The sequence below is a fragment of the Taudactylus pleione genome, unplaced genomic scaffold (assembly GCF_031769625.1).
Source record: "Taudactylus pleione unplaced genomic scaffold, aTauple2 ptg000127l, whole genome shotgun sequence".
NCBI classification, from domain to species: Eukaryota; Metazoa; Chordata; class Amphibia; order Anura; family Myobatrachidae; genus Taudactylus; species Taudactylus pleione.
This window is the reverse complement of record NW_028284529.1, coordinates 6,884,301-6,956,389: the sequence shown is the minus strand read 5'-3', so window position 1 is coordinate 6,956,389 and position 72,089 is coordinate 6,884,301. Positions and strand designations below refer to the sequence as shown.

At 40.9% G+C, this 72,089-nt stretch overlaps 2 long non-coding RNA genes across 2 annotated transcripts; one reads left to right on the top strand and one right to left on the bottom strand.

Annotated features, from left to right (window-relative positions):
* Positions 1 to 18,818: 18,818 nt before the first annotated feature.
* Positions 18,819 to 29,271, bottom strand: LOC148523815 (uncharacterized). Its single transcript, XR_015878413.1, has 3 exons — positions 29,109 to 29,271; positions 21,161 to 21,227; positions 18,819 to 18,980 (listed from the first exon to the last, which is right to left on the bottom strand). It is a non-coding gene; the product is annotated as an uncharacterized LOC148523815 (long non-coding RNA).
* LOC148523814 (uncharacterized) lies at positions 28,846 to 37,520 on the top strand. The gene is made up of 3 exons (XR_015878414.1): positions 28,846 to 29,410; positions 33,641 to 33,758; positions 33,847 to 37,520. It is a non-coding gene; the product is annotated as an uncharacterized LOC148523814 (long non-coding RNA).
* The last annotated feature ends 34,569 nt before the right edge of the window (positions 37,521 to 72,089 follow it).

Below are 72,089 nucleotides of genomic sequence, written 5' to 3'. Positions count from 1 at the left end.
GTATTATTGTCATTAAATCAGTTGAAAGTCACTGGAGGAAAAAAGATATTGAGATCTGTTTGGCACAAACCGAAATGATATTTATTTACTATTTGAAGACCCTCATACCCAATTGACTTAATGGGCATTTCAAGCTTAAGTGGTTCTTATGAGGCCGGTCTTTATCTCATCTATTTATGTATAACTTTGGACACATCTCACCCATTTTTACTTCTTATCTCAGCAATATTCCTTTACTCTCTGTTAGGTGTTTTTTAAAAGTTGTTATTGTATATTTAATGTTATTATATATACTTACCTCTTTTATATTATATGCTCCCTATTAGGAAATTTTATCTTAGATATGACCTGTGGGCCATGTATATTTTACATTGAGAGCTGCTATACTATGGTGGTGCATTCCACCTAAGGTGACACGCATGACCGGAAGTCACCAGATACACTTACGCTCTGGTTGAGATCAAATGTTGGCTGAGCAGTAATGATGCACTCCACTCATGGAACGCACCATCGGAAGTAGAATAGAGTGACTTCCGGTTTCATTTTCGGGAGACCACTTTGGCCGTTATTTGTATAGGAGGTACACGGAATATCCACAGACAGCCTCCATTCATATGTTTTGACTAAACATGAGGCTGCTTATCTCATTTTATAGAGATCTGGGTATGTTTTTTATGAATAGCGAAGTGATACCGGAAGTGGCATATGCGTTCTACCAAATAGACTGGAAGTGGTTTTATGCATTCCAAAGTAGTGTTTCTCAGATCATTGATTGCAATTTAAGAGGTATTATGAATTGATTTTAGAATTATGTATATATGTCCTATTTTCTGTGTTTGTCTAAACAATTGATGCTGGATATTTTATTGGACTTTTATTACTGTTTTGTTCACTAAATGTAATTAAACAATGAGATACCAGACTTATGTATTTAAGTTCTACTGGTCCACCAGCCCACCACCACCTTAAAAAAACTCATGCCAGACTTGAAACACGTTAGCGCTTCAGGACTAAAGGCTACATTCTCTGGTGGTGAGGATGCAGGAGGCATTTATGCTGTACTGCTACAGGACTGCAGATTCTTGGTCCTGGGAAGTGTTGTTCTATGTGAGTATAGGTGTAAATTCTTTACACCCACATGATCTGGTATGCCTTGATTTTTAATATTGGTGGTGTTTGTTTTTATTTTCTGTTGTTCTTCGCTTTTATTTGTGAAGATTATCATATTAAATTACAGTATTATACTATGGTGGTCACTTCTCTTTCCCTATTACATATGGAATTTTAACTGGGAGAATACAAGGGATAACCATTTTGCTAGATCATATGACTGGTTTAACTACACTGAACATGTGGTATTCAGACTTAAGACGATAAGGACTACATTTTTTTCGGGTTGCAGTGAGTGCGGCTAAAAGTCTCATTCCCCTATATAGATTATTACTGATTACTTTTCTGATTTTAGAACACATTTTTCTCTGACTTATTTGAATTCATTCATTCTTTTTTCCTACATTTGTTTCCTCTATGATCTCACCTAATTTGTTTGCGCTTATTAAACTGAGGGTTGTTATGGGCTTACCTTTTTACACTTATTATCAGCAACTGTTTTTACAGCACAGGTTTTTATTTAAAGGAGTTACTGTCTGTGAGTGAACCGCGCTGCTGGAGCTGCTGACAGCCTGCTCATTAAACTAGTTTATAATTTATTTATAAAAATAATATAATATGCCCATTAATATTATATATATTGTATACAATAACATACATATATATAATAAATATGTATATAGTGCAATATATATATATATATATATATATATATATATATAAGCATGTGAGTGCCGAGTTTGTATGATATTTTTTATGTTTTATGGTTGAGTGCCGTGGATTGAGCCTGTCGTATATATATATATATATATATATATATATATATATATATCTGTCTGTCTGTCTGCAGTGCTGGGTATGTTTTTATTTTCTTGTGGGGGTTATGTGTTTTTATTATGTGGGATCAAATGTGTGTGGGTGTTTTTTTTTTACCTCTCTGTGCCAGTGGGGGAGGGGAGGCACTTACAAGATTATACCATGGGGTCTACAATGTTCTAGTTACACCCCTGAGTGTCGACATGGCCAGTGTCAATATTCGGACTGTCAACATATCATACCACTCCCAGTTCAAAATAGGTTCCATTCATGGCTTCCAATTTAATCAATGTGTGGAAGCCAAACTAATTTTAGTCTTGATGGGTCCTGATACTAAAATATTTGAAAAAATTAGTTTTGTGCAAATATCAATTAAGTTATAAACATTTTTTATTCTTATAAAATTAAATTATGTTATTATGAACTTGAATATATTAACTGTATTGTTTGTTGAATAATAATACAAAGTACTCTGTGGGTTTCATTTCATATTGAATAGTATCAAGAACAGTTACCATGTGGCGTGCAGGGTTTTCTTCCTGCACATGTCTCATGAACTTTATGTTTGGCTTATACCTCAGACATACTGTAGTTAAGAAGTATTTTTAGCCTATGATGCAAAAATGTGAACATGTAGACGAAAAGCCCGAAAATAAGTGTGTTACGGTACTTAATGTAATTATCAGGTTGGGAACAACAACCACAGCCTGCTTATTAACCAGCCATCTTCTGAATACTATTTACTCATGTTATCAACAGGTACCTATTTCTTACTTGTTATTAGAGATGAGCAGGTTCAGTTTCCTGGAAACCGAACCCGCCAGAACATACCTGAACCGAGAAGATCTGAGCCACTGCTCGGATCTCTGTGCCATTTTCAGATCTGAAAATGAGGCGTGACATCATCTTCCTGGTGTCGGGCCTTGCATGTTTTGGATCCAATATAAGTCACTTCCCCGATGATTTTATGTCATTTGTCACAGGACACCAAGAGGGGAAGGAGCTAGTATAGGTTAGTTAGTTACAGTAGCTTAGCTAGCCTAGTGACAGTGATAGTAACAGTGAGAGCCAGTTTTACTGACATTGTCCTTGATAGGCAGTGCCATCTACAGTGGCAGTTCCCTAGGTAATACTGGCCAAGCTAGTTTTGTGGATAGGCAGTTAGCAATCATTGTTTTTTCTTATAGTGCAAGAACATCATTTAATTAATAGTTAATATTGTTGTGCGTGGATTAACTTCAGGCTGCGATACTGTGTCTGTGAGATATAACAGTCACTAACGGTCAGTAGGTCAAGGGCCAGCGCACAGTGTGTCGCAGTCAATGGGCACATTTTCTTTTTTAAAATAAATAGATATTGTTTTGTTTGTAATGAAACAATGAGGCTGTGTAACTGTGGGCCTGATTCAACAAGGAACGCATTTAGGCAGATGCGCGCATCGGCCGATGGTCGCATTCTGCGCATGCATCTGGGTCGGAGTGCATGTGGGTGGACTGCTCGCTGCATCTGCAAAAGCGAGTGCAGTGAATATGCAGACCCATGGAAAAGTGATTGACAGGAAGTGCCATTTGTGGGTGGTGACGGGGGGTGGTCAGGTGAATGCAGGCATGCCTGTGCATTGGGAAGCCGTTGTAGGGACATGCATAAATTAGCCACTGCTGTGCCACACGCAGTGCACACAGGAAGTTGCCAAGATCCTGTGTGAGGTCTGGTCAACTACTATTATGCAAATGTGGTCAATGGTTCTCGATGTTACCGATGTTTATGCTATCTTGCGTACCCATCAGACTTTGAGTAAAAGCCGATAGGCAGCTTAATATATGGCTGGGCGTCTGCATCTTATGCTGCTGTCTCCATATGTATGCATTAATTAGCATATCCTCGCAGCGGCCAGGTGCGTTTGTCTGCTAGTGTGCTTTCCTTGCTGAATCAGGTCCTGTGTGTGAGATAGAACAGTCACTAATGGTCAGCAGGTCAAGAGCCACCATGCAGTGTGTGTTGAGGTCCTGTGTCCCCGCTACCAAATACCATCTAGATTCCACTTCACTAGAAAAGCAATTCACCGCCTGTACATGGAAGATACTTAATTAGTGCCCTCCAAAATGCCATTGTACCCACTGTCCGCTTAACCACAGACATGTGGACAAGCAGACAGCCCACTGGATGGGTGTATTGCCTTTAGCAGCACCAACAGCAGCCGCAGTAGCATCTTACAAATGCCAGCTCATTCAAAGGCAGGCTATTTTGTATATAACCAGCTTCACTTATACCACTTCCAGACATACGACCTAGGAATTTCGATGCTCAGACTCGGGTTTTTCATCTCGGCAAAAACCCGGGTTTTAGCTTAAGACCCCCTTTCACACTATACCTGAGACCCGGGAAATTCCAGGGTCGGATACGTTCACACTAAACCCGTGTCTGCCCTGGAATTTGGTGTGGATTTAAAGGGGATACATATTTTTTTTTGTTCACAGTAATGGCATAATATAAAAATTAGCATTTTTAGAGTAAATACCACAAAGTTTGTTTATTTCCAATGATTTTTTTTTGAAAACCAATAAATGTTTACATACAAAATATAAGAAAATTATGAATATAGCCTCTAGAAAGTTGCGGTCTATACAAAGACAAAAATTTCACAAAAAAAGTTAAGCAAAAAATAAAACACACTTCATTTGCTCCCCAGTCATGTGGTCTGGGTGACTGCAGTTGATGTCATCAGCAGGTGCATGGAACAGCCAATGAGGTTTTCTAAAACCCAGGTCTAAAAACCTGGGTTGGATGCATTCACACTAGAGGCTACCTGGGTTGCACCCGGGAAAAACCCTAGCTTAAAGTAGGGGCATGGACCTGGGACTTCAACCCAGGTTGTTTCTGTTCACACAAAAACCCGGGTTGATGCATGTTCATGACCAAAAACCCAGGTTTTTGCTGTATGTCTGAAAGGGGTATTAGAGACATACTGGTATCAATCTCAGGGAAGTCATTGCTTATCCTGCTTGGACTCTCCTCAGGATTTTTGATTTCAGACAATGCCACAAATATTGTGAGAGCATTACAGCTGGATGATTTCGAACACATCCCATATTTTGCACACACAATCAATTTGGTGGTGCAGAATTATTTTTAAAGTAACAGATGCTGTCTGTGGGCCAAAACATTTTGGGACACTTTCAGCATTCAACAGCTAGTTTGCATCACCTGCAAGAGCAGTTTAATTTGCCCTGCCACCAGCTGAAGCTAGAAGTTGTGACAAAGTGGAATTCCACCCTTTATATGCTTCAGCAGATGGAGGAACAGCAAAAAGCCATCCAAAGCTAGACAACAAGTAATGACATAGGGAGAATGTACTGTACCTTATTCCAGTACAGTGGATAATTCTTTCTATGTTGTGCAAGGTGCTGAAACTCTTGTCACCTATGAAGTAAGTTCAGACACTGCCAGCTTGAGTCAGGTCATTCCCCTAATTAGACTTTTAGAAAATCAGCTTGAGAAACTGACGGAGGATCTGAAACAAAGCGATTATGCTAAATATATTGTACTTGTAGGTCAAGTCCTTTTTTTTGCATTGCCAGGATCCAAGGGTTGTCAGCCTCCTACAATTGGATCAATATATTTTTGTGACTGCTCAATACTAAAGTTAAGTCGTATATCGTATCTTTATCTCCAATGGACACAGATCTGAAGAGATGCATAGAGCTGTTGGTAAGCACATTTTCAGCTCAAGCGGCACATGACAAGGAGACATTTCCTTCCTTAGTCTAGGGCCCCCTTTTCTATATACTTAGTTTCTCCGGCAACCAGGAAAAAAAAAACTTAGCTTTCCTAAAAGACCCACTGCTAATGCAGATGAATCAACACAATGGTATGACATCTGGTTGGGTCTAAAAGAATTGCTAACATTTTTGTGACACCTCTACCACAACTCCATCTGATACAGTCACCATTCAAAGAATGGTTAAGGATTATTTTAATGATAGCATCCAAATAGGCATGTTAGACAGTCTTGACTACTCGTAGGAAAAAAGGCAATTTGGAGGCCCTTGCACAAACTGGCTCTGCTTTACTTAAACTGTCCACCCTCCAGTGTGAACTCAGAAAGAGTATTCAGCACAGTTGGAAACCTTGTCAGCAATCAGGTTAGGAGGCTACTTCCTCAAAATGTGTAAAAGATGAGGTTCATCACAAATGAACTACAAATTCCATGAGGAAGACCTTATGACTTACGACAAAGTCCAGAGGCACCTGTAATGGTCGATTCCAGCGGTGACAAATTAATATTGTGTGAAGATGATGTACACACTGATGATGAGGTTGAGGATGATAATGGTGATGACATTTTGCCTCTGTAGAGCCAGTTTGTAGCTTGTTTTGTGCGAGCCCAAACAAACCAATCAGATCAGTCACAAGTGGCAGTCCCTGTCACTGAAGTGATTGGTTTGTTAAACTGTATATATTCTGATTAATAGATACAACCTAAGGGTGGGTGGAAGGGCCCTAGAACAATTCCATCTTGCTCCTATTTTCTTTGCATTATGAGCTGTTTGGGGTATTGCTGACATTTATATAGTGTGACACAGTTAGGTTAGGGGGCCCTCTCCTAGGTAGAGGACTCCTTCCTTTCACACACAGCAGCTGGGAAACAGTACACCAGACTGGATGCAAGTACAAGCTGGTCGGCGCCAGTCTTTATTGTACAATGTCAGAAACAAACATAAAGAAAACATAAACATAAATCCTATCCCTGACGGGGCAATAACTTCACAGGTAGTTCCCTCACTACCAGACCCTGGCAGGGCCTAATGCCCTCACCAGCAACAAGGGCACAGCACAACACTTACAGTTAGGTATTCAAGTATCTCTGAGCAAACTCCCTGTCTGCTCTACCAGGTGAGACAATCAGCCCTCAACACACTAGGCTTATATTGGCCACTCTCAGGTGGAAACCCTAACAAGCCTGTTACCAGGCTAAGAGAACCAAAACCTGGAGTGGCCGTGGGTGGAGCCCTCCCTCTCCTCTCACCCACAACCCCCAGGTCCCAAACCGGCTTTTCAAAAAGCCGAGACTCAAGCCTGCTATACTGCAGACTTTCTCCTGGAGGTTTAAAACACATAAGACAGGAATCTGGGACAAATGTACCTGCCACAGACCACTTTACCAATGATCCTATCACATATCCCCCCCTTTGTTTTGACCTGTGGGGCGGAACAACTGAAGCCCCCAAACAATGAACGCATGACAACGCATCAGCATTGGCCAGCTGGCTTCCTGCCCTGTGTTCCACTGAAAATTTAAAAGTTTGTAATGCCAAGAACCATCTCGTAATTCTCGCATTACTGTCTTTATTTTCGGACATCCACTTCAAAGGGGCATGGTCAGTGATCAATTTGATCTTTCTTCCAACCAAGTAGTACCTGAGAGCCTCTAATGCCCACTTTATGGCCAACGCCTCCTTCTCCACTGTGGCATAGTTTCTCTCATGTACATTCAACTCTCTGTTTAGATAGAAAATAGGGTGTTCCTCACCCTCCTTGTTCTGGGACAGGACCACTCCTATACCTACTTCTGATGCATCGGTTTGTACTATGATTTCCCTGTCAAAATTAGGAGTCATCAGGACTGGTTGGGAACACAATGCTACTTTCAACTCCTGAAAAGCTTTCTCCGCCTCAGGACTCCATTCTACCATGACTTTTTGTTTGCCTTTGGTCAGGTCAGTCAGTGGGACTGCCATGGTGGCAAAGTTGGGTATAAACCTCCTGTAGTACCCCGTAATTCCCAAGAAGGCTCTCACCTGCTTCTTATTCAGAGGCCGTGGCCAGTTTTGTATGGCATCAACTTTATTGAGCTGAGGCTTTATCAGGCCTCTGCCAATGGTGTATCCCAAATATTTTACTTCCTCCATGCCTAGACAACACTTTTTTGGGTTGGCTGTCAAACCTGCCTTATAGATGGAGTCCAAAACTGCTTGTACCCTGGGTAACTGAGACTGCCTTTCAGGACTATGAATGACCACGTCATCCAGATAAGCAGCCGCATACCGTCTATGGGGCCTTAGAATCCTGTCCATCATTCTTTGGAAGGTAGCAGGTGCCCCATGTAGCCCGAAGGGCAACATCTTGTACTGAAACAAGCCCTCTGGTGCTGAAAAAGCTGTCTTTTGTTTGACGCTCTCGGATAACGGTACTTGCCAATACCCTTTGGTTAGGTCAAGAGTGGTTAAATACCTTGCCATCCCTAGTCTCTCAATCAATTCATCCACTCTTGGCATCGGGTAGGCATCGAATTTTGAAACACTGTTCAACTTTCGGAAGTCATTGCAGAAACGCACACTCCCGTCGGGCTTTGGAATCAACACAATGGGACTTGACCATTCACTATGTGTTTCTTCAATAACCCCTAACTCTAGCATATTTTTAATTTCTTTCGACACCGATTCTCTTTGTGCTTCTGGCAACCTATAGGGCTTTAGATTAATTTTAACCCCTGGGTCAGTGATGATGTCATGTTTAATGACCGAGGTTTTCCCAGGTACGTCAGAGAACAGCACCCTATTTCTGATCAGAAACTCCTTGACCTCTTGTTGTTGAATTGCCGACAGGGTTTTTGCCACTGTCACTTCGGGAACTAAGGGCCCTGGATTTACTGGAGGGGCTCGGACGGCCGACAGTGCTGTTCTATCCTTCCAGGGCTTTAACAGATTTATATGGTATATCTGTTCCGGCTTTCTTTTCCCCGGCTGGTAAACTTTGTAATTGACCTGCCCCACTCTTTCTAAGATTTCAAAGGGCCCTTGCCATTTAGCCAAAAGTTTATTTTCCACAGTGGGAACCAATACTAACACTCTGTCCCAGGGAGCAAAGCTGTGTAACCAAGCATTGCGGTTGTATACCCTCTGCTGTGCCTGTTGAGCCTGTTCCAGGTGCTCTCTCACTATCGGCACTACCGCAGCAATTCTCTCCTGCATTTGAGAAACATACTCAATCACGGTTTTGTAAGGACTAGACTGCCCCTCCCATGTCTCTTTGGCAATGTCTAGTAACCCCCTTGGGTCTCTCCCATACAACAAGTCGAAGGGTGAAAACCCGGTGGAGGACTGGGGAACTTCTCTTATGGCCAACAATAAATACGGCAATAAGTAATCCCAATAACTACCATCCTTGTCGACCACTTTCCTAAGCATGTGTTTTAATGACTTGTTAAACCTCTCGACCAGCCCATCGGTTTGGGGGTGATAAACCGAAGTTCTTAACTGTTCAATTTTGAACAGGCGACATAACTCTTTCATGACTTTTGACATAAACGGTGTACCCATGTCAGTTAGTATCTCCTTGGGTATACCCAGCCTGCTAAAGACATGAACTAGCTCTCTGTCAATTGTCTTGGTTGACGTATTGCGCAATGGGATCGCTTCCGGGTACCTGGTAGCGTAATCCATTATGACCACAATATACTGGTGTCCCCTGGCAGACTTCATTAAGGGTCCAACCAAATCCATCGCTATTCTTTCAAACGGCACCTCTATAATAGGCAATGGAATTAGTGGACCCTTAAAATGTGGCCTGGGAGCATGATACTGACACTCAGGGCAGGATGCGCAAAAGTCAGACACCTCTTTATGAAGCCCGGGCCAGAAAAACCTCTGCATTATTCGCTCAGTGGTTTTCTCTATCCCTAGATGGCCTGCCGTTATATGACCATGGGCCAGATCCAACACTGTTCTTCTGTAGGCTTTGGGAACTATTAGTTGTTCCACAATATCTTCCCCCTTCTTAGTCACCTGATATAACAAATCCTGACACTTTGCCATGTGGGGATAGGACAAAGGACTATCAGGGTCTACGGGTTTACCATCAACTACTTTTACATTCTCCCTGGCTTTTACCAAAGTAGGGTCATTCAACTGCTCCACGGCAAAGACCTCTCTTCTGACCTCTAAATCAGGCAGATGATCACCTGGCCCAACAACAATTCCCACCTCAATGGGAGGCACATCAGTTGGCGGGCCACAGTCACGTTCCGCATTCTCTAGTTCGCCAACCATAGTAGAAAAAGGGAATAACTCTGAATCAGAAGAAACTCCCTCCTCCACTACATCGACAACCTTCTCAAATGGATCGGGGTTGTTCACCTCTGGAACAAAACGGCTTTCCCACAACTTCCAGAAGTGAGCAAAGTCTCTCCCCAATATTGCATCGTACACCAGACCATGCACCAAACCCCCAGAAACTATAGCAGAGCCACATGGTGTCTCGATGTTCACCTCGGCCGTAACATAATATCGAGTATCCCCATGTATGCAGATCACACCAACAGTTTTCCCTGTGTGCCTTAAGGGGTTCACCAGCTCAGCTTTTATAAGTGTCACCAAGCTACCAGAGTCTAACAGTGCCTCTACTCGGTTGCCATCTACAGTGAGTACACACATGTGCATATCAGTCTCAGCCTGCCGGTCAGCCGTACAGGCTGTCTGTGCAAAGAAAGACCCCTGCGGTAGACATAAGCAGTATCACATTGCATAGGTTCAGTTGTAAGTGAACAGTTAGCGGCAATATGGCCAAAGCCACCACATCGGAAACAATGAGTCATATTAATGTCTAGTCGTTTACGGGGCAAGAACCTTCCTGGCCTGGCAGGCCTGTCTCCAGGTTCTACACCCTCAGTCTTGGGTACATTCCACCGCCCAGCACCCTTCTCCCCTTGAACAGTCTTACCAGTGTCTGTGGGAGTTCGCCGGTGCGCCATCGGGGCTCGGTGGGGCATACTCATCAGCTCCTCAGCCACCACGTACCTCTCCACCAGCTCGACCAACTGGTCCGTGGACTTAGGGTCTGCATGGCTCATCGCAGGAAACGATCGCAGGTACCGGTCCATCACGACCCTTTCCATGATCTGTGGTCCCGTCAGCATCTCAGGCTGTAGCCATTTTGAGGACAGATGGACGAGGTCATGCATCTGCGAACGTGGAGGCTTGTCCATATGGAACTCCCAGCGGTGGACCCATTTGGCACGAACAAAGGTGGTGACTCCCAAGCGAGTTAGGATCTCCTGTTTTAGTTTTTTATAGTCCTTGGCATCAGCCAGGCATAAGTCAAAATAGGCCTTTTGTGGCTCCCCAGACAAAAAAGGGGCCACCAGACTTGCCCACTGCTCCTTGGGCCAACTCTCCCTTTCGGCCATTCTTTCAAATGCGGCGAGATAGGCCTCCACATCATCGCCCGAAGTCATCTTTTGGAGGAAGTGACTGGCTCGTATGGAGTGAGTGGTGGTGGGAGGACTAGTAGCAACATCTCTGGGCCGGGCGACCAGGTGCTGTACCACCTCTTTTATGGCCTGGCTGTTTTCCGCTAAGGCCTGGCAGGTTTCCTCGATGGCGACCTGTTGTTGCCTCTGGGCTGTCTCCAAGGCCAACAGTTGCACCCTGGTGGATTCCTGCTGAGCCCAGGTAGATTCCTGCTGAAGTTTGTTCATCTCCTGCTGAGCTCTGGTAGATTCCTGCTGAGCTGCTGTAGCTTGGAGCAAGGCCTTAATCATGTCCTCCATTTTGTCCTGGGGTGAAGGTTGGAAGCTGAACCTTGCCTCTCTGAGCATTGGCTGATGCCTCCTCTATGGGACTCCAAGGACACAGTGTTATTTCCACACTCACAAATTGGGTGTCTGTCCCTTTAATTTTTAAACAGAAAGTTTTCCTCTTGCTGCAACTTCAGTGTGTGTGGTTGCCCGCATTCTCCACCATATTGTGACACAGTTAGGTTAGGGGGTCCCTCTCCTGGGTAGAGGACTCCTTGCTTTCACACACAGCAGCTGGGAAACAGTACGCCAGACTGGATGCAAGTACAAGCTGGTCGGCGCCAGTCTTTATTGTACAATGTCAGAAACAAACATAAAGAAAACATAAACATAAATCCTAGCCTTGTCGGGGCACTAACTTCACAGGTAGTTCCCTCACTACCAGAACCTGGCAGGGCCTAATGCCCTCACCAGCAACAAGGGCACAGCACAACACTTTCAGTTAGGTTTTCAAGTGTCTCTGAGCAAACTCCCTGTCTGCTCTCCCAGGTGAGACAATCAGCCCTCAACACACTAGGCTTATATTGGCCACTCTCAGGTGGAAACCCTAACAAGCCTGTTACCAGGCTAAGAGAACCAAAACCTGGAGTGGCCGTGGGTGGAGCCCTCCCTCTCCTCTCACCCACAACCCCCAGGTCCCAAACCGGCTTTTCAAAAAGCCGAGACTCAAGCCTGCTACACTGCAGACTTTCTCCTGGAGGTTTAAAACACATAAGACAGGAATCTGGGACAAATGTACCTGCCACAGACCACTTTACCAATGATCCTATCAGAATAGTTTATTAAACACTCATCCTGTCTGCCACTGCAGTGCCAATCTGTTCCTTAGATGTGCCATGTTGAAAGTTGAACTGTCACAGTTGCTGAAATCTTCAGCATGTGATTGCTGAATGCCAAAAATGTCTAGAATTTTTTATGGCCACAGACAGCATCTCCTGCATGCCCCTTTAATTGTAAAAAAAAATATTTTTTGGGCAAAATATTTGACATGTTCACCCAGTTGTAATTTTTAATTCATTTCTGCCCTTGCAGTCTAGTGTGTGTTCTACTTCTGGCAGTCCTGTATGAAATAGCACCCAAATCACCATGAGAGGGACTTATATCAAATCCAAAACCTGTGAAATACAATCCTGGGATGATAATATTTTGCATCAATTTTGAATTCGAGCATGTAGGGGAAACCCCAGCCAGGGTTTGGATCCCTTTCCTCCCTCATAAATTTTCTTTAGAATCAAAATATAAATTAAGTTTACCAATGAATCAATCCTTCCTTTCCCTGCCTTCCACTACATACATGCTCTACATCCCTCAGGCTACTGATCTAGTTCTTCATTAATGAAAAGTTACTGCCACTCCTAGATGTGATATGTTGGAAGTTGTACTGCCACAGCTGCTGAAATCTTCAATATGTGGTTGATAAATGCAGAAAATGTCCAGAATTTTTTCTGCCCACAATCAGCGGGCCATTTGCTTTTGAATCCAATACTTAAGTTATATTGACTATGAATCAATCCTTCAACTACATACATATTCAGTCTCCCTCAGATCTCTGATCTACTTTTTATTTAATGAATATGGGGTCATATAGTTTTTACACTGTCATCCTGTCTGCCACTGCAATGCCATTTTCTTTCCTAAATGTGCCATGTTGGAAGTTGAACTACCACATGTTTGTGCCACCCACTGCTGCCACTTAGCTTAGTCAGCCAGCTAGCTCGGTGCTACCTTTTGGCCTAAACTGGATGAAAACAATATTGTGAGCTGTGAGGTGGTCAAAATTGACTGGAAATTAATGTTATTGAGGTTATTAATACTGTAGGGACAAAAACAGGCCCAAATTATGTGATTTTAGCTATTTTTATAATTTTTTGAAAAAAATAAACCAAATCATAAATACAAATAATACAGATCTAACACCAAAACATGGGGGTTGGTGCACATCTCTACTTATTAAACAATATGTTTCTTAATGATATTCTTAGTTTTCAATAATGCTGTGATTTTTCGGTTAGGTTTTTCAATAAATTTTTTTTTATCGAATTGGAAAAGAATCAAACATTTTAATACATAGTTGTGGTTTCAAAATTAATGTACTGAAGCTTGTTACCATGTATAACAGCATGACTCATTAGTGCTGATATCAGAGGCAGGACATGCACATAAGCAAACAGAAGATGGATGGCAGGATGGAGACATGATTTTGCTTCTTTATTTAATTACTAGCCATCAAGCCAGATCAACTTTTTTACAAACTGCACAGCTTCTTCTCACCTCCTGCAGTCTGGATCAAGTGACCGGATCTCCACAACATGAGACCAGTATGCCATCACATGATGACTGCAGCCAATCCCTGACAAGCCAGAAGTATCTAAGGATTCTCCAGCACTTTCTGGTGTAACATTGTACACAGCCTAACTGTGTGCTTTCCAGTGAGCACCTGTTGATTCTCACTGTCCAAAGACTCCAAGTACTATTACTATCTTATTGCACTATTGGCTCCACTATTCAGTTCTATTCCAATGTTTCAGCAATCTGGTCCCATGCCAGTGTTCCAGCAATCCAGTCCCATTCCTGTGTTCTAGCATTCCGGTCTCATTCTGGTGTTACAGCAATCCAGTCTCAATCCGGTGATTCTAGTATTCCGTTTCCACTCCGGTGACTCCAGCATTCTGGTTCCATTCCGCTGACTCCAGTTTTATTGTCCCATTCTGGCTCTACATTATTCCTGTCCCATTCTGGTTCTCAGCATTCAAATCCAGTTCAGTTCAGTGTATTCTGGTCCCAGACCGATCCAGAGCTACTCTTGATCCGTTTCCCATCTGGTTCTAGCTGGGTTGAAGTTATCAAAGCTCTTCTTCATCTTGTCTACCTGCACCTGTATGCATCAAGTATATTCCCTCTGGTTCCAATGAAGACACCAGCTGTTCCACCAGTGCCTCCAGTCGCCAGCAGCCAGATCTTGGCTATCAGTTACACACAGTGCACTCTCAATACATTTTACCACTCCTTACTCTAGTCCATGAGCAGAAACTATATTAGGCCACCCAGCTTTCAGCCGCTCATCCCAAAGTCCATTCTAGCTAAAGACCAGTTTCACAAACACAAATATGACAAACTTGAATAATGGCCTGCCAGTCAAACACGAGCTACCAGACTGTAGTTCTGCTTTATTTATTCACTAGTTACAAGATTTTAGGCCTTTTTATGCTAAATATCAGATTTGAGATTGCCATATCTACCTCATATTTTAAACACAACATTTGTGTTTGCTTTGGACAATAGACACTATGTTTGTCCTGTTCATTGCACAAATATTACCAGAATGGATTAGGTATTGTATGCTACCAACTAAAATGAGGATTTTGTAACTTATACTAGCCAAAATAAGAGGTAACACATTTAAGATTAATCTTTATAATATGCTCTGGTATTGCTGCTCTTCATCATAATAATACTGCTTTGTATAGATAAACATTTACTGCCTCTAGAATGGGCTTCAATTTTATATGTTAGTTAACAAAAAGTGCTCTGTATTAGAGTTACTAGGAATAAAAGAAGGGTATTTTTGTTAAGTTGGAAAGAGTCCAAAAATAGTTGTTATGACCAGTGGAGGCTCCAGAGAGGGGCTGCAGCACAGTTCAAAATTCAAATAGGGGAGTCCCAGCCAGTGATGTTTGGCTTTGTTTGAAATGATAGTTGGTGTGACTCCCCTATTTGAATTTTGAACTGCGCTTCAGCCCCACCTCTGGAGCCGCCACTGGTTATGACTCATTTTTGGTGATAGACTGACAGTCATATATATTTTTCATAGATTTAGCACAGATGCTACAATAAGTTTTCACAGGTTATTCATTTAATTTTATGAATGAGCAAGGATATTTTCTATTACAGTATACTGTAGTCAGATCATCAACGTTATCATCAACACCATCACTATAACTCTGAAATATTAAAAAAGAAGGTCAGACAGCAGTGCTAAAAAAGGGTCCCTTGGTTTTGTGTCTTTAGAGAAATACATGTACTGGTCCGTGTTAGGCTGGGTACACATTGGCCAATGTGCAAGTGACGCGATGATCATCCCAATTTCCCTTCATTCCCAGAACAAAAGATAAAGGGTCTGATTCAGAGACGGACGCTAATGCAATTGCAACTACATTTTTGTATGCAATGCAGCTGCGAAAATATGCAAATATCAGCAAAGATCACCTGAGCATAAAAACACCCACTGCTTCCTTCTCACCTGCGTGCAATAACGCATACCTAGGTAAACATCTGTAACATTGAAGCACATTGGCGGCCATTTTACACTTGTGGCAGCCTTGGGTGCTCTTTTGACTTGCAGAGTTGCGTATGAAATTGCAGCGGCTAATTTATGCATGTCCATGTAACGGCATTTAAACGGACAGGCACAGCTGCATTCTGTGACCACTCCCCATTACCACCCCCAAACGCTGGCAGTCTGTCTCTCACTTAGCGGTGGATTCCTCTGCGCATGCGCGATCACAATGCATGCACAATGGCAAACAATTGCTCAATCTGTGTGAAAATTGCATTAGCGTCAGTCTCTGAATCAGGCCCATAGTGCTTATACACTGTGCAATCCTTCAAATTATATATTATTTCACTGTTAGATTGTTAAGATATAACGTTAACATATCACCTGGTCGTCTGTTTGGGCATACACACTACACGATTTGCACAAAATCGCTAAAGATATCTTCTAATCTGCTGTGCATGTACAGAACATAAGAAGATGTGAGGAACAACACAAAGGAGTGCACAATAGTGTGTACACATTAGACGATGTGGACGATTTGTCATTTCAACAACTCAACAACGACGTTCCAAGTGACTCAAAACAACATATTGTCCAATTTATCATTTAGCGTGTACCCAGCTTATCTTTTTATGTGAGGTATTAAAATATGTAAGATTACATAAAATAGTTCCAATGCTTTACAATTCTGGAAAAATGTATCCACTTCTACCATGTGGGCAACAACCTCCTTGATTGGTACAGAATCTTTTGGACACAAATACTAAAATAATGAAAGAATTTCATATGGAGTGTGGTAATAATAATAATAATAATAAATTATTATTATTATTATCAGTATTAATAATAGTAGTTGTTTAGGTAATAGTAATACCATACTGAATATTTATGACTAACCCAATGCAAATACTATTAATATAAACCTGTGACCTTTACCTCTTAATGATGAGCTAAAATGGAACCAGATGAAAAAAAATTAGTGATCTGAAAACTGTTTTACAGTAGGTGAATAAAAATGTATAACATGCAAAATATATAAACTTTAACTTCAGAGAATAGACCAAGAAAAGTATATTTATTTTATGAGAGAATGTGGAAGGATCACCACAATTTTTTATTTCTTGATGACATTTTCTCAGTTGACATTCTGTGACATTTTCCTTTTAATAATACTAATGCTCTGGCCACAGAATTAAAAGTACACCCAGAGGATGGATTGGATGCATGCACAGGAAAGCCTTGGCTCTATTTTCATAGCAAATGTTTGCATGCAACAGTGCTCACAATAGAAAACATCAGAGAGCATTTTGTGTAGAATTATATACATGTGTCGGGCCAAATAATGGTCAGCTTATTGAAAAAGAGTGATGTATTCTGTACATATTGGCACTTCATATATCAGGAGGACACATGTAAGTAGAGATGTGCGGGTTTGGTTTTATTCGGTTCTTATCGTCAAATTATCGCAAGTTCAGACTAGTTCGGATTTCTCTTATTGGTTATCCAAAACACATGACAGCTGGATAGCCAATATCATGCCGTTTTTGAGATCCAAACATATCCGAGTAAATCAGAGTAAATCCGAACCGCACATCTTTACATGTAAGTGCATAAAAATAGTGTTTTATTACTTCAGGAGACTCTAACCACACATTAATCTACAGTACTCATCCTGATAAGAGACAATATCAGGCACACAGAATTATTTTTACCAAGCCAACAAGAAATTATGAGTAGGATGTGCAGGCTTGGATAGGTTCGAATTTTCCCACCAAGTTCAGTTTTTTCCCGACAAAAATCGAGTCTCAGAAAGAGGCAAAACGTCATCTTTCATGGACAAACATCATCTTCCATGGACTTTTGTCCAGGAATGATGATGATTGTCCATGAAAGATGACGTTTTGCCTCTTTGGCGGGAAAATTCGAACCTTTCCGAGCCTGCACATCCCTAATTATTAGCTCTCATTCTGGTTTATTGTTAACATTTGTAACTATTTTTTTATATATTAAACCAGGTTGCACAATTGTCCAAATAAGTGAAATTGATCCAAAATGAAGATCCTTTGAATTATTCTGTAATAACAATGTCTCAAAACAAAAATTAAATCTTGAAGTTAAAGATACAAATATACTTAGTTCTAGTGTAGTTTTCGGGCAAAATGTAATAGCCTCCGAACTTCCGATTTATATGAGTCTCCCAATATTCCAAGCTGGTTTAGCCTTTAAAAGGATTGTCACTTTAAAAATATGCGGAGACTTGCATAAATCCCTGCAGCATCAGAAGTTCCAAGGTTATTACATTTAACCTGTAGTCTTTTTAGGGGCAATTAAATGTTGTGTGATGTTCATTCCGAAAAGGTGTTTGACAACAGCACACTGTGACAATCAAAATTGATAATTTTGCCTTGTATCCCAGAGTTGTGCAGAAACAGTGGGGGTGTTGGTCTACACACCAACATATTGAAATGGGCCTATCTTAACATCGTAAAGAATTTAATTGGCATAAATGTTTCATCTGTTGCTATAATGAAATAAAGTTACACTGATTTTGTTGCTAATGCAACACCTATGACTGACAGGGTTGGGCATTTTAGATATCCTGACCATATATATATAATTTGTGTGCTGGCTTGAGCCGAATGCAGCAGAGCTAATATCATATATCTGAGATAGTTGGTCAGCTTGACAAGTTATTGCAATATTTTGAAACTAACATTCCCTGTATTCAATGGAATTACAGTTTGAAAAGAAAGTGAATGCTGAGTTTGTATGATATTTTTATGTAGATGGTGTGGTCACATACCAAGGGCACCTCAGATGGTTGAGTGCCGTGGATTTAGCCTGTCATTTATTTAAATTTGTGGTCACACTTGCTATGGCACCCTGCTTTTCAAATGTACAATTAGCTTTGTCAGTTTATCCCCATAACTGATATGCATGGGCATGGACCTGTCTCATTAAGCCAGCACCCATTCTCATCTTTAAAGTGTGCTGCCTTGAGCCGAATGTGGCAGAGCAAAGATCATATATCTGAGAGTCAGACACTCTTCAAAGTTTTAATGCTTCATCTTCAGGGTCAATAATGCATAAAAAACAAATACACTTTATACCATCATCACAGCTCGTGAAATCTGCAGCAGCTGGCATTCGGGATAGGAGCTGCCCCCCACTGATGTCTTCTCCCGTCGACCATATCCATAGGAACTGAATAAACACACAGTGAATAAAAATAAAAATGCCCTGAGTCAAACATTACCATGTGTCTAGCAATAACATTAGACAATCCACAAAGAAATGATGGCCTATTGTGGACTCTGATCCTGAATTAAATCTAACTGACACTATTATTATTATTATTATCATCATTTATTTATATGGCGCCGCAAATGTTCTGCAGTACCTTACAAAGTACATAAACAAGTTGTAGACAAGCGACTTACAGAACAATACAATACATGACATGGAAATATATATTGCTATATTAGTGACCATAACACCCAGAAAAGCAACAGAACATAAGCAAGTGTTAGGTGCCCTAGTGGTGAATAAGAAGTAGATGAAACTAAAGTAGGGAGAAGCACAAGAGGGTAGAGAGCCCTGCTCGTAAGAGCTTACATTCTAAAAACACTACCATAATGCGCTGTTATTCCAGGGGGAGTGTACAATATAGATCCCATTTTTTTATGTATTTTTGACCCTGAAGATGAAGCATTAAAGCCTTGGAACGTTGGTATACTTACCTATATATATATATATATATATATATATATATATATACAGCAAGATTGGACTGGCACTCTGCTAAACTCAAATACAGAAGCTCCTGTGCCCGCCGCAAATTGTAGATAGGAAAACTGAATTGGCAGCTCTAGGAGTTTACCTTGACAAGGGCGTGTGGGCCCCGGACCGTCGGTGTGAGGTGCTACATTAAAACTCCTTTTAAAGACTCCTAGTGCCGCTGATTCAGTTTTCCTATATATATAAATAAACAAATGTCCTGACTGACTGATGCCCAGAACAAAACCCTGGACCTGGAAACATTTGGGCACTATATGCCTTCCATGATGTAGGTAACCACTAAGCAGGGATTTTTCAAAATTCGACTCTTAAGCCTCATATACAATAGCCGATATTATAAATGATTGAACAATAATGAAATCATTATCGTTCACAATATCGGCCAGTGTGCATGCTGCCAACGACCAGTGATGCATACTTGTAGGGCAAACTGACAATATCATCAGGTTCTGAAAGCACAGGGATGCGGGAGGGTGCCGGCACTGAACAATAACAGTATCGTTCAGTGTGTAGGTTCAATGTCATTAACAACATTGAGTCTGGCACTGCAGGGGGAACACTAGACAATATCGCTCATGGACCATATCATCTAGTGTGTACGCACCATTAAGTAGGTAAAAAGGGCTAAAATCTTTCCTCCCCCTGTCCTTACTAACTAACTCATTGTGGCTGTAGCACAGTTCAATATTCAAATAGGGGAGCCACACCAACAGCCACCTCAAATGCTGCCAAACATCACTGGCAGTTGGTGTGGCTTCCCAATTTGAACATTGTACTGCGCTGCAGCTCCACCTCTGGAGCCACCACTTGCCATATGATCCTGATATGGCTTATGAGGCTGACAGCACTACAAAGGTGTAAAATGTGTTTTCACTGATTTCTCAAATACTTTTAGGCCACAGGTGAGGGAGGGTAATGTGTTAGTACAGGTGTGAGCAAAGGAATTTGTTATTATAGAGGTGAAAAAGAAAAATGTGTTACAATGTGTTACAACAGCAGTGAGAGGGGACTGTGTTACTACACAGGTGAGGGAGGGAAATTGTGAAATGTGTTACTATGGGGTGAGGGAAGGGAATGTGTTACAACATGGGTGAGGGAGGGGAATGTGTTACTAAAGGGATGAGGGAGAGATTGTGTTTCTACACATGAGGGAGAGGAATGTCGAATGTCAACAAGGGCAAGGGAAGGAAATGTGTTAAAACAGAGGTGAGCAAGGATAATGTGTTACTACAGAGGTAAGGTAAATGTGTCAGTATATCATGGAGGGTAATGTCTCCCTCTACCAGTGAGGGATGGGATGCATTACCATAGAGGTGAAGGATTAATGTGTTACTGGGGTGGTGAGATGGAAATTGAAACAGTAAATATCTAAGGTCTACCAAGGTGAAACCAGGTACATCAGCTTATATATATATATATATATATATATATATATATATATATAAATATATATATACACACACACGCACACAAACACACATATGCTGCACTATTTGTTTTACGGTCATAGAAAAGCATAAGAGTTAATCCTGATGGTTAGTCTATACAGCTGATTTAAGGAATGTATTTGTCATAAATTCACTTACAGTACATGGATAATAGTAGATGCAATCCAGATAGGTGTTCCTATGAAGACTCTTCAGTGAAGTGTTCCTGTAAAAATAAAGTAAAAACATTGGTATAGAAAGTGTGGATTATTTCTCTGTAACACTGACTGTAAAATTGTTTTATTTACTAAATCTGGCCAGAGGTTTTAAGTGCATGGACCCCCATGGTTTGGTTTTACAAAAACTTATCTTGCAACTGTTTTTGATACTATAGTATTATTAACATAAATATCATTAAATTCCAGTAATTTCCAATCAGTTTTGACCACTTCACTTAAATGCAATCGAAAACACAACAAGATCCATTTTTTAAATCTGAATTGTGAAAAGACCCGACTAGGGACTCGGTTCTACTTGGAACCCCAAAGTGATTCCAAACTGGGACTAAGTTAGTCTCAGAACCTCAAAGTTTGGGTGTGTTCAGTTTTCTCAAAAACCAAACTGCTCATCTCTAGTTTTAATTTTAAGTAAGTATTGTTCAAAAAATACATAACCTTAAATAGGGCTTAACAAGCCATCCCCGGGAAAAATATTGGATACCTAAAAAGACATAGCTTGGGTGTTTTCACAGATAATTAGAGTATTCTATCTACTGTAACTAGGGGAGGTAAAGGTGGGCTACATCGAATTTGGAGATGGATCAATAGGATGTTGTTGCTATATATGTACCTTTTCTTATACTATTTTTCTCTATTTCTGTCTTAAGATTGTTTTTTAGCATTTCAGTTTCTAACCACAAATGTATGATGCCTTTTATCTCATTATTAAATAAGTTATAACCATTCTGCTAAGCTTGTGAAATTTTGTACCATTTGACTCAGTGACCATGGTGATTTTCTATATTATCTTCATAAAATATTATTTCTATTGGAAAATATTATTTAGATTTCAGCTACAAACTCTCTGTCACATACACACTTCCTGTTATGAGCGATCAATGTGCACTTCATTTTCTGGCACAGTATTAGTTTGCTTTATCTTTTGTGTCCCAGTAAAAACACAATAGTGGGGGTCTATTAGGTCTAGTAAGTCTTGCAATCCTTACATAAGTATTTTTAATTCCTCAATATGATACCATTGAGAATATAATGGAGTTCTGTTAAGTGCAGTGATGCTTGCAAGTCTTAGCAATGTATTTTTATTTCCACAATATAGTATAATTGAGAAATATCATGCAGTACATTCTACTCAAGACTCTTACCTATTAACTATGGATATTGAATCATTATATATGAATGACTCAGGTCTCATAAGAGATGTAATACCTGTGGTCTAAAATAGATTAGATTATTACTGGCCAATTGTTGATGATATGTTTCTCTATGGTCAGGAACAGAAGTGACTGTAGATTACTTTAATCAGTATATAATTTCCTTCTTGCAGGTTTGAATTTTATTGTATATTATGATACTCATGCAATTATATTTATTGATATGACAGTATAGTGTACATTGAAGATGATCAATTGAAACAACATTATAGGGTAAAATAGAAGAAATAACTGTGCTTCCTCTCTAAGTGGATGAAGTGAGAGGTCAGCATTCTGTGCTGTTGCATATTTCCCAATGAATTTTTACATGTAATGCAAATATAATTGGCACAATAAAAATCCAGGTAAACATAATTAATGTATATTGAGTATGTGGGAATGAGTAAGCCGAAAAGTTGTGTGGTCAGGATGTTAAACATGTAGGTAGATAAACCTAGTCATAAAAGTATATATTCTAAATCAAGTAGAGATAAATAAACAATTAAATAGTCTTAATACTTAACATTCATGACTATCTAGATGTTTTTTTTTTTTTTTTTAAATGTCAGATACCACTCCACAGTATATATCACTAATCCACTGAATGGTCAATCAAACTCCATTTGGACAGATTTAGTCAGAACCAGAACTGAAGCCTTTGGGTCTGATTCAGACCCGCTCACGAGCACTATGCTCACGAGCGCATAGCGCTTGCAAGTGGGTCGATGGCCGGGCAGTGCGCGCCCGTGCGCGAGATCTGTAGCGAGTGAATTTTCATTAGCTGCGGGACTCACTACAAGACTGGGCGGCTGTCGATTGTGATTGACAACTCGCCCCATTTTGTAGGCGTGCAGGGGGTTTGGCTGGACAAATGGAGGCGTTGCTGAAGGGCGGCCCTACTGACATCACCAGTGATGTCAGCAGTGAACTTCCTGCTCTATTAGAGCAGGAAATTCATTTGGGCTTACGGTGGATGAGACCACAAGGGTCTCGTCGCAATCCCGATGGTCGCGATAATCGCGACCATCACCAGGTCGCCCGCTAAAGCTGTGGGTGACCACCCACAGCTGTAGCAGGCAGCCTGGAACGCCGGTGAGAAAAAACACCGGCCCGCCCTGATTCAGAGCGAGCGTTCGCAAATAGCAAACGCCTCTGAATAAGGGCCTTTTAGCGAATATCTGGTCAGTAATCTATTATGGTGGTTGATACAACATTGTACTTCCATAACATAGGCCCCCATTTTTTTCATTGAAAAAAAATGACATAACTTTGTGCCCCTGCAAATAAGCTTTAAACCTAATCACCGTTATTCACTTCCTCTTATTACAGAATTACTATAAAAGGACATCTACAGCGAAACTCATAACCAAATCCAATCATACTTGCCAACCTTTTCACTACTCCCTCCAGGAGGGGGTATTCTAGTCAAAACTGAAGAAGGCGTGTTGTGTGTTGGAGGGTGGTGTATCAGGGGGTGTGAAGACGAGATCATGTCCCCCGCTAGACAATGCCAGAATTAACGGAATTGTGACAGGTAGAGCAATTCAATGCAAATTGCATCATCAACTCGGCAAGTGGTCATACACATCTGGGTAGCTTCAGCCTCCAGGAGACTTGTCCACATTTCCAGGCAACTGGGAGGGTAGGCAATTATGGATTGAATGTTAAGGAGCCTATAATCTGATCTGAGTCAGTTCTGATAATGATTGGGAAAGTGTTTGGCCTTTGGAATGCCCTTGATACCTTTCATAACTTCATTAATAGAATGGATTAAATATAAATGAAATATAATATTCATATTTAATTCATGCTTTTGTAGTGTTTTGAGTGTCACTATTCTAATATTTGTTCTGGTTGTAGTGTTTTAAAAGAGCAATGGTTTTAATTAGTATTTTGTTCACATTCATTAATAACATAATTAGAGATACACTGAACAAATTTGTGATAGTCTGCTTTGATTTCATTCTGGTGTACTCAGTATTTCTCAAAACAACAAAACATGTCAAAATAGTTTTAGCACATCTCTGACAAAATCAGGGGCAATGTAATAGAGGGTGCATTTTCTGTAAATTCTATCTCATGGCAAGTTACAGTGAGTTTCCAGTGACTGTGGAGTAAAAGTTGTGGTGTCAGGCTCTGGTGTTGATTGACCTCAGTTGCGGGTGCAGTGGCTGGTGGGTTTAGGTGAGTTGATGGTAATAAACGAGGAGGCAATATGTAAGTCTTCCCCATAGGCTACTCTCAGATGTTGACAAGACCTACTCTGAGGCGCAGAGTCTAATCCACTTGATGGTATTCACCAGGGACCCCTACAAGCGGGATATGGGGTTCACTGCACCAAGTGAACAGGTCGTGACCCCAGAGTAGGTATCTGAGAGAAGTGAGAAGACAAGGGACAAAACTAGGAATGTACTGGAGGAGTATCTGCAAAGATGAATCTGACACTGATTAGCGATGGGGATAACTCCGGAGATCCAGATATTGTTTGTCATGAGTAGCTGTATTGGGAATCTAGATGCTGAATAGAGATGGGTAACAGCTCCGGTGATCCTGATGCTGTATAGCTAACAATAGGTAACTGTATATCCAGATGCTAAAAAGCGAATTGTAACACAAGGAATGATTTCTGATAGAGAACACTAAAGAATAGTGTGGAGCCTAGGATGCAGTCTCATCAAATAGTCACTAGAGAAGCGAAATTGCACATGCAATTTCCTGTTCATGAAGCCATACTTAAATACCCTTAGGTAGTTGGTCAAGTGATGCAGAGATCAGCTAAGTCACCGCAAGACTACAATTTGAGGAACTTAATTAGATGACCAACATGGCTGCACCCATGAACATAATAGCAACACAGAGATGCAGTATGGAAGTCCTAGCAGACCCTGGAAAGAATACTCAGTCCACTACTCACCCACACGCCTGTCGTCTGACCGCCCCAGAGATTGAAGATGCTGGTACATATGTGAGAGGCAGACGATCCCAGGCCGCAACCTGACATGTGGGATGTAATAGGTAGCAATTTAAAAGGTACAGTGACAGCTTAATTCTTCTTTGGCTTCCTTCATGTGGCCATGAGTAAAAATGCCCAAGAGTTTCATTACATACAGTAGGAAGATTGTTTTACTGAAACCAATAAATGCATGGAGAGTCAGAAGTTATGCAAATGTAACCTTGTTAGCTCTTTATAATTCTATTTTTTTGCATATAAAATGTTGTATGTCTGTTTTTTTTACTGTATGCAAATTAAACTTAAAAAAATTACTACAGTATGTGAATACTTGTTCATAATATTTTTTTATGGTCTGAAGTGAAATACTGTATCAACAGTTGTGACCCAAAAGAATTACAGATACACATTCAATACACCTATTTTTGGCATGTAGCTAGGCACTAATTCTCCTAAGGAGATAACATCAAATTCCCATTGTCACAAAATCCTGACTAAATGGATGCAGTCCCAAACATATGCCTCTCTGATAAATGGGAAGAACCCTACTATCTTGAAATAAACCACCAACAAATTTACAATGAACAATTCATATCTTACATCAAAAAGTGTTTAGGTTCTCTGCAACACTTCTTTTTTTCTATATAATAAATGACTGTAATTCTCCCAAGATCTGCTTTAGTGAAAAATATACAGAAATGTATTTTTTTTTTTTACAATTTCTAATAAAGATTTATAAAATATAAGTGTGAATGTTTATGTAATATATAAAAAAAATGATTAGGGAAAATAAAATGGAATTCAATTTGTGAGTGAATAAAGCATTTAATTTTCCTGTTTGTCCATTAATTATCAGTTGTATACCAACACAGAATTTCCTTTGTGTGGTAAATCCAAAGGCCCTTTCACAATTTAATTGCCCCAGTCTACTAAATGTGACACTAGTTCTTCTTGAGCAATAGAAATATTACCTACACTTATCCTACTCCAGTGGATTTATAGGCATCATATGTAAGATTTAAAAAAGCTCCTTGCCACGAGGACCGTCTATTGTTTTGCAAGTTATACTGGCGAATTTCCAGTGACATTTTTAATCTCCCTTCCTATTACATCTGGTTATTTCTAGCTTTAACATTAGAATCATCAGGAGGGCAAATTGCATTACAGAAAAATTGAATGTGGCACGATTCTGGCGCTTTTTTATAGTCTAATTCTGTTACATACAGCAACTAGAAACTTGCTTGAAGTAAACCCAAATCATTCCAGTTTTGTTAAATTGTATTCTATTCCACTCCCCCCATAATCTCTTAAAAAACTGTAAAAAAATCACATAAAGTTTTTAAAGTTCCTTGGTCATACATTTTACAAATGGATGCAAATGGCTTTTTATATTATGAAACAAATTAATCCAGCCAAAACCAAGGTCATTGATGAATAGCCTCCTCCAAAAGATATAAATAATCAATTATTAACACTTTATTTTCAAAATTGTGCATCCATTACCTCTTTGACCCACAAGTCCTCTTTTCTGGTGGACTATAGAGACTCAACATCTTTTTACCAAAGAATCTTAACGTCATAGTTCATCCAAAACCTACTATACATTACCCTTCATTTTGGAGACAGATGCCTCAGATGAAGCTGTAGTGGACAATTTAACTAGAAAAAAAGATGCATCTTCCATGCTGTGCATATTATGGGTGTGGTAAGTATTACCGCTGGATGCAAGGCCGCGGTTCAAATCTCGACAGCGGCAGCCTGGCAAGGGTGAACATACTGATCGTCCTAAGGTAAGTATCGCTAACCTAATTCCCCACCCTAACCCTCCCTTAGGGGTGCCCAACCCTAACCTTCCCCCAAGTGCCTAAACCCTAATCCCACCTCTAAGTGCCTAAACCTAACCCCCCTTCCCCACTGCCTAAACCTAAGTCTCTAGGGGGGGTGCCTAACCCTAACCTCCCCCCGGGGGAGCCTAACCCCCTCTCCCCTTAGCCTAACCCTAACCCTCTCGGGGGGGTTCCTAACCCTAAGTCCCCCCGGGAGCCCTAAACCTAACCATCCCTCCCCCTGCGGCTGCCCGCACCCGGCTTACCTTCGTTGGTTTGCCGGGCGTTGGTATTCCGGCGTCTGGTTAATGACAGGCGTCAAGTTTTTGATGCCTATCATTAGTACCATGCCGGGATTACATGGTACTGGAAGCCGGTCGGTCGGGATTTAGACCGTCGGCTTCCGGACTACATCCCCATATGACACCTGGAAATTACTACTATTTGAACAAAACTACAGAATCACAGATTTTAACCACTTTAACCACTAAAGCTTCTTTTAAAGAGTGCCAACTTTTTTTAAAGGCTTTCAATTAATTTTGCAGCCTACATGGACCACAAAAACCTGCAATATCTTCAGTGTTAATAACTTAGCTTTTGTCAGTTAGTGTGGACTTTATTTTGTTGCACAATTCCAATTTAGATGTCTTACTGAACTGATAGTTGTAATGCCAAAGCAGATGCCTTTTCTTATTGGTTCTCAAACTTGGTCCTCAGGACCCCACACAGGTCAAATTTTCCAGGTCACCTAGCAGGTGCACAGGTGTATTCATTATTCACTGACACATTTTAAAATATCCATACTGTAGGTGAAGCTAATTATTGAACTTGTGATTCTTTGAGGAGATTTGGAAGACATGCACTGTTTGGGGTCCTGAGGACTTTGTTTCATGACCTGTGCCTTAATTCAAGAGAGACATCAGAAATAATTTATTATACCTTCTACAGGACTTTCTCCCTAAAGGGTCTATTCTTGCTTTTACTGGCGGCATGTCTTTTTGCACAATTGTTGCAGTATCACCTATTCCCTTTGATTCAAAATAAGTACTCAGCAGTTTTGATACAAGCAGGTGCCTGCTGTACTAGACTATTTGTACCTACTGAAATACTGCAAGCAAAGTAGTTTCATAATAACTTGACTGTTGGATATTTGGAGACGCAAACAGTATATCACAGCCTGTTCTTCCCATGGGAAGACAAAGGTCTTGTATACTTGCCCAGTATGAGTTCTACAAACTGTATGTCTTCCATAAAGGCCTTGTAGAAAAATTAGTATGGCCTTTTCATATAGAGTTGTTGTTGCTTCCAAATCCAATCCCATTTTTGTATTTATAGACAAGTGTTTTGCTTTAACAGAATGAATATCAGAATAATTATTAATACAAATATTGACTAATTAATTCTGCAATTTTGGTAAAGATCAAAAACAACAGGGCACAGACATGATTGCTACCAGAGACACACAACCAGGCTCGGACTGGGCCACCGAGGATTCAGGGAAATCCCCGGTGAGCCCCGCAAGTTCATAACCACGCCCCCACTAGGGGGCGTGGCCTAGCGCAGGTCACCAGCGGCTATTTTCAGTGCAGCAGCTTGCCGGGTATGTATGACTGACGGCAGCGGCTGCGTGCATCGGGCGGCTGGCAGCGGCAAGCAGGCTCCATCTGCACTACTGATTAGTTACATTTGCCAGAATCAGTGGTGCCTGTGATGTCACCGGGGGGTGGTGAAGGGAGGAAGGGAGCTGAACATGGTACACAGTTCACGTTGGGCCGGCTCAGAGGTGCTCTGCCCCCCTCTCGCAGGGCCCCTCCCTCAGTCAGTCCTCCCCCATACACTTCCAGGTGTTCTTAAATCACTCCTTCCTTCCCAAAGCTAGGCCCCCCTTTACGTCCCACTCACCCCTCTTTCCTGTATTCCGTTCCCCATGTCTTTGCCACACACTTCATATTAGTTACAGTACCGAGTGCTCTTATCCTCTCCACCAATCCTCTCGGGCACAGCAGCCTCCCTATCTCTTGCAGTGCACTCTAGTGGATGTAGTTCTTTATTACTCTCCAGCCACTAGCTGACACCTCCCAGAACTGCAAGTTCCAGCATCCCCCGCGGCTTACTTCCCTCATCCTGGTCTGGGATTGGCTGCAGGTTGCAGAATGACTAACCAGCAGCACCAAGGACACAGCCCTGCACAACTCCATCAATAAGTAAGTAGAAGTCTGTCTCTGTGACATAACTCAAATCCCATTTTGTGTGTATGTGTGTGAATACATGTGTGCATGCATGACATTTATTTGTGCATGCAGAAATATAAATATATATATAGTCAGTAATGTATATACACTGTATCTTTGTCTAGTTATCTGAAAGTAAGGTACATGTGTATATTTCTTCTCCCTTTATCAGCACATATAGATATAGTATAGACGCTTGACTTCTATTAGTCAGCAGTTCTGTGTATGCCTACACTGTATTATTTTTATTTTATTAGGGTTCTATGTAGAAAGGTTGCATGTTACCAGGGGCTGGCTTCTGTACTGCGCCCAGCCTGTTGCAGAAAACTCCCTCTGCATATTCTGACTGTATAGGAACTGTGACAGTACTATGTTATAGAGGGGATGTATTTATTATTCCGGCTTTTGGGATAATCCCAGCGCCAGCATCCCGACCTCTGGCATCCCGACCGATGGCATCTAACTTTTATGTAGTGGTGTTAGGGGGAGGGTTAGGCACTAGGGGGAGGGTTAGGGACTGAGGGTGGGCTAAGGTTTAGGCAGCAGGAGGGGGGGTTAGGTGTAGACACTAGGGGGAGGTTAGGTTTAGGGGAGGAGTAGGGTTAGGTATCGACAGTTGTTGGTATCCTAACCTTGGTGGGATGCGGGCATTGGGCTTCTGACCGTCGGGATCCCGAGCATTGGCATCCCGTACCCAACCCATATAGAGGCGTGGGATGTGGGGTAAGCTGTATGCATTGTGAGCACATACTGTCCTTAATTCCTTCTGCACATCTGGAGAGAATTAATCCAATGTAACTGTCCACTGTGCACCTTTTCACTGCTGTATTGGATGCTATTCTCTCAGTGTCCCAGAGAACTGACTAATCCCTGATATATTTCACTCTGCATTCTATCATATTAGGAATATGTATGTAATAACATGCACCGACATACACAGCTCTGTATTGTGTCAGTGTAAAAGCTGGCTGACTGAGGACCTAATTCAGAGCCGCTCGCTCGTACGCGGCCGTTGTTACGCGACCGTGCATGCGCATGCTTCGTTCTGCACATGCGCATGCTTTGTTCTGCGCATGCGCGAACTACTCAGAGTGATCGTAATCTGCTCGCTCATCAAGCAAAGACAGCCCAGTTTAATGAGTGACAGGAGAGGCCGTTTGTGGGTGGTAACAGGGGCAGGACTCTATTAACGGGGGAGTGGAGGTGCGAACGCAGGCGTGCTTGAGTGTTACAACCCCGTTTCAGAGGTGTGCATAATTAACAACCAGCGTCATAGGACACGTCACATGCCTGTTTTGTACACTGAAGTCCTCGCAGTGCTTGTGGTAGGGTAGAGGCAACCACAAGCGCTGCGTTCGCTTCCGATTGTCCTCGATGTACCAATGTTTTTATACATTCCTGGAGATGATGTGCGCTAGTGGGTGTCTCCTTATAATCTAAAGGGCATGTATAGACACCAAGTGATCGCTTGCCAATAAAAAGTGGGCGTACTACTGCCTTTCCGAGCAAGCGCATGCCATGCCGTCACTTAGCCGAATTTGCATACACTGGAGGCGAGTGATCGCATCTAGCGAGCGGCTCTTAATCAGGTCCTGAGTCCACGAGATTTGCTCTACATTCCATTATCCATGTGTGCCTCCTGCTTGTTGTATTCTTTCTTATTTATTAATATAAGTATTATATTTTTTCTAATGAGCAGGGTGATGGAAGAGTGGATGGGCCAGAGTGTGAGGGTGTCCACTAGGTTCCCAGAAATGCCTGCTAAGCACTATGTGGCATAATGTGAAATAAGAGCATTGTGTGTCATGTGTACTGGTGGCAGTACAGTGTGGCATTATGTTAACCTGGGGCACTACTATGTGACATAATATGAACTTGGGGTACTGTGTGGTATAATGTGAATTAGGGTACTACTATGGGGCATAACATTAACTAAGGCACCACTATAGTTCATACATTGAACTAGCGCACTACTATGGCACTCCTATAATGGCTGGCCACTCTCTCTAGTCAGCTGGCTACAGCCTTCTAGCTCCTGGCTGCGCCCTTTAGTGGGCCTCTGTGGTTGCATTCCCCTGGTGGGCCTTTCATGCTCCAGTCCAAAACTGAACACAACATCAAGTAAAGCAGCTTAGTCCTTGAAGGGTAGCAGTTGAGGTTGTTGAGTTAGAGAAGGTAGAAAGGGTGAAGCTGAAGTTGAAGTGATAAAGAATGTAGATAAACTAAAATCAATAAACAAACAATAAGCAAACAAAACAAGACTTTGAAGCACAAATAGGGAATCACAATTCCAACTTTACTCATGCAAACATTGGTAGGAGTTAAGGTATTATGAAGGATGCGGACATGTGAGGAGTCTTATTGCAATTGACTTGACTTTTACTAATTGCAGTAAAATTTGAATGTGCTGTTGTCATTGTTGTCAGTTCTCCACCATCTATTGTCGATAGCTGGTAGAGCAACAAATCCTCACAATGCCCTTATTTTTTAGGACCAGAATACATGTGACCTTTGAGTACTTGGCAGGATGCAGTGCACCAGGCATTTAAAGGGATGCATACAATATATTATTGTGGTTGCTCACCATATATTGGTATATTGTTAAAAGTGTACTACAATAACCAGGGCCAGCATCAGAAAACTCGGGGCCCAGTACACTGATATCTCTGAGGCCCCCAAGCCCCTCCCTCCAGGAACCTGGCAGCCAGAATCCCAGGTGTCAGAATCCCGATGCTGGCATCCTGACAGGGTTAGGATACCGTTGGCTGGTATCCTAACCCTCCCCTTCTCCTTACCTATAACCCTCCCCGATGTCTACACCCAACCTCCCCCTTAGTGCCTAACCCTATCCCCAACACCCGCTAACCCCATTACTTATCTTTGGGATCACAGCTGTCATGATGCCATTACCGGTATTCTGACAACGCTGGAATCCCCGCAGTCGGGATTATGACCGCTTCCCTTCAAAATATCATACACCTGTATGTCACTGTATTCCAAAACCTGTCTGTAAATAGATACTATGTTCTGGCTGCTCCGGTCCAGGCACGACTATAAGCTCAGTGTGTGTGTTGGCTGGAGGCAATCACTAACCTATATACAAACACACACATTATATATACATTATATAAATGATTATTATTATATACATTATATATATGTGCGTGTGTGTGTGTGTATATATATATATATATATATATATATATATATACACACATACAGTATTTTACATACAGTATATATTATAAAAAAATGGCAAAAAATAAGAAATTACAATAACATAGTTACTTACCTGGCCAAGAGACCCTTTGTACACTTTGCAGATGGACCACCTAAAGAGGAGGACGGAGTGTGTGGGGGGGTCAGGGGTGCCATGAGAGGGGGGTGCCGGGGGGGTTGGGAGTGCCACAAGAGGGAGTTGGGTATGCCGCGGGGGAGGGGACAGACTGTCAGACATACTACGGGGAAAAACAGGCTGATGGAGAGCTACAGGAAGCAAATGTCAGGACGAGCTACTGTCAGTCATGGAGCTGGGTGTAGGTCAAGATTGGGGCCCAGGAGGAGGAACACCACCGGCCCCTACGTGTCACAGTCACAGTGTTACCGGTGTTTCACTTGGAGGAAGGATGGAACGGTGATGGTGGGAGGGGCTTCTGCTGTAATGCTGCTGATTTTTATCTACAGGAGCACAGCAGTTTTAAAGGTATTAATTGATTTACTTTCCCTGAATCCTCGAGGGTACTGGTGTCCCCTTAGTCCCTTCCCTGTCATCAGGCCTGACAATAGCAATCAGAGTTTGACTTCGACTCAATAAAATGGTAAGCTGTCTGTCCACCATTGAACTCCCCAGCTCCCAATGTACAAAAAACATCTGGAGGATGTTATTGATGAAATCCATTGAGACATTGGTAGATGACTTCTGTAGAATGGACAGCAACATATCAAGCCCAGAGGATAGGGTATATGGCACCTTGGTATATGTACAGGTAGTGCAGGATTGGTATACTACAGGTGGTCTACAAAATTCCTGGTGGGCCAAATATATTGTTTACTAATTTTGGGATCTCCCCCCAATCATGAGTTGCATCTCTGGTGAATGATCTTTAGTTTGCTCCCAGGAGAACAGAGCTTTCCATCTTGTGCCTTGATTACCTTGGTAAGTGCTGTATCTCTGAATGCTGTTTTGATTTGGATCTTTTCCAGAAACTCCAAAGAGATGACCTCACCCAGAGTCAAGTCTATAGGCATGAAAGCTTTGCCTTCCATGACAAATCATTTGGGAGACAACTGCTGGAAATGTGCATCAACTTCACATTGACTGGTATGTTGTGATGAAATCAAACCTGGTTAGGGATAGCACACACTGTGCCTGCTAAGGGTTCAACCATTTGCCTCTTAATATATTTCAGGTTGTTGTGGTCAGTGAAGATAAATATAAGGAATCATGATACCTTCAGAAGGTGCCATCACTCTGTGATTGCCTTGATGATGGCCAGCACCTCCCAATTTCTCATACCATAGGGGACTTCTTTAAAATGAAAGTGCAGGTGTGAAGTTTGTCCTTGTTATCAGCATGGAAGATCATGCCTACTGCTCCACTCCTACATACATCAATATTTAAGATGCTGATTCTAGGTTGGATGGATCTCTGTTCATAGATGCAAATGGAGAGTTTTTGCAAACAATGCATGTGCAGATGTGAAATTATGCATTTCTGGGTTTGTCTCTCCTATTTGGAGTTTTACAAAACAAAGCCATATCTGTCTTTTTGTGAAATTTGTCATTTTGGGTGTCAATGATGGGAGTGCATAGAATCATCCTGTCATGTGGGCGGGATGTGGGCATATAATGTTAAATGTACCACACAATTCTAATTAATGCACATGGGGAAGGGTAGCCAGCTTCTGATGGGTCTCTTACACCTAGTATGGGGATTGTGCTAGTGCTACTAATAATAATGATGGTCACATGGGCTGGCTTAAAATCAATGGGCAGCTCAGGTTTCCACTTGCAGATGCATGAACCCCATCATTAGCCCTACAGTTTCTTCCATTAGCATAAGGTAGGAATTCAAGATTCTGTGACTGCTTGCAAATATAGCCACTCTGAATTAGCCTGTCAGTGTATAGCCCTTACCAGGGCAGTTTCTAGATGATATTTGTCCCAGTGCAAACAGTCAAAATGCGAACCCCCAATATTTTTCAAAAAAGGGTATGTGGCCTCAAAACAATGGACATGGTCTCACAACAAGGGATGTGGCCACACACACTGGCCCACACAGTAAAAAAACCCACAACAATGGCCCCCACAGTAAATAAAAAAAACCACAATGACCCTCAGCAGCCAGAGCAGCCTCAGAGATTCAGAAGCTGGCTGAGGATTTGAGCCTAGTTCCCCAGATGCCACATCCAGGGCCACCATCAGGGGGGGACTGTTGGGACTGGAGTCTCAGGCCTGGACACAGGAAGAATGGGAGGGGGCCCAGGCCTACCCAGTACTGCCCGCTCTTACCACCGCTGCCTGCCAGCCCACACTAATAGGAGTAAAAGGAGGAAGGGAAGGGCTGCTCCAAGCTAGGAAACCCCCTGGACCGATTACCCGATTACCCTATTAAGTTGCTGAAACTGACCACAATGAGGGCAGAGCCAACGTGACAAGCCCTGCCCCATACACCCGCAAATTGCGGCATTATGGAGGGGATGGGGCCTAATGATGCAAGGTGCCCGCTACCATTAGCAACCTGCTGTTGCATTAAGTGTAAGTATGTTAGAGTATAATTATGTGTATTAATGTTAGTGTGTATATAAATATATGTGTATGTATGTGTTAGTATGGAATGGATATATGTGTATGTATATGTAAGTGTTAGTGTGAATATATGTGTATGTATGTTAGTGTGTATATATAGGTGTATGTATGTTAGTGTGTATATGTGTTAGTGTGGATATATGTGTATGTGGTAAATGTTTAATATGCTGGCAGATGGGATCCCAGACATCGATATACCGATGATCGGCATAATGCTGACAACGATATCCCAAAGACATCCTGAAACTGATGTCGCCATTCCTGACCCCCGCCATCCCAAAGGTAAGTATATGGGTAAGTATGATACTTAGCCTGGAGATGGGGGTGTTAGGTTTGTGTACGCCTGGGGGGTGACTAGGGATAGGCACCCCACCCGGGAAGATTAAGATACGGGGAGGGGAGTTAGGGTTAGGCACCACCAGGGGGAGGTTAGGGTTAGGCACCCTGGGGAGGGTTAGGTTTAGGGTGCAGGAAGGGTGGGTTAGGCACCACAGGTGGGAGGTTAGGGTTAGGTACCACCAAGGGAAGGTTAGGGTTAGTGGGGGAAAGTGGGAGGATTAGGGTACTTACCGCCCCTGTCAGAATTGTAGATGATCCGGCTTCCAGCATACCAAACTGGTGTATGTATGTTAGTGTGTATGTATGTATGTGTTAATGTATATATACGTGTATGTATGTTAATGTGTATATATGTGTTAGTGTGTGTATACTGTATATGTGTTAGCATGTATATATGTATATGTATGTGTTAATGTGTATATATGTGTGTTATATATAATGTATACATGTTTGATATATATATATGTGTGTGTTGGCACAGTCCAGTGCTACCCAGACCCATAGGTAGGACTGGCGGAGGTGCTGTTGCTGCCAGCCGCACGGTGCCCATTTCCTTGCTCTGGTGGCCAGTGTCAGCAGGGGACAGAGTGTCCTGTGCAATTGCATAGCTTGCCTGCCCCTTGAAATGGCCCTGGGCCTTCCTAGGGTTGGGATACTGGAGTATGGGTGTAGAGGTGAAGACACTTTCAATGACTCAATTGCTTATTCCTGAGAAGTCCCTGTGTCCTTAGGAATTCTTGATAAAACCTGATAAAACACCTGTAGATAGAATACATCCAACGGTCTCTGCAACACCTTTCTTATGTGATTGCAATACTCCTGAAGTGGGCTGGAGAAAATGGATATACTGTATCCTTCAGAGAATTAATGATTAATTATTAAGTCCCTAAAAAGTAAGCTTACAAATGCATTAAAACGGTGTAAAAAATGTGACTGTCAACATTTTCATTATCAGCATCGTGACTGCATACCAAACAACACATACAGAAAGTAGACTGCCTTCAAGGACAACTAGTACACTTTAGTAAAGTGTTGATTGCTGTAAGTGGAAAAGAATAATAAGTTGTCAGTTTTAACAGACAGCACAACAATTTTTCACCCCATGCCACCTCCATCCCCAAACATGTGACATCACAACGTAACACCAAGGGGGCAGGGCCACCAACAGCAGAAAAAAGAACACTGCCTAGAACATCCTAAAGAAGTTCTTGGCAGCTCTACAGGTGATAGAGTTCCAGGCAACCTGCATTGACACTGTATTGTCACCTATTGGCTGTGTCTGGTTTTGAGATGAAATCTCACATTACAGTTGTCAGTGCTGATAGTGATTTGTCCCCTGTCATCTGTGACTGGTATTTTTTTAGATCCTCACACAAAAAAGAAACATAGTATTTATGAGGAAAAGGCCACAATACTGTGAAATTTAAATTTAGTCAAGTCTTAAATGGGACCATAAACCAATATACTTTACCATCTCAAAAGTCTCCAAATATTAAACAAAACCATTACTAGGCCTTACTAACTCGAGCACAATTGAAACACTTTAAAATTATGTATAATCTGAGTCCCCCCTGACCTTGACGACCATTGTAACCCAGTGTTTAACATGCCTTGAAGCAAAGCCAATATGGCAAAAAAACCCAAAAACAAACCTTACAACTATTTCTTTATTTCTCATTATCTTAAAATGTTTTCATTTACTACAGTATAAGCAACAATAACCTGACAATAGTTCAGGGACATTCATTTTTAATTGAATGCATTTGTATATAAGCCTTTACTTAAATATCAATACATGCTTTATTTTGAAAATGTACTTATACTTATTCAATGGAAGCTAGTATTAAATTTCATATAAATATACTGTTCTTTTGCATTTATTGTACTATTTATAATGATGTGTTTCTCAAGCATCAGGTGGTGGTTGTTTTGTTTAGAGAGATCATTAATGGCACAGATGTAAGTTTTTCATGGGCAAAACAAAATCTGAGCCCAGTACATACTGTATGTTTAAATAGTTATAAAGTAATTTAATGTCTGTGTTTAGAGCTCACTGCTTTTCATTATCCAGGCATTATGGGCATGATTCAGAGGTGCCTGCTATTGCAGCCACGTCTTTATGCTAATGCCGTTGTCAATGATATTTACACATAGATGGCCACCAGCTGTGGTGCTAATCTGCAGCTGTGCAACCATTGGTTGCATCATTGAACATTTCACTAGCGCTATGGAGGTGCAGATTATCTGTCTGCACAGTTACCTGTGTCAGTGCAACTGAGTCTCTAGCCACGCTCCCATAACCTCCTGCACACTGAGGGGGTCATTCAGACCCGCTCGCGAGCACAGGACACTCGCAAGCGGGTCGATGTTACCCCCCTGAGCATGCGCACGACGGAGGGAGCTCCGTCGTGCGCATGCGCGAGACCCGTGTAGCGACGGGGTATCCGTCGCTCCGGGTCTCGCACCAAAGGGGGCCTGCTGTCGATGTTGATTGACAGCACGCCCCCTTTGGTGGGTGTGCCGGGGGCGTGGCTGCCAGACAGAGGCATTCCCATGGGAACGCCTACTGTCTGAAGCCGGCCCCACTGACATCACTAGTGATGTCAGTGGGAGTGATTTTGGCTCTGATAGAGCCAAAATCACTCCAGGGCTTGCAGCAGCAAGACCCTACCGCAGGGTCTCCGTCGCAAGCCCGATGGTCGCGATGGTCTTGACCATCGCGACCATCATCATGGACGCTCGCATAAGCTGTGGGTGGTCACCCACAGCTATGCAAGCGTCCAGGAGGCCGCTCCATTTTCATGTAGGAGGGCCCTGATTCAGAGCGAGCGCTCTGGTCAGAGCGTCCGGCTCTGAATCAGGCCCTGAAGTCCCCAACTCTTGCATTTAAATTCATTATGAAAACATTGGCCACTTGCATGCGGCATTGACATTACGTGCACCTGTGAATCAGACCCTATGCCACAGTTTGGGACACTAATCTTAATCATTTATTTTTATCACTGGAATGCGAGCATTTCATTTTTAGACTTGAAAGGATTGTGTTTTTATAACTGCAAACAAGAAAGTAGAGGTACTGTATATTGTTTTAAACTTATTGATTTGTGCTATAATTCAATAGAAACCTCTGAGAAAATAAAACACATTTTGACAAAGGTAAAATTAGACAACATATTTATGATTTTATTTTTCTCTAACAAATATACAGTAAAATAGGCAATTTACCTTTTCAGTGTCTGATGTATGGCTGTGACAATAACTACACAAGAATTTGTTTATTATTGTGAAATAAGTGATAGTATGGTTCCATCACTGTGGTTTTGAATCTATGATGTGTGGGGATCACATACACAAAGCAGACACAAAACAGATTTTACCAGAGTAATCAGATGCAGGAAAAAGTAAAAAAAATAAAAAAATAAAAGGGGGTATGCACAGTGGTGCCCCTTATGCAGTGCCCCCAGTAGTTGCAGTGCCCACAGTGGTAGTGTCCCTTATGCAGAGCCCCCAGTAGTGGTGCCCCTTATGCAGTGCCCCCAGTAGTGGCAGTGCCCACAGTGGTAGTGTCCCTTATGTAGAGCCCACAGTATTAGTGCCCTTTATGTAATGCCCCCAGTAGTAATGCTCCCTGTATTAGTGCCCCCTGTAATAGAGCCCCCTGTAGTAATACCCCTTGTAGTAGTGCCCCCTGTAGTAATGCCCCCTGTGTAATGCCCCCAGTAGTAGTGCCCACAGTAGTAATGACCCCTGTAGTAGTGCCCCCTATTGTGAAGCCAATACACACAGAAAAAAAACAGACTTACCTAAAGCCCCGCACCCGCATACGCTGCCTCCAGCTCCTCAGAACTATGGGAGAGACATCATGACGTGTCTCCCATAGTGCACTGCACATTGCTGGAGCCAGAAGCCGGAGCTCAGGAGTGAGCCCCGGCCTCTGGCTGGCGCTGTGGGGAGGGAGCCGGGCATCCGCTAGTAAGAAAATCTCAGTGGGCGCCCTGCAAATGGAGCTTTCCTGTGGCATCAGGCTGAAGTGGGCCAGAGGAGGCGGAACTGGTTCTGACTCCCATTATGGCCCACTTTAACCCCTGGTGGGGACATGTGGGGGCCCTTTCTGTGTGGGGGCCCCGGGATGACTGCCCCTGTCGCCCTCCCCTTAATCTGGCCCTGTGGTCAGGAGCTTCCAAAAACACAGTGGTTAATTGGTAGACAGAGTCTTTCTTTGTTGGAATCAAGACCCTCCTGAATGCACACATGCTTAGCCACAGGTTCCTGCACTGTATCAAGCAAGTTTATATGTCACAAGGTGAAGACTCTTCAACCTAAGGCAGAAGGCTTGTTTGTCATTCCAATACAGTAGTTCTAGAATATGCAAAGACAATGGTAATTTTTGAACCTAAGGCAGAAGGCTTGTTTGTCATTCCAATAGTTATAGTATAGGCAAAGACAATGGTCATTGCTACAATGTTGAATTTAGGATAATAACTAATGAATTTAGCACAGACACAAACAATGAGAATTGTTTACTAATGAATGGAATGTTGAATTTAGAATAGTGAGAAGCAATAAACAATGTTTGACATCCCAAAATAATGTTGAATCTGGGCAAAGACTATGTAAATGAATATCTAATGTCCAAAGTTAATATTGCATTGGCATTGATTGTTGTCAAGTCAAACCCTTCATAAGGAGATCAACTCTCATTGTCCTCAAACCTCTTTGATGAATGAAAGCCGCATGATTCGCAATGCCCCTGCATATCCTATTGTACAATGATTCTCTATGGGAATATGATGGAACAATGATATTAGTACAACAAGTGATGTGGTTACATTTCACTGTTCTGAAGCAATTACATAATGAGTATTTGCTGTAACATGTGATCACTAATTCCAGTGAATTGTGATCGCATCACAGAAAGAGAAAACAATTTATAAGCAATTTAGATTTATTTGACTGATATTTAAATGTATCTTTAACAGTCCACTCTTTGATAGTAGTATATATAAACTATCACATCATATGCTCTAATGTGGGATCATATTGTTGGACCCCATCTTCCATGTTGGTAGCCCCCATCAGTACCATAGCCCTACTATCAGTGATATTACTTTCAGTTGTTACCATGGTTACTCTGTTTCCATAATTTAGGAACAAACTTGTAAAATATCTAAATTATTATCTGTACACTAAATATAAGAATAAGGAGCTTACCCAGAGCTTTCTTTTATTTCACCCAATCACTAAAACCTGAGAACAAATTTTCAGTATTTAACCATGAGAACCAACCTACTAACTTTCCCCCACTGCAGAAAGAGAAATATTATGAGCTCTACAAAACTCCCACATTAGCTGTAAAATCTCATACATTTTATATTCAATTATTTCCTTAGGGTCATCAGTCTTATTAGTGATTTACTGGAAGTGCAACACTTGACACCAAACTGTGTTGCTAAGGTTATACAGAATCCTTCAGTGACAGCTTTAAAATAGTTGAGTACCATCCTATGTTGTTCATTCTTATAGTCCTGCAGCTCCTTGTCCATATACATTTTGATTAAGTTATCTCCCAACTGATCCTCTCTGCTCTGCACACAATCTGCATTTCCCATCCACAAGCATTACATGTTCCCATTCACAGTTACAGGACTTCTTCAAGGCTGCACCCACTCAGTGGAATTGCCTCCCACGAACAATAAGACTATTCTTTAGTCTCAAAACCTTCAAGCATTCCCTGAAAACTCATCTCATCAGAACAGCTTATCAAATTTTGGAACCACCTACATAACCTCCATAGGCTATCAAACCCAATTATATCCACTCTATACAGTCCACACATAACTTTACATATTTTCCTCCTTCTTCACTTTCAAATACTTCTGACACTTGAGCAACATTCCTGCATGACTGGATCATACAGCCCATCAAGAACCACTGCAATCTGGCTAAACCTTTGTGCAATAGGTAGCACCTATCTATGTGTATCAATGTCTGTTTCCTTATAGACTGTAAGCTTGCTAACAGGACCCTCTAACCTCTATGACTGTATGTTATTACCCTGACTTTTTATTACAGTTTGTTCCCAATTGAAAAGTGCAATGGAATATGCTGGCATTATATATGTACTGTAAGTGTTAATAATGTTATCAGTCTGACTAAAGCCTGCATATAATTAAAATTCAGGGTTCCCTGGGCTTATGTAAAATGCTACCAGAAACTGAAACCTTGTAGACTCTAATATTAACTTTGAAGCTAGGGGTTCCTACCTGAGAACCATTCTTCTATTGCATCTATGTTCATATTATGTGTGTACATAAGAAGGTGGGTTAGATCTGTGAATACTGATAATCTTTTCATGTAATAAAGTCATGATCATGGGGACAATCCTTCCTATGAAACATGCTCCCTTGGAGTTTAGAGACCATTTATAGGCTTTACACCTGCAGATATAATGCCCATTCTCAGGGAGAATATAGGCTACAGAGTAACCTAAAAGAGTAAAGCTCTAGTAAATATACCCAAGCCCAGATTTCACATCTGTTTATAGCAAGTATTTGCCTGGATAGTCACTAGACAGTATCCAATTAGCACTTTACCAACAGACAGTTTTATAGGCTTACTCACATATCCTGTTTTCTGGAAACCAAATGTACTTTTGCTAATATTTAACCAGTTACTATCAGTTGGTTTTCCTTCAGCCCTCCTGGAGTAGGCCATCCTCAGATTGAGCCGCTATACTTTCCAATACCCAAGTTTTTTGGTGTTGGTGAAATTCATACATATCAGAGACATGTCTACTGAGTATTGGCAAAGTTTAAAACACGGGGATTTACTAACAATATACTTCCCATTCGTTGACCTTCCCTCCTATAATTCAAGAACTTCAGAGGCATTTAGGGGTCTATTTACTAAGCTGTGTTAGGATATAAAGTAAACGATGATAAGGTACCAGCCAATCAGCTCCTAACTGCCATTTTTCAAACACAGCCTGTAACATGGCAGTTAGAGGCTAATTGGCTGATCCCTTATCACTGTTCACTTTATCTCCTAATGTAGATTAGTAATTAGATCCCTTACTGTAATGGGAACTAATCATATATTGTTTTGTCTCTGAGGTACATGAGAGCACACTCAGCAATCACTCTGATTTAAAACCCTTCCCACTAAAGCATAATAGTGATCTAGAGGGTATCTGTCAAAATCAAGGTTACTGTAAGACTAACACCACTGGATGCACATTATTTTTACAAGGCCACAATATTTACAAATGCAGCAGTCTTCAGTGTTATGTTCTGGGTTGTTTGTGGACCCGGGGAGGTAGCAGGAGCGAACACAGAGGCGGATTTGAATAAAAAACTAGGTTTTTTAATAAGTGCTTGAGTAGACATAAAATATGGCAGTAAATAAAAGTCCAGGAATATATAAATGTGCACAAGAGTTCAGTGGTGGGAGTAATGGGTCAATGTCCAAGTAGAAACAATTAGAGCTGTCCAGGTGTGCAGGTAGTGAGACTGAAAATAATCAACCAGGTATGCAGGTAGTGATGCAGGAAAATAATAGGCAGGTATGCAGGTAGTGAACTAAGGCAAATGAGCAGGATGTCAGTAGGCTCAGGCACTCAGGTATGGGCAAGGGTGATGGAGGAAGCGGGGTAGTCCAGCGGAAGCTAGGAGCTGACAGGCAGACTGGCAGACAGCGAATTCACAGGAACAGGATAAGCACAGAGAACTCCCTCTCAGCTAGGCTGAGATACACGTTGCACTGGCAAAGAAGGAAGGCACTGACCCTTCCTAAATACCCCATGCTGTGCTGTTACTGGCCGGAGGGAACATGTGACTCACCAGGATTGGCCAGCCGCATCACATGGCCAGAAGGCAAGATGGCGGCGCCCATGCCAACCGGAACGGAGACGCCACCAGGCCTTACCAGTGCAGAGTGACAACAGGCCCGCACAACAATGCGCGCAGCCAAAGCCCCCCACCAGACACCAGCTCCGTCACCAGACAGCCCACGCCACAACGACCTCACAGGTAACACCTGCCTAGCACCATGCTGAAATACCCTGGCCATGACATTCAGACAATAACACCTCACATTGTATCCAAGCTACAGGGTGGGTAGATAGTTTATTGCCCTTTGAGATGAGTAGAGTATGTGGCCGAACCGAGTGAAATAATAATTCATCCTCCATCTCCTTATCATCAATCCATTCATGCACAATTGTCTTCAGAAAACACAGTGGTATTAGTTGTGGATGTATAGGCCTCTTCCCGGTTATAAAACACATTAATGCATGCCAACACATACTGTCAAGGAGATAACTGTATGAAATCATTCTGAAATAGCTGGAAAGGGCCATCTGTTGGAGTTATGTGTGATGGTTTGTTTGGCATAGCCTTCCTGTGTTCTTTCTCAAAAATTAAGCATGGGAGGAAAACCCAGAAGAATACCTATATGCGTTGACTAATCTACACATACTTTCTTTACCCAAATGCATCAATGCATGCACTGCTTCTGCTAAGCTCAGAAAGTATGCTGTGCAACCTCCTCTCTTTCCATAAGTCCATTGCATCCTGCCCACAACTCTTCAACTTACAGTGTACCTTACCTGTGGGAAACAAATTCTTTGTTTATGCTGAGAGCTCAAAATACCAGCAATTTATTTGAGTTGTTGTCAGTGTCAGTCTCTGGGCCTGATTCAGTAGCATACGCAATTGCAACTACATATGCAGATCGCCCAATTGTTCAGTACTGCACATGCATATGCTCCTCACTGCAATTACACACGCAGATAGGAATCCATTGCAGATTGAGTGACAGGCCATGAGCATGGGAGGTGGTGACAGGGGAGTGGTTGCAAAAACACAGATGTGTCTGTCCGTTTGAATGCCCTTGCATGGTCGTGTATAAATTAGCTACTGTGATTGCATAAGCAGCTTGAGTACTCACTGTGTACGACAAGACTTGCAATTTCTGCAACTGGTCAGACCTGCTGTAATTGTGCATGACTGATAACGATATATATGCAGGACTGCAAGGTATTACGGATGTGAGAAAGCAACAGTGGGCATATCTATGCTGGCTGAGCTGTGGCAGGCATTAGTATATTTTCACAGCTTCATTGTGTTCGAATACGCAGCGGCGATCACAATTGTGATCCATACTGAATCAGGCACTCTAAGTTGTGAATCACAGGTGCAGCGGCCACTCACCTTGCAGCCTCATCGGCTCTTCTGTTGCCTACAGAAACTGGGTCAGTGTTGGGCATTTCATGACAGCTATAACCTGTGGTAACAGTAGTCCTTGTATCTGTTGATGTGCATGTACTATGTGCGTGCCTGCTGCTGTTAAAAAGCTTTTCAGATGCCACAGAGCTCCAAAGGCATACCTGGAATCAGTGTATATGTTTACCAATTTCCCTTCTGCTAACATGCAGGCTCTTTCAAGTTCTATTCGTTCTGCATCTTGTGCCAAATATGATTGTCCTAATGGTTTGGCCTCTATGGTGCCCCTGTGATCTACTACAGCATATCCAGTGCACAAGTCCCCTGTATCTGTCTGTCTGTGACAGCTCTCACCAGTGTAAAATGGTAAGTTTGTCTCAACTAAAGGGATGACGCTGATGTCAGGTCTTGCCGTGAAAGTCTGGTTTACATATTCCATACAGTCATGCATTATTCAATATAGTCATGCATATCTACACAAACATAAAAATTAATTTCTTCTAAATTTCCATCCTCAGACTCCATCCTTTGTGCCTTATGAGACACATATAGTAGGCATTTTGTGAGATTCAGCTTGTTACATCTTCTGACAGTGATGTTTGCTGGTGCCATAAGGGCAAGGTCTCACTTGGTGTACCTAGCAGATGATACATGCCTTGTTTGAGCCAAATGTAAAAGTGCAGACACTGTGTAATGTGTTTGGAGTGTCAAATTATAACCCAATGCTACATCCTTGCTTTTCTATAATAGAGGAGCAGCTGTCACTACTGTCCTTAGCAGGTGGGATTAAATAAACTGCAGTATCTAATTGGGCACTGTAATAGGCTACAGGGCTGTTGCTGCCACCACATCATTGTGTCAGGACGTTGACCGCACAACCAGCACTTTCTGTACATAAATGGATCAAATGTCTTTCCATAGCATGCTATTCCCAAAGCAGGAGATTGTGTCAGACTTTCCTTGAGTGCTAGGAAAGCCTGTTTCATCTCCTTAGTGTATAGCACTCAATCAGGCTTGATAGAGGACACTTGGTCCTGCAACGGTAGTGCCAAAATAGTGAAACTTGAGATCCATTGCTTACAATACCCACACATTCCCGAAAATGTTTGCACTTGTTGCTGGTTTTGTGGCAGGGTCATGTCTATGAGTATGTCTTATACTCTGTCAAGTCCCCCAGGTTAGACAGTGCCCTAAGTATTTCACTTTCATCTGGCGTGACTGTAATTTATCCTTATCAACCATGTGATATGTTTCTAGAAAGATGTAATAAAAGAAAATGTTGTTGGTCATGGAAGATTCAAACAAGTCCGAACACAATAAATCAACATACTACAGTATATCAAATAAGAACCACAGATAGATTGAAAGACTGCAAACAGTCATATAAGGCTTGAGAAAATAGACAAATGTGTAGGTTGGCGCTACTAAGGTACTTGTTTTACCCCTAGCTGCTGGTCACATAAGGCGTATCCCCACCCCTCCGTTACAAATTTCTGAATAAAATGTGTTTCCAAGTGCTCCAGAGTATTGGGAATAATATTAATTAGCGTTAGTATTTGTGTGTCCATATGTTTGAATGTACAGTTGTTTCCATAGTGCCTTAGCCCAGTGAATGTTTCAGAAAATTCCGTCCCAAAATAATCTGTAGGAAGGGTGTTCTTAAATATATACCCTAATACTGGATGCAATGTCTGTAGGCTGGGTATTCATCCTAATATGGATTGTCTTTATAGTATGTTCAAATAATGTATCCACTTATATGTAGAACATCTCTTTGCAGTTGGATGATGCTCTACACGTCTGCTCCTCCTCTCCACCTCAAAAGAGATATCACAGCATCAGGGAACTTAGGACACTATGATGCAATATGCAATGTAAGTTCTGTGTACTCACCAAATCTAGCTGCTGTATTGCTGGTCCACTGGTGTCCCGTGCTGCATTCAATTTGCTGGATGCATGCATGTGAGGGGAGTATAGGTTAGTAAGCAGGATAGGAGTTAGTATAAGTGTAAATACATTTGTTTATTTTAGTACAGTCTGCCCATACCAAACAGCATTGATGTATGGCGCAGGATTAAAAAAAGCCCAATTACTATGGTCAGCAAAAGTGGCAATAATATGCAAACAGTTAAACAAGAAATGTCAGAATAAAAAAGTCTGAAAAGAGTCTCAGTATGTCTGGCTGGATATATGGGTCCCTCCAACGCATTTCGTCCTGTTTAGGATCTTTTTCAAGGGTGTGTAATCCATCTGTCTGTTAAAGGGCTTAAATACCTTCTGCTGGTGCCCTTTGTGTCTCTTGTTCAGGCATTTTGCACTTCGGCTGCTGCTGTAGGACCCGTGTGTTCCCGTCTATGCAAGTGATTCTCCACATGCTCCATGCAGCGAGTGGAAACTGAAGTCTTCTATACCCTTGTGGCTGATTCATATTGCCTGTGTGGCTGGTTTATGTCAGTACATCAATCCTCTTTAGTACAATGTCTCCATCATGGTGGTGGCCATTTTGTGCTGGATTTTTGTAATTGCTGGTAGCCATTGTAATGTACCTTGTATGGGTTTTAATTGTGATTGTTCTGTAATTAACCCCAAATGCAAAAACATTTTTGAATATGTTTCATCTTAGTAACTTATTGTGCTAATTTATGTTGTTAAAACCTATGCATGACTTGTTATTGTGCAATCATATGAAAATATGTATATATTATATCATATATAGTATACCCAATATTGGTTATGAAACCTAGTCCCTTGTTACATATATTGCACTATGGAACTTGAAAACATATGTTCCAGTATTGTGTCTATGTATATTGTACTTATTTGCTCCAATACCATTCCCACTGGTACCACATCATTTTGTTGTCATTTAATTTATTATGTAATGAACACCCTCCCTCTATTAATCCTGCCCTGTATGGGAATCGTTGTTAGTATTTCTGTTCCATATAAGGGCCTCTGAATTAAATTCCGATGATGTATGAGTACTTGGTTAGTTATAGTTGGATGCTAGTATCTCACATCCCTTATTTGCTGTCATTATGAGGGGTAAGTAGGGGGTGACCCGATCATCATGCTAGATTGTTGAATTGAGGACATGATTGCATTCTCCTATGGTTCAGTGTTAAGGCCATCTGGATTCAGGGTTTTTAGTTTGTGAATCTATCTGCTCTCTATTCTTTTTATGTACTGTGAGTGGTTCCCCCCCTCCAGTTTGGTTTGACTATCTCTATCCCCAAAAACTTTAGGCCTTTTGGGTTACAGTTTTGGTCCAAAAGTGTTCCAAGACACTGTTCTTCTCACGTATTGTGTTCCACATGGGCATTCAAGGACATATATCACATTTATGCTGTCACACGTGATTGTGTTCTTGATGTTGTATGTATTCTTTGTTCTTTATGAGATTATTTCATTAGTTGCTTTGGTACTCTTGTAACTGAGAAGTCTGCAGTTTTGGCATTGCCTGCAGTTGTAGAAACATTTATTTACAGGCTGTCCATCTAAGGTTTGTTGCTTGAACAGTGTTTTGTTTTTAATGTGGTTCTTGACCAGTTTTCTCCATAGATCAGGTGCTTTGCAGAAGACTATATCAGGTTCTTTAGGGAGAATGGTATTGAGTTTGTTATCCATGAGTAGCAAGGGCCAGTGTTTTTTAAATATGTTTTTGATTTTGTATGATGTCCCTGTGTAGTTTGTTATGAAATAGACTTTATCGGTCATTGTGGGAACTCTTTCTTTGTATGTCAGTATATTCTCTCTTGGTTTGTTCATGGTTTTGTTGTGTGCTTCCTCAACTATATCCATATCGGAATTTTTCTCCTTAAATTGCTCTTTTAAGTTGCTACCCTGTTTTATGTATTCCTCCATGCTCAAGCAATTTCTTCTCACATGTGTGAACTGACTTAATGGTACACACCTGATCCAATAGAGATGGTGGTTACTTTCTGCCCTGATATAGCTGTTAGTGTAAAACTTTTTTGTAATGTGTCCTTGTGTGTATTTCTTGGTTGTTTATCTAAATATCCAAGTTGAGGAATTGTACTTGTTCTTTGCTGTATTGGGTTGTGATGACCAGGTTCTGATTCTGGTTATTGATATACCTTATGAATTCCTGCAGCAATGCTTGACTGCCCTGCCAGATGAAGATCACATCGATGTACCACCTCCAGAGGACCAAGTTTGCCCCAAGCTCATTGGATGGCCAGATGCTATAGTCTTCCCAATGACTCATAAAGAGATTCTCATAGCTTGGGGCAAACTTGGTCCCCATGGCAGTGCCCCAATGCTGCAAGCAGAAATAATGCTCAAACCACATGTAATTGTGGCTGAGGATAAACTATCACTTTCAAAATGAAGTCTGCCTGTGTGTGTTCTAGTTTTGTATCTTGGTCCAGAAAGTACTTGATACTTTCCAGTCCTTGGGTGTGATTAATCACAGTGTATAATGATGTTACATCACACATGGCTAGCCAAAGATCTTCTTTCAACTTTAATTTCTCTAAGACATTTAATACTTGGGTAGTGTCTCTTAGGTGTGATCTTTGTTGTTTTACATATACAGTACCTGGAGAAAATGGTCAATGTATTCAGATAAAGGTGATGTGAGTGAGTTGATTCCTGATGTTATGGGTCTTCCTGGTGGGTTGGAGGTGTTTTTATGGATTTTGGGCAGGTAATAAAATACCAGGATGGCTGGGTGGGATGTATTGAGGAAATCAAAATCATGTTTATTTAATATACCTTTCTCATGTCCTCCCCTAAGTAATGTCTGGAGTTCATTTTGGTATTGTTTTGTGGGTTCTCCTTTAAGTTTCAGGTACATAGTGTTGTCTCCTAAGATCCTCCCAGCCTCTTTGATGTAATTGTCCTGATTCAACACCACAATCCCCCCCTTTATCTGCTGGTTTTATGACCAAGTTAGTGTCATTTTTTTATAGAGAAAATATACTACAGTTGTCTATGAACCCCTGAGGTAACCATGTTCAAGTATATTGTACCCCTGATAGGTAAAAACAAAAAGGTTCTGGCAGCCAGGGTGTAGAAGAACAGAAAATAAATCAGGGCAATGGTCAATTTCAGTGAAATATGAATACTTCTATACATGCCTCCCTATGCATCAGTCATCTTACATGCATCCCTACACAACAGTAGTAACAATACAATAAGATATCCGACTATACCACAATTTGTCATCATTCCAAGTTACTTTCAGTAAATTTACAACTCAAAGAGCATGATATTTGATTTACCAACATCAGACAGTAAAAGGTAAAAATGTAAATGACACATTCTTACCTTAGTAGATGCCTCTCTAGCCTATGTTGGTAAGGCAAATAAGTGATTGCCTGACTCGATCCCTGTGGTTTCAAAGAACAAAATCTATTTATTAGAATGCGAGGGGATCTCACACAGAAAGCAAACAGATTTTACAAGAATAATCAGATGCAGGAAAAATGGAAAAAATTAACAGAACAAATTTTCACCAAGACCAGCATGTGAGCCCAGTCTAGCACTGGAACACCTCTGGGATGCTCTGCTGTCCAACAGGTTAATTTAGTGCAATATAATTACAGAGATAGGGTAAAAGATGACATCATTGCTATCATCAGGTTTCAGGTACACAGGTCAGTCTCGTATAAGTCAGCAGGTCAAAACCTTAAAAGAATACAGTGGTTAATTGGTAGACAGAGGGCCTGATTCAGCATGGATCACAATTGCAACCGCATATGCAGATCGTCCGATTGTTGCGTTGCACTGCAATTACGGACGCACTGTGGAATCCATTGCAGAGATAGTGACAGGTTGTGAGCATTTGGGGGTGCTGCCAGGGGAGTGGTAGCAGAAATGCAAATGTGCCTGTCTGTTTGAACACTGTTGCATGGGCATAAATTAGCCACTGTGATTGCCTACGCAGCTTGAGTACTTACTGCATGCGACAAGACTTACAATTTCTGAGACAGGTCAGAGCTGCTGTAATTGTGCATGAGGGGCTGATGTTCTCTGATGTTTCCGATATATATGTAGGACTTCAAGGTATTACAGATGTGAGAAAGCAGGATGAGCGGTGGCAGACATTAGAATATTTTTGCAGCTTCATTGCATGCAATTACGCAGCTGCGATTGCAGTTGTGATCTGTGCTGAATCAGGCACAGAGTCTCTCTTTGTTGGAATTAGGACCCTCCTGAATGAGTATGTTTTTAGTAGAGATGTGCACCAACCCTCATGTTTTGATTTTGTATCTGGATCTCCCCTGGTTTTGGATATGGATTGATTTTGCCAAAACCGTGTTTTGTTTTCGTGTTTTGGTTTTGGATCCTGATTTCTTCTTAAAAATAAAAAAACAGCTAAAATCACATAAAATTGGCCTTTTGTTGTTCCTACAATATTAATAACCTCAATTACATTTATTTCCACTAGTTTCCAGTCAATTTTGACCACCTCACAATATTGATTTTTTCATCTAGTTATAGGGCCAAAAGGTTGCATCCAGCTTGCTGGCTCAAAACTGATTGATATAATTATTAATAGAGTTGAAGACTGTGCAAAGATGATGGTTGGGATACCCCTGGCTGTAAAATTGATAATAAATTAATTAAAAAACAATTCATTGGTGCAGCCCATGGCTGTAAAATTGATAATAACTTAATTAAAAAACAATTGATTGGGTGCAGCCCCTGGCTGAATAATTAATAAAAATAAATTCATTTGTGCATCCTCTGGCTGTAAAATTGATAATAAATTAATTCAAAAACAACTCATTGGGTGCAGCCCCTGGCTGAATAATTAATAGAAAGAAATTCATTGGTGCAGCCCCTGGCTGTAAAATTGATAATAAATTAATTAAAAACAATTCATTGGGTGCAGCCCCTGGCTGAATAATTAATAAAAGCAATTCATTGGTACAGCCCCTGGCTGTTAAATTGATAATACATTAATGAAAAAACAATTCATTGGGTGCAGCCCCTAGCTGTAAAATTGATAATAAATTAATTTAAAAATAAATCATTGGTTCCTAAACCAACCATAACATAAATTTAAAATGTCAGGCAGCAATGCCCCAAGCAGCACATAATGGAATGGAAAAAGGTGCAAGATGGAATATTCCTTGGGCCCTCTTACCCACCCTTATGTTGTATACGAAACAGGACAGTTTAACAAACCAATCATTTCAGTGACAAGGACTGCCAATTGTGACTGAAATGATTGGTTTGTTTGGACCCCCATAAAACAAGCTGCCAATGTGCATTGGACATGGAAATGAAAATTATCCCATGCACAAACTGGCTTTACATTACAAGTTACATTACAAGTTGTCATTGTCCTCATCCTCATCATCCCCATCAGTGTGTACATCCTCTCCATCACACAATATTAAATCATCCCCACTGGAATCCACCATAGGCGCCTCTGTAATTTTTTGATGTAATTGTTGATAAAGGTCTTCCTCATGGAATTTGTAATGAATTTTAATGAACATCATCTTTTCCACATTTTGAGGAAGTAACCTCCTATGCCGATCACTGACAAGGTTGCCAGCTGCACTGAAAACTACACACTGGAGGGTGGGCAATTTAAGTAATTCAAAGCAAGTTTGTGTATGGGACTCCCAATAGCCTATTTTTCCTGCCAGTACTGAAAGGGACTGTCTGACATGCCTATTAGGATGTTAGCTCTAAATAGTCCTCCACCATTCTGTGAATGGAGACCGCATCACACATAGTCACGGTAGAAGACATGTCACTAGTAGGAAGTTCTCTCAGGCCTGACCAGATGTCATTTTTTGGTGAACGATCTGCATGACCAGCAGGCATTCCATAAGGAAAATTTAGTTTTTTCCTGGCAGCTGCAGAAACTGAAGGAGGTGATGGCATTTCACATGCGGCTGCAGCTGACAATTTTTTTTACCAAAAGCTCTTTGTATAGTTTTAGATTTCGGTCTGTTGGAAAAAACTCACAAGGTATGACTTAAACCTAGGATCCAGAATGGTCGCCAAAACATGTCATAGGCCTTTGTATAGCCCTGGATGGCCTTTTGCTGTTCCTCCATCAGCTGAAGCAAATAGAGGGTAGAATTCCACTGAGTTACTACCTCTTGCTTCAGCTGATGGCAGGGCATATTTAACAGTACTTGCTGGTCTTGCAATCTTCGACAAGCGGTCACCGAATGTCTGAAATGTCCAGATCTCCTGCACGACTGTGTCAGTTATTAAAAAACATTGCACCACCAAATTAAATGTGTGAGCAAAACATGGGACGTATTGGAATTTGCCCACATGTCATGCCCTCACAATATTGGTCTCATTGCCCAATATCACAGATCCTGAGGAGAGTCCAAGTGGGGTAAGCCATTTAGCAATGATTTCCCTGAGTTTTTCTAAGAGATTCTCAGTGCTTTGCCTCTTAGTGAAACCAGTTATACCAAGAGTAGCCTGCCTATGTGTCAGCTGTCTTTTGGTAGATGTTACTGCTGCTGTTGCTGTTGTAGGCAATACACCTACCCAGTGGGCTGTCACAGTCATGTAATCCTTAGTTTGCCCTGTCCCACTTGTCCACATATCAATGGTCAAGTGGACAGTGGGTACAGTGGCATTTCTGAGGACATTAATAAGGTTCTTTTTAATGTCCTTGTACAGACTTGTAATTGCTGTTCTAGTGAAGTGGAATCTAGACTACTCCCGATAACGAATGAGGATGTTGATGATGCAGGTGTTGGTGTTGGAGAGCAAAGGTGCTTGGATCTCACAGAGAGGGAGCAGGTAGGTGACATTGGACTTGTTACATTTTGAGTTTTGGAACTTGGTGACATACACTTTGATATTTGATGAATGGGCTCCAAGTGACGTAACAAGGAGGAGGTTCCTAGGTGGTTTAGGTCCCTCCCCCTACTCACTCTTGCTTCGCAATGGTTACATATGACTTGGCAACTGTTGTCCGGCTCGGGGTGGAAATAATTCCACACATGAGAAGTAGATTTTTTTGTCTTTTGTCCCGGCGTGACAACAATGGGCTTTGGCTTTTTCAAACCATGGGCAACAACTGTTGCCTTACTTACACAAAGGACATCCTCGGCATCAACATCCTCATCACCACCATCTTCATCATCAACATCCTTATCATCCTTAGCACCTTCAACTACCAAAATATCCTCCTCCTCCATGCGCAATTCCACAGAAGCATCCCCGATGACTAAGTCTGCAAGATGTTGACTGCCCTTCCCCACATTTACAGAGGGCATACAAATTTTGGAACTTGGAGGATCCTCCAGTACACTAGTATTTAGGTCTGGCTTACACATGGCAACCGTGGACACACTTGCACTCTCCTCAGGGATTTGTGATTTTGATTTCTCAGGGCACACAGTTGGTTTTTCCAAAGAGCTATCAGAATCAGAACCAGCAGTCTTCCTAAAGGAAGGCCAAGGCCTTATCCTTTCCTTGCCACTTGCGTGTAGTGAATGGCATATTGCCAATTTTATGTTTATCTAAGAGCAATTTTCCTTTCAAATTTCTTAACTTTAGTAAAAGTAGCTTTACCATATCGATGGCATGACTTAAGCCCTGGGGCATGGCCCTTCATAGAGGACAAGGAAGTTGACGGCATTGCACTGCTGGCAGCAGCTACAACATGTGGTTCTTGGCCTTGATCTCCTGTCATGTGACCGCCCTCCATATTTTTTGCAGTCTTGAAGCAGTTGCGTTGCGTTTGCCAACTTGCTAGATGTTGCACGGCTAAGCCTAACACGCACAGATGCACAGATATTTATTAGACAAAAATAGACAATTTAAAAAAAAAATTTCAGCTCCAGAACTTTGGGCCCAGAGCACAGATTGATGATGACTGGAGTTGGGCAGCACTATGTTGCGTTGCCGACTTACTTTATCTTGTGCGGCTAAGTCTAACATGCACAGACGCACAGACAATTATTTATTAGACAAAAAAAGGCATTTTTTTAAAAAAAATTTCAGCTCCAGAACTTGGGCCCAGAGCACATGATGACTGGAGTCAGGCAGCACTAGGTTGCAACTTGCTGTATATTGTGCGGCTAAGCATAACACGCACGCACACACCAGAAATTTTTTTTACAATATATATATATTTATTTTTTTTGGGGGGGGGGGGTCCAGAACTTGGGCCCAGATAGACGCAGCAGAAAGCACAGCACCAGCCCAGATGGATCAGCACCAGCCCTGATGGACACAGCAGACAGCACAGCACCAGCCCAGAATGGATCAGCAACAGCCCAGGACACAGCAGAAAGCACAGCACCAGACAGCACAGCACCAGCCCAGATGGATCAGCAACAGCCCAGATCAACACAGCAGACAGCACCAGCCCAGGATGGATGAGCACCAGCCCAGTACACAGCAGACAGCACAGCACAACACCTCTCCCCAGTCCTACACTACCCACCCTCCCTGTTCAGTCTCCACAGCCGGAGTGAAATGGCACCTGCCACATCCCTTATATATAAAGACTAAAGCTCATGAGCTGCGAGATTTCATCTCTATGGTTTTGCCTCGATGTCAGAGATCCAAGTAAGGCAGGAACATCCGAGCCTGCTTGGATCCTACTTCAGATCTCTTAGATCCGAACCCGCTCATCTCTAGTTTTTAGCCACAGGTTCCCGCATTGAATCAGGCAAGTTTATGTCACAAGACTTAAGATTTCTCAACTTAAGAGAAAATTTGTATCATTCCAATAGTACTAGTAGATGCAAGGACAATGGTCATTGCTACAATGTTGAATTTAGGATAAGCATTAATGAATTTAGCACAGACATGGACAATGAGAATATGACACTGTTATGAAGCAATTTTATGCGACCAGATTTGCAGTCCCGACGAATTGCAGTCGTATTGCACACAGTAAAAACTATTCATAAGCAATAAAGATTATTTATTTGACAGATATTTTAGTTTCTCTTTAACAGTTTTTACACATATACAAAGTTATAGATTAAGCACAACAGTACATGGTATGAGAAAATGTTGTGGCTGCTTGCATTGGATCACTTTTTAGACAGATTCAGATTCAGTCACACACAGATGTACAAATGTCACACATCAAATTGATCAGTGTAATCTAGCATAGTAGTTTTGTTGCTCCCAGTTGTTTTATTTATGCAAATAAGGTGCACATTTTGAGCGAGAAAGATGCTCGGTGCAGCAGAGTTGCTTGGGACTTGTTGCTATTTGATGTGACTGAAGCCACAGTGTATAAAGACACAGCTGTATCCCATTCTATATTTGGAGGAAACAATGATAACCCTTTTCACCAGGATGGGATCTGAAAAGACTATCCAAATGACTGTAATTTTAATATTTTTGTTAATATTAATAAATAGACCCCTAAGTCACATCCAGGTCCTCATGGAAACTACCAACTCTGAGTCAGAGGCAAAATGCCGGCATATACGAATGTCTGAGGCAGCCACATTTTAGTTCTTATGCTATACTTGTCCATGCAAGAATCTGGCCATCTTCATATGTATGCATTGCTCCATCCACTGTTATCCTGTCTGCCAACACAGCAGTCATCATTAGTATTGTCATTTGCACTCACCCCATGCTGGGTGCAAAAGATCCATTGAAACAAATCTTCCAATTCTGTACCCAATCTCAAGATACTCCCATGAAACTCCCAAGAGAAGTATCTGTTCCATGAATTCACATGATAACCATCCTTTTGCAGCACAGAAAGACCAATCTGAAAGGATAAAATGATCAGGACATGCATGATCCTCTCTGAAGGTGCACATGCATGGTGCAGGGGGGGCGGATGATCAGTCCCATTGCTTTTTTTAGTGGATACGCAGTCAGCTGACAATCACAGGATTGGTCCTCCTTTGGACTTTGGGTCCAATTAAGAATCAGGATGAGTTACTATCTGTTCTCACATTTGTTCTTTATTTTCCATGATGATCTGATCATTTGTATATGCAGCAGACAAAGCTCCAAGAGTAGGGAACTGTAAAACAATCCCTTTACTACTCATTGCCTCTTATACCTTTCAAGCTTCAAGCTGTACACTATTTCAAAGCAAGGAAGGCCTCAAGGTAATGTTGATATATAGCACTATAATCAGTTTATTTATTTATTTTCTTAAGACTCATTTGATCTATTTATCTCATTCTTGAAGAATGATTCTCCTATCCCTCTTATGCATTAGGTAATAATCACACAGAGGGCAAGGACCGAATGATCTGTGAGTGTTATAAATCTATTTTGTTTTTCGCTTGACAACAATTATGTCAATCTAATTGCAATAATTCTTGCTAGCAGGCTGTCTACAAATTTCATCACTTGACCAGGTTGGTTTTTATTCCTGTCACCCAGGCTTACAATCATGTGTGAGTCATTAACATGATTACTAATACTGGTGTTCAAATACAGCATATTAGCAATACAAGTATCTTTGGATAAAAGCATTTGTTCAATTACACTGAGAGTGCATGTTCATTTTCTTGGAAGCATTAATATTATTTGATTTAACAGGTGTTCATTAGCTTTATAAGGCACAAATACAGATACAATCTTTGAGGCACTAGAGACTAGATAAAGTGATCTTGTCGCTGCTTTAGACAATTTGCAGTCCCAAATTATATCTCTACAAAGAGAAACTGTACAGTATAAGCAGCACTAGTAGAATGTCAAATGCAAATATACAAAAAAATTAATAAAAGAAAGGAAAAAGAAATCTTGTAATGCTATAACAACTAGTCAAAAGAACTGAAAACTGTAAGTACAGTGGAATAATATGCCTCATAATATATATAGAATTCAAATAGGCAATATAATGACTCATGTAATTGCATCACATATAATAATAAATAATAAGAGCTAAAGAAAAGTTGGCTATGAAATGAGTATAGTTTACAAATCAAAAAGTTGCATTTAAAGTGGGATTTTACAGTAAGCGGAACTTTAGATGCTTTCCAATAGCATATGACAGGTACATATCACAAATACTTATGACACATTTGTTTTAGCTTAAACAAATGCATATGCTATTAAACATGAATAATTACTTACCTGAGCTTTGCTGACATGGTTGCATTCCATGCGACTATACTGTCCATCTCAGTCCCCTCAGCTTTAAAAAGGAAATCCATTCTGCACATGTACAGAATGGTTTTCCTACTGCACCACTGAATCCCAAGCAGTGGGATGTGACTGCCAGGGACTGCTGAATGTATGCCCCTGATTGCCATTCGTATGCTGTTCTAGATCTTATGTGACGCTAACAAGACTGTGAGCTTCAGTTCTCATCATAGTAAATCACTTATCTCTGGAGTGCAGAGATTAGCAGGGGGGCGGATGATCAGTCCATCCTGACCCATGCTCTGTGCTGTGTATTGGGGGGGAATAAGGGGAAAATCCACAAGCAGGTGGATAATTTTCCTGTGGAGGATCTTTTGACACCGGAGGAGGGGGTGAGGGGAGGGTAATGTTCTTGGGAATAAGGGGTATAAAATACTTATATAGTGACACATGGCCCTATACAGTAGAATGGGGGTTAGTGCAACAATGGGAGCCTGCGGACACTGCTGGGTGGGAGGGTTATGCCACTAGGAATCTATTACCACTAGAAGGGTGGGTAATGACACTGGGGATCTATTTCCACTGGTTGGTGGGAGGTAATGATGCAATGAGGCCTATGAAAATGGGGCTACAAGAAAAAAAATATTTAAATACATTTTAGAAAATATGTTATTAACTTAAATAAAAAATTATTTCAGGGTAACCACTTAGTGTCTGTCATTTCAAAGACTGTGCTAGATAAATAACAGCACAACTTCTCCACTTTATCTCTCTCCAAGGCTTGATACATCTCTCCCAGAATCCCATAAATATGAATAGGTGCATTTTGTTAGTGTGTGCTCACTGTTCAGGGCATATGGAGCGTGCTTTCATGAGAGATACACTATACCAACTGTCAAAGTACTCACTCTGCATAAGTTCTTAAGGGAGAGATTTAATAAAGCTTGGAGAGAGATAAAATTGGAGATAAATAGCACCAACCAATCAGCTCCTAACTGTTGATTTTACAGGCTGTATCTCCAATTTTATCTCTCTCCAAGCTTTATTAAATCTCCCCCTTTATCCCTTATTTATGAACACCTAAACCTAACTAGTTTATAAAGAGAAAGGAGCTATTGCAGAGATGGAAGTAAAATACAGTAGGTGTAAATTACTCACAGGAAATGTTCACAGAAAAATTGCATATTTTTTATCCATATGCAGAGTTATACTTACTGTATGTTGAGATGTGGCTCTCTCTGGCTGGTTAACATATGCCCCTGTTTTACTACTAGTTATCATGACTGTCCTTGGCATTTGTCCCATCCTAAGTGAAAAATATATTTCTCCTAACAAGTGTATATTTGCTTATTTGTTAGTCCTGGTTGTCCAACAGTGACTTACCTTGTTGGGTGGGTCTGGTGGATCCAGCTGTGATGTGATAATGACTTCAGCTATGAGTATTGACCCTAAAGCCTAACCCTCACCCTTCCCCAAGTGCCTAACCCTAATATTCCACTCTCGCAGCCTAACATAACATAACATAATTCTGTATAATGTTGACATTTCACATGTTGACATTTTGGACATATACAGGTAGGATTTGACAAGGGAGCAAAACAAAGGAAAAAAACTCTTTTTTATAATTATGTTTAAAATAACATTTTTGTTAGGTATATGTTAAAATAGAAATGAAAAAATATATAATTGTTTTTCTGGTGATCAAAAGACACGCAGAGATTCCTTATAAGTATCCTCCTTTAAAAGAACAATTAAGCAATTAAATTCCACATCATAATGGGGATAGCTTCCCAATATTGCTCTGTATATGGGAGAAAATATTTGTATTATTATTAACACCAATACTACAATGTGTCCTACATTATAGTTTTGGTGTTAATAATAAAAAAAAGTGTTAATTTCCAACTGCGTTTGTAAAAATGAAGTGATGATGAATAGACCCCATTGTATCATAAATACACTAAACTTTTGTGTGTGCTTAGATTAACATACATTACAAATGCAATATTCATCATATGATCTTAGCAATTGACAACAGAAGGCCAAACATAAGCTGATACCGCAAATATTGGCTGATTACTCAGCAATGGTAATAATGACTACATGAAGCAGTCAGCTAAATTTCCACAAAGGCATCAAATTAAATGTTACAGTACGGAATTAGTGTGTAATGCCCGTGGATCAAATACCGACATCTGAAGGTAAGTACCCTAACCCTCCCCTCTCCCCCTTTTACCCTCCCTTAGGGATGCCTAACCCTAACTCCCCCCCTAGTGCCTAACCCTAACCTTCCCCCATTAGTGCCTAAATCTAACCCCCCTTCCCTGCACCCTAAACCTAACCCTCCTTGTGGGTGTGCCTAACCCTAACCCCCCTCTGGTGATGCCTAAGCCTAACTCCCACTACCCCTAACCTAACACTCCTGGGGCATGCCTAACCCTAAGTCCCCATGGGGGGCTCCAATCCTATCCCTCCATCCCATGGCTAGACGCTAAAACACCCGGCACACCTTCGTTCAGTATGCCGGGTGTCGGGATTCTGTAGTGGGGTTAATGATAGGCATTGGGATTTCAATGCCTATCTTTAGTCCCATGTCAGGATGTAAGTGTCGGGATATCGGTGGGCGGGATAGCGCCCGCCAATATCCTGACTACATCCCTGTAGTACAATGGCTCTAAGAACATTTCTGTATACACATCCTAATTAGAGCAAAAAACATGATGCACACAATTTGAGCAATTATATTACAGACTAATATGTAGAGTTATTGCTTACATAAGTTGCCTAACACCCAGTCTAGTTCACTCTGTTTCTCAGATAATCCTCAAGATATACTATAACTCTGCATAAAAAAATAAAAACCTCACAGCACTAAAATAAATCTTCAAACTGAAGTATGCGTACCATATATCTATCACTAAGTTGAAATAGTTAATAACATAATGTTGTAGATGAAAAAAAATTACAGTAGATTCAATAAAGCAGAATAGTATAGTAGAAATACTCAATGTACTGCACTAGGACCAAACATATTTTGTAATCCAATACCCCAAGGTAAAGTGTTTTTCAATTTTTGTTTAAATCAATTGCAGTTATAGATTGCATAAGTTAATGATAGTGTTATCCATTCAATAGATAAATATGATTATCCAGCTATAGACATAGAAATGGGAATTACAAGTCTTTTGTAGTTAATGCATAGTCCTGTTTTTACCAAAGCATGATCCCCTGGTTTGTAAAGTTTATCAAGGTTGCTGCTGTGAGAGGTAAAACACTAGAGGGCCTATTCATCAACACTAAAATAACGTTTTTAAGGACATTTTCCTTAAATAAAGTTATTTTAGTATTCATGAAGCCACTTAGCACAGGATATATCACTGATATCTCCTTGCTAAGCTCCCCTGTGTTAATTTCCACACTCCCCATACATTAGTTTGGGGATATGGAAATTATGGTATTCATCAAATTCTGAAAATTATGTATTTTCAGAATTTGATGGAGTTACTATTCGCCACTGTGAGGTGGCGAATAGCAGGACAGACTTACCTGCTTCCAGCTGTACAGGTCCCCCGGCGTCTCCCTCTGGCACTCTGATGTGTCCTCTGGCTCCGTCTGCAATGCTGACATTGGGCCTGATTCAGAGCCAGACGCTCTGACCAGAGCGCTCGCTCTGAATCAGGGCCCTCCTCCATTAAAATGGAGCGTCCTCCTGGACGCTCGTATAGCTGTGGGTCACCACCCACAGCATATACGAGCATCCAAAAAGATGGTCGCGATGGTCTTGACCATCGGGACCATCGGACTTGAGATGGAGACCCTGCGGTAGGGTCTCCCTGCCACAAGCCCTGGAGTGATTTTGGCTCTATCAGAGCCAAAATCACTCCCACTGACATCACTAGTGATGTCAGTGGGGCCGGCTTCAGACGGTGGGCATTCCCATGGGAACGCCTCCATCTGGCAGGCATGCCTCCAGCACGCCCACCAAAGGGGGCGTGCTGTCAATCAACATCGACAGCATGCCCCCTTTGGTGTGAGACCCGGAGCGACAGCTTGGCTGTCGCAGTCCGGGTCTCGCGCATGCGCACGACAGAGCTCCCTCCGTCATGCGCATGCGTAGTGGGGAACATCGACCCACTTGTGAGCGTACTGCTGCTTGCGAGTGGGTCTGAATGACCCCCTTTGTGTTCTACCAGCAGAACACAGTAAAGTTGACAAAAAAATTTTTTTTGTTCTAAACTGCACTGTGTGTTGCTGGGAGACACACCAGCAGGATGGAGCCTGAGGCGCTGCAGCGGGCAGGTAAGTGCGGGACGGGGGGAGGTGAGCGGAGGGGGAAGGGGGGGTTGGGGGGGCGCACACAAACTTACTGCAGCTATAAGTAGTGCTGCGCATGTGCTGGGTTTACGATTGTAACAGCACATGCGCAGCACTGTTTCCAGCTGCGGTAAGTTAGTGTAGACAGGGATAACTATCTATTTCCCGAAAAGCTGTCATCGCAAAAATGACAGCTTTTCAGAATAGATAGTTATAGGGAGGAGGAATGATGAATTCCTCCGGTAATTAGGTAGAACTCCATGCCAGTTCTAAACCTAATTATCTCCCTCAATATTTTAGGTATGCTGAATAGGCTCCTAGCTCTGAAAAAGTTGTATTACACCTTACAACACTAATTTTGGACCTTACTATATGTGTGGTTAAACAAAAAATAAAGAAACACTTTACCTGGGGTATTGGACTACAAATTATAGTTGGTCCTAGTGTAATCCACTGAGTATATCTAGTATAATATGTGCTGCTTTATTGAATCTTATTGTTTTCATTTGTGTTTTCATCTACAATATTGTGTTATTAAATGATAAATGGTAAATGTAAAGTTTTCAACTTCTTGATAGATATCTGGCCCTCATATCTGATTTTGAAGATTGATTTTGACAGTTTTTTTCTCCTTTTTTGTACATTTACTCACTTTGTTAGGAGACTGACATTACAGCACAATAACTTATTTCCAGTGTACAGTATTGTGCAAAGACAATTTTATTCGCTAAAAAGTAGAAGACTCACAATATTGTATAAAACATAGAATTATATTTTACATAAAATAAACAAGGGACCAATTATATTTAGTTGATATTGAAAGGGCAAGAAGTGTGTGAGATCTCCTTAAACATGATCTGCAGCATCAGTTCAGAGTAAGCCCCAACTTGAATAAAAGTGTGAGAGAGTACCAGTAGCAGTAACCATTTGTAATCCATTTCGCTAGACAAGTGTTTTGTATATGTACATGTGGAGATAGTTACAGGATCTGCTTAATGGTTATATATTTGCAATATTACATAGTCAATTTGGCTGTATAGATATAAAACATTTTGTACCAATATATTTTTGTGTTCATCCTCACTATGAAAATGTCTGAGGATCAAATTTTAATGGCTATGATTAGATAAACAGTCCTAATAAATTCTTAGTAACGAGCCTATTCATTATGGGGGGCATACTGGTCCCTGTTAATTAAGTATCCAATTTGCAAGTTGTGGTGGTGGATTCATGGTCCGAAAAGCAGCTTTCCCTGCAATCCCTAACACTGCTACCAATGTAGCGATGATATTTACCCCTGCTGATCCAGCATAATGCTCAGGTGTGACCTGAGTTCATGCATGCACTCATCCAAAGACACAGTGTAGAGGCGGTAAAGGGATCCGATCAAATCTCTCTTTTTAAAACCAGGCACTCCTTCCAATAGCAAGGAGCAAAGCTTTGGTAACTAAAGCCATCTGGAGATGGTGTCGGTTTTCGCAGGTAAACTCCCAAAACTTTAAGTTTTTGGAGATTGTGGAATATAAGGTAGCTCAATCGGGCACCTAATGATGAATGAGCCTATTACAAAAATATGCAGAAATTAGCTTTTCAACTTTTGCAATGAGCCCATAAGGGATCATGAATAGGCCCCTCAATGTAAAAGCGTGATGGTGGAAGAATAATTCCAACATAACAGTTGTTCAGAAAAATAAAAAGATACCAGTATTATCGTAAAATATGAAACACATGAATTTAATAGATACAGACAGGGTGTTGGCTGATCAGTATCCTGATCATCATCTCTGGATAATATTTCCACATTTTACAGACCTTTGTCAGTAATGTTTTAAAAATTGTAAGCCATACATATATTAATTAGAGATGTGAGGTTTGGTTTTACTCAGATTTACTCAAACATGTTCGGATCTCAAAAACGGCATCATATAGGCTATCCGGCTGTTATGTGCTTTCTATAGCCAGTAAGAGAAATCCGAAATAATCTGAACTTGAGATAATTTGGCAATAAAAACTGCATAAAACCAAACCCGCACATCTCTAATATTAATGCATATAGGTGTATGTCATCCAGTTAAATACCTAATCATTATACAGGATTTGATTCAGAATTATTCTCCCGGTTGAGTCATCATAACAGTGTTTTCAATGCTGCACTTGCAGTAAACCCCTTTATCATGAATAATACAACAATAGTTCACTGTAAGAAGTGAAGTAAAAAGCAATATGTGCTTATAACGTATTCCCATAGTTGTATAAAAAAATGTTCCACCATCAGATATATTAAAGAAAAAAATACTATCCACAGTGGAAAAAGATATCCAACGGTACATTGTGTTGTGTATAAAAAATGCTTTCACGAACATATTTAAATATTGAGATTAAACTCAAATTGGAGTAATTGATTAATTGATATTAATTGATAATATCCGAAATGAAATGGTATGCACTTCCTCAGCCAGGGTCTTGTTCAATTCCCTACCTGAACCCAGTGGCACGTTCTCATCATTTGACCCCACTAATGAAGATGAAGTAGCTACACTCTTCTCATCCTCCTACTCTACTACCTGTCCTCTTGATCCTACACCCTCACAAATCAGTAAAGCTCTGTCTCCTGTGCTCATTCCACACTTAACTAAAATCTGTAATCTCTCTTTCTCTACTGGTATCTTTCCATCACTGTTCAAGCATGCAGTGATCACTCCCATTTTTAAAAAACAAAATTCTGACCCTAACTCTCTCTCAAATTACTGTCCTATCTCCCAGCTACCTTGCCCCTCCAAGCTACTGGAGAGACTTGCCTACACTCGCCTCACACACTTTCTTAACACCCACAACTTATTGGATCCACTTCAGTCAGGCTTTCGTTCCCAACACTCCACTGAGACAGCACTGACTAATGTAGTAAATGATCTGGTCACTGCCAAGGCTAAAGGCCATTAATCACTTCTAATTTTTGTAGATCTCTTAGCTGCCTTTGACACTGTTGACCACTCTCTTCTCATACAAACACTACAATCCATAGGTCTTCAAGACACAGCCCTTTCTTGGTTCTCATCCTACCTATCTAACCGCTCTTTCACTGTTCGCTTTTCTGATTCTACCTCCACTTCGCTACCTCTATCAGTTGGAGTACCACAAGGTTCAGTATTAGGTCCTCAGCTTTTCTCAATATATACCACCTCTCTTGGCAAACGAATCAGCTCTTTTGGTTTTCAGAATCATCTGTACGTGGACGATACTCAAATTTACCTATCCTCCCCAGATTTGTCACCATCTGTGCTGGTCCGTGTCACTGAATGTCTCTCTGCCATTTAATATTGGATGTCATCTTGCCACCTCAAACTTAATATATCCAAAACAGAATTAATTACTGTATATTTCCACTGGCCAATAGCAGTTACCAACCTGATATCTCTATTACTGTTGACAACTTGACAATCAACCCCACCCCACAAGCTCGCTGCCTAGGTGTCATCCTTGAACTGTCTTTTGTTCCCCACATTCAATCTGTCTCTATATCCTGTTACATACATCTAAAAAACATAGCCAAAATTTGACCATATCTTATGCAAGACACTGCAAAAACTCTAATACACGCTCTCATAATTTCACGCATTGACTATTGCAATAGTCTTTTTATTGGTCTTCCCAAAAACAGGCTCTCCCCACTACAATCCATTTTGAATGCAGCTGTGAGGTTGATCTTTCTCACCAAACGTTCAGTGTCTACTGATCCACTCTGTCAGTTCCTCCTTTGGCGGTCAGTTTCTACCGTATTCAATTTAAAATACTTACACTCACACATAAAGCTATTAACCAAACCACACCAACATACATATCTTCACTTATCTCAAAATATCTTCCAACCTGACATCTCCGCTCTGCACAAGATCTGCGTCTCTTATCCCCACGCATTACTTGTTCCCACGTATGATTACAGGACTTTTTTCGGGCTGCACCCACCCTGTGGAATACCTTACCACGCACAATAAGACTTTCCACTAGTTTCCAAACATTCAAGCATTCTCTGAAAACTCACATCTTCAGAAAATCTTATCAGATTCCGGGACCGCCCACCTTACCTTTTCATAGCTCCCTATCTAACTCTCTTCTTATAGTAAACCCCTATCACATCTTCTCTTTCTTCAATTTAACATCCTCCTAACCCTAGGCCAAGTTTCCAGTGTGATTGGATTATACAGCCCACCAAGATCATCTGCAATCGGGCTGGACCAATTTGCAATATGTAGCACCTCTCCTTGTGTATCAACACCTATTTCCCTATAGATTGTAAGCTTGCGAGCAGGGTCCTCTTACCCTTATGTATGTTATGTATGTATGTATGTCTTTTACAACCCAGTATATTGTTAATGTTGATTCAATTTGTAAAGCGCAACGGAATTTGCTGCACTATATAAGAAACTGTTAATAAATAATAATAAATAAATAAATCATGGATTTAGGATATGCTCATATACATGTGTTTTATACTTGATTAGGATTCATTTGTACTGGTACGAATTATAAGAGTGGAGGTGATACACTTAAAGTCTGGCCTAGATTTCTGGGGCTGTGTTGCTCAATGGGATGGATACCCCATGTGGATGTCCAACATCTACCCTATTTCTGTTTATGTGAATTTCTCACCTTTTCAATGGAGTGCAGTAGCAGCTCATGTACTGTACTGAGAGATATTGGTACCAGATGTTGAGTAGCCAGATGTAAGTGGTGGTAAGCTTATTACATTTGGCAGATCCCAACATTGTGGTTTAATTGCTTATATATTGGGATTTGTTCCCTCTTTTTATATACAGTATCTGACTGCTATATCAAATGTATGTATTTTTTGACATTTCTCAGCATCCAGACCATACATCTATTGTGATAATATTGTCTTGCTCCAGGTTTCTTGTGGTTTCTATACAGTATGTAAAAAACCCCTCACCTTTCTTTGAGGCTGCTGTCCCATGTGAACTGCTGTGTCTGACAAAGGGGGAACCCCAAAACATAGGAATGCAATAAAGGACTGTTTTAAAATCTATAAGTAAGACTATTGAATACCGCCCTATTGTTATATATATATATATATATATATATATATATATATATATAATATATATATATAAAGACTTGAAAAAAGGGGTGCACTCACCAGTCTTCTAAAAGTCCTTTATTCCAACAATAGAAAGTATAAACAGGATCAATGTTTTGGTCCCAAATGTGGACCTTTGTCAAGATAACAATACAAGCAACTAACACCCCTTAAATACCCACCTTGCTAATTGCTAAACCCACCCACCTATGGTGGGAGAGGACATGTAAACATCAAAATCAGTTACTGACCCAATAGTACATGTTGCTAGAGTACCTATATTATAGGATCCTATGCTAATAAAAAAGAGGCTCCTTACCTACTGTGAGCACAGTGATCCCCATGTACTGAACATGCTGTCCCCGCTGTACTAGGAGTCTAATGGAGACTATCAGCATGCGTTCCACTGACTCCCGTTTCCTGTTAATTGGGATGCACGCGTGTGTGTCACCAAGGCAATTCTAGCTTCAATCACAGCTAACTGCGGGATCACGTGATGGTTGCTTAGAAACCCTTGTGTACTCGCGAAGCTGCTTAAAATAACTATTGAAAATATTTGTCTCTGGGGTCAGTGACTGGATAGCAGTTTAAATATAACATAAAAATAGTTAACCCTCAAATCCCAATAGGAGGAGGGTGAACAAACGGGGGGAGAGAAGGGGAAGAATTACAAATAGGCTATAACTTACTTCTAGCTATGCGCTAACTGTGAGCACTTGTACATAGTTGAATATGTAAAAAAACACTTAAATATCTCCACATGTCAAAATACCTTGATAAGCATCAGAAGGCTATGTTACAAAAACCTCCACTACATTGCCAAAGTGACCGGAAAAAGAAAAAATAAGAAAAAGGAAAAAATCCAAAAAGTGATAAAAATGAAAAAAATAAAAATATGACAAAAATATAGCGAAAATATATAAACATTTGATACAGCAGGACCATTTATTAGTAAAGCAGCACATGAACATTGGCATGTGGTCACCAGTGATCCAATCTTGAAAGGACGACTACCTGAGAAACCTCTGATGAGCTACAAACGGGGTCGTAATCTCAAAGATATGCTTATGCGACCAGATATGATCATGCCACAGAATACATCAACTTGGCTAAATGTAAAAAGATTAGGATGCTACAGATGTGTGAACTGCACCACATGCAGGAGTATGATGGTTGGACAATTATTCCATCACCCTCACACAGGACGAAAAATCCAAATACGACATCGAGTTACGTGTACATCTGATCATGTTATTTATGTCCTGACATGCCGATGTTCATTATACTATGTGGGCAAGACCATCCGCCCATTCCGCGAGAGGATGGCAAACCACAGATCCTCTATTAGGAATGCTTTAGCAACTGAGTCTTCGGATAAACCGGTTGCTCGTCACTTTCAGGACGCACAACATGCCTTGGCCTCACTGAAATGTATGATCATAGATTGGTTGCCCCCCCCGAGACGCGGAGGCGATCGAGCTAGGATACTTCTGCGGAAAGAAACACTTTGGATACACAAACTGGATACCATCTACCCGAGAGGCCTAAATGAGGCGACACATCTGGGCATATTTTTAGATTGATCTAATGAGAATTAAACTCAGGGGTGCACCACCAATAATTAATCTTTATATAATTTCGCTATATTTTTGTCATATTTTAATTTTTTTCATTTTTATAACTTTTTGGATTTTTTCCTTTTTCTTATTTTTTCGTTTTCCGGTCACTTTGGCAATGTAGTGGAGGTTTTTGTAACATAGCCTTCTGATGCTTATCAAGGTATTTTGACATGTGGAGATATTTAAGTGTTTTTTTACATATTCAACATAGCAACCATCACGTGATCCCGCAGTTAGCTGTGATTGAAGCTAGAATTGCCTTGGTGACACGCACGCGTGCGTTCCAATTAACAGGAAACAGGAGTCAGTGGAACGCACGCTGATAGTCTCCATTAGACTCCTAGTACAGCGGGGACAGCATGTTTAGTACATGGGGATCACTGTGCTCACAGTAGGTAAGGAGCCTCTTTCTTATTAGCAGAGGAGCCTATAATATAGGTACTCTAGCAACATGTACTTTTGGGTCAGTAACTGATTTTGATGTTTACATGTACTCTCCCACCATAGGTGGGTGGGTTTAGCAATTAGCAAGGTAGGTGGGTATATAAGGGGTGTTAGTTGCTTGTATTGTTATCTTGACAAAGGTCCACGTTTGGGACCGAAATGTTGATCCTGTTTATACTTTCTATTGTTGGAATAAAGGACTTTTAGAAGACTGGTGAGTGCACCCCTTTTTTCAAGTCTATATACAGGACCTGGAGGTCTCTTATGGGCAGACACCCCAGCAATTTTTACAATTATAAAACGTTAGTGTGGACATATCTCAACAAAATATATATATATATATATATATATATATATATATATATATATATATATATACTGCAAAAGTTCGGCACTCAGTAGAAACTGCAAAATACAGGGTGCCTTCCTACATGGAACATATAGACATGATGTTTCTCCAATGAGAGGTATAGCAACCCTCAAGGGAAGAGAACAAAACACAGCAGGCACTCCCTTTTAGAAAATAGAAAAAATGTGTATACTTATATCATGATGCAATGCTGTACTGTTTTTGCATCATGATATAAGTATACACATTTTTTCTATTTTCTAAAAGGGAGTGCCTCCTGTGTTTTGTTCTGTTCCCTTGGGGGTTGCTATACCTCTCATTGGAGAAACATCATGTATATATATATATATATATATATATATATATATATATATATATAATATGCAATGTACTCACCCACTTGAATGACTGAGATGGCACTCCGAGACTTAGAAAGAATAGTTTACTTGTAGAACACCAACGTTTCAGAGCCCTCCGGCTCTTTTGTCAAGGTTTGTATCTTAACAAAAGAGCTGGAGGGCTCTGAAACGTTGGTGTTCTACAAGTAAATTATTCTTCCTAAGTCCTGGAGTGCCGCCTCATTCATTCAAGTGGGTGACTGCATTTGATATTGTGCGTCATTAGGAGGGCGCCTGGGCATATTATACAATTACATTGGACCTTGAGTGCCGATTCTTGCAAGTGGATACTATATATATATTAGAGATGTGCAGGCTCAGTTAGGTTCGAATTTTCATGAAAGCTGATGTTTTCCATGAAAGATGAATTTTTTTTTCATTAATATTTTATGTCCTATTGATATAAGCACTCTTGAAGACCGGAAGTTAATCTCTTTGACAATTTGTACTTATCCTTTTTTAGTTGCTAAACAGAAAGAGAGACAGAAAGAGTGACAGCGTGAAATAGAGAGTGAATGATATAAAATCATACATAAATAAATAAAAAAGAGAAAAAGAAAATGGATGAGAGAGCGATAGAGAAAGGAATAATCAGCTATGAATAAATGATGATTGCTTCAAGAGAGAATTGAGTGACCCTCCTTTTAAAAGAACTGGTTTGACTTGCCTTGATACTGTTAACATCACTTACCAGAGCACTTTTTAGCTAACAGCCTTCTTTGTTGTAACAAATTGCTGAAGAGTAGGATGTTATCAATCCTCATTGACATTACAAATTAATGCAGAAAAAAAGCACATGAATTTGCATTTGTAATGGACTTGAAGACATATTATTTATTTATTTTACAAAGTTATTTAAAGCCCTATGCAGAGACATGCTAATTTGAAAAGTACATACACTGGGCTGATATATGTGAATAGTTTTCAGTAGAAAATAACATACATTACATATCAGAGAGGAATATAATTATAAATGTCTGTGCAAAATTATAACTTTTAATAAGAGGAGACATTTTGCTATTTCTCTTACTTGGCACAGTGCTGCTTATGTATGTTGCAAGTTACACCTCAATGCTCTCTCATGGCACCCTTCTACCATTACTAAGCCTGGGGGTACTCATTAATACTGACACCTGTATTTATGTGATAGATTTAATACTTCTGAGATGAGCAAACCACATACTGGTTTTGTAGATTACTAAGAGTTGTGGGCTCTGGTGGGATTATATTAGGGAAGATCATAGGAGTCTCCAAGCTTTCTTATATAGAACACAACTGTCCACCTAAATGTAGGCAGTATTTAGAATCACATCTGATATAGGCAACATTTTGTAGAAATATAGAAGTCTTTATTTTGAGATTTACATCTACAAAGATACATTAGAAAAATGTAATTTTCAATTACATGTATGTAAATGTAACATACTGACTATAGTTTATCACCACATCTCTTAAGAAAAAGCAATAATCTGAAACATGCTGTGCTGGATATATACAGTTCTTACTGTACTGTATACAGTATATATGTTTCCCTGATGGCCTGCATATGTTTTGCATAGTGATGCATACTCAGCAAAGGAACATCTTATTTATTTAATTCATTTATACTTCCCACAGGAGCTTATATAAACTTATAAATATTAAAACTCTTTATAAATGTGACAGGAAATGTCACAGGCCATCAATGATCATACATTTGGCTGCTGAGGGCACTGAAGGTTATATGGATATTTTTTAAATCAACTTCTAGTGTTTACAATAGCTTTAAGAATAACAGTCATCCCTTGTCTGCATCATTGAAAGACTGCAAACACAATACACATGTTTTTCTTAGATTTTCTAATTACATTCCAAGTTTCCCAGAATGAAGATTTTGTTTTAAAGTCACCAACTTGTTACCTATTTACTATCAAACTATAATTCTGCTCCTAACCAGAGCCACAATGAGATTATTTGATGTCCTGGGCCAGAGAGAGCATTGCCACCCCATGACAAATCTGATTTGTCACATACGATGATGAAAGGGTACC